The following is a 61148-nucleotide window of genomic DNA, read 5'->3' on the forward strand; positions in this document are numbered from 1 at the left end:
TTTAGAAGATCCAAGTGCAAGTCCTGCCTCTGACAAACACTGGCTGTGACCTGGACAATCACAATGCGTCAGCCGTGTAAGCAACTGTCTAAGACGCTAAGTTTCAGAGAAGATGCTGACCAACATTAGTAGAGGGAGGCTGTTCATCTGGAAATTCTCTACATCAATGGTTCAGGCCCTGTCCCTATCCCAATTCTTATGTCAGGTACTTGCTAAGTACAGGGGAATACAAAGACAAAAGTGAAAAGGCTCTTTCCTCAACATGTACATAGACAAATATATACAAAATGAATACAAGGTGGCTTTGGGAGGGAGTGCACTGGCAGCTAGGAATCAGCTGCTACTATGCAGAAGGTGGTACTGAGCTGAGTCTTAAAAGAAACCCCCATAGTTTGAGGTAAGAATGCCTGGTATAAGTGACAGCTAATACAGAGACAGGAGGAAACTGAACTGCTATGTGTGCAGAAGAATAAACAGGTGGTATGGCTGGACCAAGTGAATGGAGGGTGGTAATATGTAAACAGGGGTGGGAGCCTATGGCCTGGAGGCCACATATGGCCTTCTAGGCCCTTGGGTGCAGCCTTTCCACTGAGTCCAAGTTTCACACAATAAATCCTTTTATTAAGCAGATTTGTTCTGTGAAGTTTGAATTCACTCAAAGGGTGGCATCTGAAGACCTAAAGGGCCACAGATTCCCTACCCCTGTGTAAGATGGTGGGAAAAGTAGGAAGGGGACAGTTTATAAAGAGATTTGAAGGCCAGAGTTGTTTATATTTGATCCTCGAAGGAAGTCACTAGAGTTGTTTTTTTTGTTGCTGTTGGGTTTTTTTTGGGGGGGGGAATAGGAGGAGGTAAAATACTAAGCCCTTTGCTTTGCTTTAAAAAACTCACTTTGACAACTGTATGGAAGATGGAATGGAATTGGGGAAAGGCTTGAGGTATGGAGACCAAAGAGGAAGCTGTAGTAATAGTCCAGGTAGGAGGTAACATTGACCTAAACAGGGTAGTGCTGTGAGTCATTAAGAGAGGATTTACTCAAGAGACGTCAAAGATAAAATAATGACAAGATTTGGCAACTATATGGGGTAACTGAGGCTGAGGAATGAAAACAGAAGGTAGTACATTAGACAACAAGAAAGTCTGAGATAAGTATGGATTCAAGGGGAAAGATATTAAGTTCTATTTTATACATATTGAGTCTGAGATAACAATGGAACACCAGTTCAAAATATCCAACAGGGAATGGTAATTAAGAACTGGAGCTCAGGAGAGACACTAGGGCTAGACATATCCATTTGAGAGTCATTGACATAGAAATGGTAATTGAATCCAAGATAGCTGATGAATGTAAAGTGAATGTAAACAGAAAAGAGAAGGTGGCCCAAAACAGAGCCTTCAGGTATATGCATATTTAGTGTTCAAGAGTTTCAATGATTGAAAACTCAGGAAAAGTCAGCTAGGCAGAAGAAAATGCAGTGTCCAGAAGCTGTAGGTGGTCAACAATGTGAAATATGGTGAAGAGATCAAGAAGGATGAGGTCTGAGAAAAGGCTATTTGATCTGTGAATCAAACTATCAATGAAACTTTTAAGAGAGGCGTTTCAGTTGAGTGATGAGGTCAGAAGATTGAAGAGTGTAAAAGGATGGGAAACTGAGGCACAGAGTGTAGGCAGTTTTTCAAAGTTTAACTGAGGAGAAATATAGGATCATAGTTAGCAGAGATGGCAAGCTCTAGTGAGGGTTTTTTAAGGATGTAAGAAACATGTGCTCTTGTAGATAACAGTAAAATAACCTGTTGATAGGGAGAGATCAAAGTTTAGAGAAAGGGGAATGATGGGTAGGGAGGGGAAAAGTTGGGGGCAAAAAGATAGGACAGAGGACCAAGGGTACATGTAGAAGGCTTGGCCTTGATGACAAGGGCCACTTGAGTCTACTATTTGTAAAGCACTGTATTAGTTGTTGTGGGGACAAAACAAAAAATTAAAACTATTTCAAAGCTCAAGTTTATATTTTTACTAGGGGACAGAAAATATAATCAGGTTACAAGGTAAATTTAGGAAGGAGAGCGAATTAACAGGTAGGCATAACAAGCAATGCTTCCTATGGATGCAATGCCAAGAGGTAGCATCAAATGAGCTGTGAAGGAAGCTAAGGATTCTAAGAGGCAGAGGTGAGGAGGGAATGAAAGCCTGTGGCACTGCACAAAGGTGGGAGATGGAGTATTAATAATCTAGTTTGGCTGGAACATAAAATGAAGTAGAGGGAAATTATTAAAGGCTAGCAAGGTAGGCAGGAGCCAGACTGCAGAGGATCTTAAATGTATTTTTATCTTGAAGATAATGGTGAGCTACTGAAGGTTTTTGACTGGGGGAAGAAAAGGGTGATATGGTCACACTCTAGGAAGATTATTTTGATATGTGTGAAGAATGGATTACAGATGGAAGAAACAAGAAGCAGAGAGACTAATTATGAGGATTTTAATAAAAGATGAGGTAAGAAGTGTTAAAATGTGTAAGGTAGTATGGCTATGTGAGTGGAGGGAAGAAATGAAAGATGCTATAGAGGCAAAATCAACAAGATGACAATTTCCCCCCACTTCCTACCAGCTGCACTGCTTTTGGACCTCTCCATCATGCTTTTCCTGCCCCAGGAAAATCACTATTCTGAAAGAATCAGGCTTGGCACTTATATCCCATCAGTGACCTCTGCCCTTATGACTGGAGGGTGGAGCTATGAGCTCCAAAATCTCCATCTAAGGAGGGGACCCCTTTCCCACCAGCCACATTGCTTTTGGACATCATCATGGCCCCATGCTTCCTTCCTACCCTTTACAGCTTCCTTTTGTGTGTTGTCTTCCCCAATGAGATTGTAATCTCCTTCAGGGCAGGGACTATCTTTTTATTCATATTTGTATCCCCAGCACTTAGTACAGTGCTTGGCACATAGTACTTAATAAATGTTTATTAACTATTGACTAATTGATTGGGTGTGAGGAAAAAGAGCAAAGAGACAAAGATGACTTTGAAACTATGACTGGAAGGATGGTGGTACCCTCAATAGGAAGGAGTGTGTAGAAGGGATAAGAATAAGATAATTTTTCCTGTTTTGGGAGATGTTGAGTTTCAGATGCTCAGAAGCCACTAAAGTGGGTCCCCAAATGGTAGCTGGCAATCAAGAAAGATCAAGGATGGATATATGGAGGGATTTGATAGTTATCTGTGGAGATAATTTGAGAATTTTAATAAATGCTTAATCATACCTGTTCTATGTCAGGTACTATGCTAGGTGCTCAGGACACGCATAAAAAATGACCTGGTCATTGTCAAAAATGAAACAATCCCTATTTCCAAGGAAGTTACTGAATCCATGAAAGTAGGATTATCAAGGCAGAGTTTTCCCAACCCATCCCTTCTCAAAACTTCCTTTCTGTTGAGGGCACCACCTACTTAAAGTTACCAAGGTTCATAGTTTCATAGCTATCTTTAATTCTTCCCTCTTTCTCACTCCTGATTTCCAAGTAATTGCTAAGTCTTGAGAATTACACAGAAAATATCGAGAAAAAAGTTAAGAGGACTCAGAACAAAGCTTTGGAGAGGACAACCACAGCTAAGAAGCAGGATGCCATTCTGTTTCTCCTTCCTTTCCACTCCCAAATGATTAAGGATGTAAGAAATATGCCCTCTTGTAGACAACAGGAAAGTAACCAGTTGATAGGGAGAGACAAGTTTAGAGAAAGGGGAATGATAGTTGGGGAGGAGAAAAGTTGGGAGCAAAAAAGGCTAAATTCGAAGTTCTCTTCTTTTCCCCTTAGATCAGTTTTTCCCAGCTCAAACTGTGCTGTGAACAGGAAAAATACCAACCATTCTGACCTCTGAAACCTCAGCTTTGGTTATTCAAAGTCTGGAAACTAGGAAGAGATGCAGAAAAAAGAAAAGCACAATCAACAAGTTTTAAGAAGCACAGCCCTAGGGGGCAGCTATAATATCCTAGTGGACAGAGCACTGGCTCTGGAGTCAGGAGAACCCGAGTTCAAATCCTGCCTCAGACACATTAAGAACTCACTAGCTGTGTGACTCTGGGTAAGTCACTTAACACCATTTGCCTCACTAAAAAAAAAAACTAAACCAAAAACAAGAAAACCACATTATAACATAGGGGCAGCTAGGTGGCACAGTCAGTAGAGCACCGTCCCTGAAGTCAGAAGGACCTGAGTTCAAATCCGGTCTTGGACCAAACACTTGACACTTACTAGCTGTGTGACCCTGGGCAAGTCACTTAACCCCAAATGCCTAAAAAAAAAGCACAGCCCTGGCTACCCTTCTAAGTGGAGGATCTAATTTCCCTTGAAATTTTCTGGATCTATAGACACCAAGATATATAAGTGCTAACTAAAACATAGGTGCCCCCAAATTCCCTTCTCTCTTGCACCTATGAAGATACAGAACAACTTTTTCAAACTTTTAGGATCAAAAGTCCTCGCTTCTGAAAGGTGAGTTTGGGTCCCATAGGGTCAATGCTTCATTCATTAGCATGCTATTGCAATTCTTCAAGAAAGAAGTAATGAGTGCCAGAATTAGACCAATAACAATGCGCATAGAAAGTAGTGATTGGAGAGACATTACAAAATAAGGATAGACAAGATTTGGTCACTGATTGGATGTGCGGATTGTTAGGAGAAACCAAATATGATATTGAAGTTTCAACTTTGAGTGACTGAGTATGCCATTGCTAGGAAAAAGGAAGTCACAGAATGACAAAATCTCAAACTTGGAAGGGACCCAACCTGTACCTGAAAGAATTCTCTCCATGACACCGCCTACAAGTGGTCATCTGGCTGTCTAAAGACTTCTGAGGGGAGCACAATAACTACCAAGGTAACCACTCAATGTGGGATTACCCATAATTATTAGAAGTTTTTTCCTAACATCAAACCCAAAGCTGACTCTCCCATTGTTCCTAGTTTTATCCTACAGGCCAAAAAACAGGCTTGGTCCCTCCTCCACATGACAGCCCTTCAGATATTCAAAGACGGCCAACATATACCTACCAACCATATACCTAAAGAAGCTTCTCTTCTTTAGGTCAAAAGTCCAGTTCCGTAAAGCAATCCTCACATGGCTTCATCTTAGAGACAATCATCATTTCAATCACAATTCTCTAAAGTCTAGACACTACAGGTCGTCAAGATCCTTCCCAATACATGGTCCCCAGAAAGGAACATAATACTCAGTTCAACAAAACATTTACCTACAATAGGACTATCATACTTCTTCATGTTCTGGACACTCTGATTCTCAATGTGGTCTACTTGGCTACTATGTTACACTGTTGATTTTGAGATGCAAGGTCACTAAAAGTTGCAGATCTTTTCCACACAAACTGATTTTTAGCTATGCCTCCTTCCTTTTTGTAATTGTGAAAATAATTTTTGGATCTAAGTGTGATAGGATTAGCAGTTTTCCAGTGTAGCCTCTCTGACCCTGATATAACTTTCTACCCTCCATGCAACCTGATTGACTTCAGTATTCCTAATTCAGCTTCCTAGTCTAGGGGCATAAAAGGTCCCATGCACAAGTAGTAGGCATTTCTCAGACTTGGTGAGTACCTGAGATGTCACTAGCCACCATGCTCTAATGACTGATTGACTGCATGAGTTTCCAGATGGAGATAAGGGTCTATGACCAGAAAAGCTAGTGCCAATGTATCCTTGTTGCATATCCTTGCTGTACTAGGGCAAAGTAAAACTCCTTTGCTAAACATTCAGCAACTCGCAAGTGCTTCATTTTGTCCCAACATTGAGCCTAAACTAAGAGAATGTTCACTTGATCGAGTCCTTTCTATACCATCTAGTATCAGATTTTACATTTGTTTCTATTACAAGCCTAGAATCACAGCTAGAACACGTTAGAGATTATCTAGTACAATTCATGCCTTGGCAGAAATACCCTCCACATCCTTGAGAAGTGATCTTCCATGATAATTGAGGACCTCCAGTAAAGGGAAACTCAGTACTATATCATTTTTAGAGTCTACCTCATTTTTAGACAGTTCTATTGCAAAATGTGTCCTTTCGGGGCAGCTAGGTGGTGCAGTGGATAGAGCACTGGCTGGCCCTGGAGTCAGGAGGACGTGAGTTCAAATCCAGCCTCAAACATGTAACACTCACTAGCTGTGTGACTATGGGCAAGTCACTTAACCCCACTGCCTACCTTTTAAAAAAAATTGTCCTTTTGTTGATGTAAAATATAGCTTTTAGCTTCTTCAATCTCAGGCAAACTGGAATAAGTCTGATTGCTCTTCAACACAAGCCTTCAAACAAACAATAATGATGTCTCCCCTCACCACTATTGTTGTATCCTATAGTGTAGACATCGCCAGTTCCTACAACTTAGTTTCCTTTTCATGGTATGGTTCTAGGTCACTTTGCCATCTGACATCACCTTCTTCTGGCGCTTGTTAATGTTCTTCCTAAAACGTAGCCCCAGAACTGAACACAATACTCCAGGTATGGTCTGACCAGAGCAGAAAATTGGGAGACAATCATCTTTCTTGACAAAAAAAATTTTTCTTCACAAAAAAGTCTTTTTCTTCAGCCTTAAGATCATATTGTGTGCCTTATCTAACTATAGAGTAAGTGGTAAGGCTAGAGGGGACTGACTTACTAGGAATGTGCCTAACATATGGCGCTGATTCACAATCCGAAAAGGTCCATCCTCTGAATGGGCATTTTCTTTTAAATTGACCTTAAGGGTCATAACAGATGAATAATCAAGAATATCAGCTTGGTGGAAGCAGAAGGGGCACAAAATATAGCCACTGGTTACAACTTGAGAAAAGGGACAGTAAGCATCCATAAATCATGCAACTCTAGAACGGTATTTAAAGAGCACTAGACAGGGTTAGGAGACGGGTTCTAAACTTGGGTCTTGCCACTAATTCAGTGTGATTTTACGCAAGTTACTTCCTATATGAGACTATATAATCTCTAAATTCCCTTCCAAGTTTCACATTTCGAGGCAGACAGTCCTGCAATTCCATCTCAACTTCTCCCAAAATCAGACTCCATGAAGCTACTTTTTACTACTAGGTGGGACTCTGACTCAGTAACAATCATCTGCCTCATAATCCCAAAGATGGCTGCCATTGGCCAAGTTGGAAAGGACATATTTGATGTATCCTAGACTTTAAAAAAACACCATCAAATGTTCTCATTTGGGGGTCAAACTGGATTAACTTCAATATAATCTAGCATCTCCAGCACACAAAAAGCACCAACTTTTCCTCCTATAACCATGTCCTCTGAATCCCTAAGTGTCACAAGGCCCTAAGACAGCAATAGAAGAGGCAGGTAACCTCCATCCCCAAAGGTCTCACTTGAGGACACTGGAGCCAAGAACGTGGTCAATATCCACACTATAAGGCTCCAGTGTGGCTGGTGTAGCTGCCTCTCTCCTCATTTGCTGAGTACTACACTATCAAATCTAGTGAGGCTCACCTATGGGTTTGTGTACTGCTCCAATAACACAGTCCTATAAAAGGCTGAAGAAAGGAAAGGCCAAGTCTCCGGGATAGCAATTTTTAAGCTAGGTTCCATGAATCTGTTTATAGAAACATTTTTATAACTGTATTTCAATATAACTTGTTTCTTTGAAATCCTATGTATTTTACTTTATGCATTTAAAAACATTATTCTGAGGGGTCCATAGGCTCCATTAGACAGCTAGTGGTCCATGACAAAAACATTTTAAGATTACCTGCTTTAGCCCATCCCCTTTCCTTTTGCTTCTTTCTTGAACCTCCAGACACAACTCCCTATATTTTGAGATGTAGGACTAAATTTCATCTTATAAGTGGCTCAGCATTTTAGCCTATCAAGATGATTTTTGGATTTTGACTGTGATATAACATGTTAGCTATCCATCTCAGATTTCTATTTCTAGTCTATTTAATAAGCATGTCATCACCCGTATAATTTATAAAAATGTTGAATAGTGCAGGATAAGGACAGATCCCTGGAGTGAATCCTCCAAATTGACACCAGTCCATTACCAACTACTCTTTTGAGTCTAATCCACACTTCTTACTCATCAGGGTAGCATGATTGCCAATTTAAATAAATCAACTTACCTCTCTGGGTGTCAGTTTCTTTATCAGCTCAGTGGCACAGCAATAGAATTTTAAACTCAGGACAACCTGAGTTTGAAGCTTAAAACTCTTACTAGCTCTATGACTTTGTTTGCCTCAGTTTCCTCAATGTAAAATGGAAATAATAGCACCTACCTCCCAGAGTTGTTGTGAGGATCAAATGAGATAGCATTTGTAAAGATCCTAGTATAGCACTTGGCACATAGTAGGTGCTTCACACTTGTTCCCCTCTCCCCCAAACTCCATAAACTTGAGAGGGTTGGACTAGAGGTTATTTATTTATCCTTACGTTCCTTTTGTAGATTTTTGCACAGTAGGCACATAAACATTTGAATGACTGAAATGAAGATAAAGCTGAGAGGGCTAAGTTGTAGCCAGATGGTGGAGTGTTTTCAGGAATTTACAACAGGCAACAGGGAGCTAAGGAAGACTAAATTTTAAGTAGGTAGGTGTTGTAAAGCTTTTTACAAGATTATCATAAGATCATAGATTTGGAGATAAGAGACCTTAGCAATCAGCTATTCCCTCATTTTAAAGATGAGGAAATTCAGAGCCAGTGGGAAGTTATTTACCCTAGGTCAGACAAGTAGTAAGTACCCATTAAAGGGTGCAGGATGTCATGGAGAAGGGAGAGCCTGAAGACAGGGAGGCACGTTAAACCAGTGCAGAAATTGAGATGAAGGGAATGAGGGCCTGGACTCGGGTAGTAACAATGAGAGCGAAGGAGACTCATGTTGTTCTCTAATTCTGTGACTCTTATTCTCCCACCCAGCATGTCCCATCCCTACCCTCTACTCCTCTCCCCCTCCAAAATGTGAACTTCCTAATGGTAGGGCCTGAGCCTTCTTTTGTGATATCCACAGCATAACCTCATATGGTGTCCATACTGAGTGTGGGTACTAAGCAGATTCATTGAATTGAAGACAGTGAGGGGTACAGACCCTGGGGGTGGGGGTGGATATACTGCAATATAGCATGGAGGAAGCTAACTAGGACAAGACAGAAACTGTGTACAGACAGTATTCCTTCCCAACAAAGTCCCACCCCATAGAACAGAAGTACCTTCCTTCCAGCATCTCTCTTTCTTTCACACATACACATTTCTCCAGTGTTTTATTTCACTCTGGGCATACACAGCAGCTCACTTCCCCCACCAGGCCCCCACCCAGATTTCTTCAGTGCCTCAGGTTTACATTAACCCAATCTCATTTAGGGAAAGGCAGAGTCATTTTGCTTGGTCAGGCTAAGAAGAGAAAATCAATGGAGAGAACAGGGTCAGGCCCAAAGCTTCTACATAGCTGCTTGGCCTGTTCCAATGCTTCCAGAAGAGAGACAATTTCAGCACAGACCTGAGTTCTCTGCCTCTCTCCAATCCTGAATATGAAAACCCCAGTGAAGTCACTGCTACGATCTGGCTCCACAAGCATGTGACCCATTGTTACAAACCCCCTGAGAGTGAGGTACACACTCTGTCTAGAATAGAGGATGCTGGTGACCCAGCTACAAGCAGGGCAGTACAGGTCTCCACAGAAGTGGGTTGAGTCCCAGCCAGAGGTCCTGCTCAGCATGTTGTCTCAAACCTAGAACTGTACGACAAGCCATGTAGAGGTGAACCCAGGGTTTACTTGCCCTGGGGGTATGAGGGAAGATTGATCCCAAGGTCATGGTGACAAAAGCTACCTCTCCTGGGACAGAATGAGCTGCTTGAACCAGGACCCCACAGCTCTGTCTACCCACATCACCAGGGCCACACCTAGTAGGAGCGCTAGGCTGCTCACCACAAAACCCACAGCTTCAAAGATGAACCTACAAGCAGAGAAGCAGGGGCATTAGGATGGTGTACCATGGTAGAAGACATTAGTAGAAACTGGTAGGATTAATGGAGGCTAGCCTTTTCCGCCCATTCTCTCTCCCTCCTTATTCTGACATTCACCAGGCCACTAATACCCCTCTTCCAGAAGATACCTCTCTACTTTCCCTTTATTTTGTGTCTGAGCAGACTGATACCCAAATCAAATCTTCCACCCATCTTCTTCTTCTTCTTCTTTTTTTTTTTTTTTAGGCAATTGGGGTTAAGTGACTTGCCCAGGGTCATACAGCTAGTAAGTGTCAAGTGTTTGGTCTGAGGCCGGATTTGAACTCAGGTCCTCCTGACTTCAGGGCTGGTGCTCTATCCACTGCACCACCTAACTGCCCCCTCCACCTATCTTCTCATCTAACTCTGGGACCTCCCCTCCAACCTATATTCCTCCCTCATTAAGAACACCCACTCACTTGGGAGCAAACACCTTCCAGACCATGAGATGCCTTCGAAGTATGGAAGCTGCCAGAACACAGGCTAAGACCTGGAGGGGAAGAGGGAATGGGGAAGAGAAGAATGAGGATAACTAGGATGGGGGATGGAAGTGTAAAAAGGCAGAGAAAAATGAGAGGTGAAACTCTCATGTCAGCATGAGGAAAAAAGCAGAAGTGCATATCATAAAAGGAGCAGTGACTCATACTCTGCGGGCCCAGGTTCTACTCCTGACTTGTCTACTAACTTACTGTGTGATCTCAGGCAAGTCACTTAACCACATGAATCATAGCCACCTCATGGATAAAATAGTAATTTTGAGAGTTCTTTTAAAATTCTGCAATTCTTCATTTCTAGTGCTCAGAGCCCCTGCCTCCTGGGAATAATGCTAAACAAAATACTGCCCCCTCACTTTGAGAAAGAATTGAGTGAAGAATCTGTACTCCGACCCCTTGGGGGTGTGGATCACAAGCTCTGGTTTCCCTGTTCAGCTGAAGGACTCTCCATACACCACTAGCTGGGTCTGGATCATGGTGAGGTAGAGAAAGAATTAGACTCAGAGACAAGAGATCTGTATTACAGTCTCTGTTCTACCACTGACTCAATATGTACTCTTGGAGAAATGACAGGCACCTCAGCTTCCTTACCTGTAAGTTGGAGAAAATTATTTTGGTCCTTTCTTATAGGAAGACTGAGAGAAGCTATTTCAACGAGCTTAGAAAACTGTAGTGACTGATAGCGAAGCATGCCTCCTCCCTCTTTGCAGAGAGTTGGCACACAATAGATCCAGAATGAGGTATAAACTGTCAGACAACACCAATGTGTTGATTTGTTTCATTTGATGGTACTTACTTGTTTTAAGAGAGAGTTGTAGTGGGAGGGAGGAGTCACTAGGAAGTGACAGTGATTTTTTTTTCCAAAAGCACCAACAGAGCATAAAAAAACCAAAATAACCAATTGTGAAGTGGTATGTAAAAGTTAAGAATCACTAACTCTTTAGCTTTCCTCTCTCAAAATCCCCAGCCATACCACTTAACAGCATTACCAGTTAATCATACCTACCTGTATACCTAGGATGAAGAGGTACTTGAGGCCCAGCTGCAGGAGAGCAGCATTGAAACAATGAGGGGCATCTCTGAGACGCATCTCCATCAAGGGCTCCTCCTCCTTCTCTCTCTCCACCTCAGCCCCACTCGCTAGGGCCTTCTTTTTCTTCGTAGACCCTTGGCCCTCACACACAAAGGGCCAGAGCAAGAGCAGCGGGCAGCCAACTGCCTCCGGGGGTGAGGGAAACACAGGTCTGGGTTACCCTGGGTTCCAGGAACAAGCCTTGATTCCCACAGGACAGCCCCACCCTGACAATTCTGTGCTTTAGCCAGATCAGGCGGGGAGGCTTCAGAAAGGAGCTTCCAAGGGGCCTGTGTCTCATCATTCCTTGGCCAGAGTCTTACCTATTGAGCAACTGAGATTAAAGGATGGACAGAAACAACAAGGTTTTTCCCTCTAACCTTGTGCCACTTAGGTGGGACTACCACCACTCCCCTCTAGAGTCTTGGGCTCAGTCCTAGGAGAAGGATCAGAGGTTGGGGGATGAGATACCTGAAAAAAGAAGGTGGGAGGCAAAGGTGTTGGCCCCCACGAGCACAGCAGGCAGCAGAGGGGATGAACCATGCCCCTCAGGAAAGCCCACAAAGGCAGCATTCCAGTGGATAGCTGGAAAGACAGGTTGATGGCCTGTGGAATAGAAGGTCTGAGTAGCTGTGAGAGCCCAAGCGGAGATGGCTAGCCATGGCACTGAGAAGGGACCTGGAAAGAGACATACAACTCATCATCTTAATACTGTTAGCCTGACCCCCAACAATGTCACCACCCCACCACCACAATGTCACATGACTGCCCTGTACTCTTGCTACTTGAACATTACTTCCTATACTCTGATCCTACCCCCACTTTGCATCTGCCTCCTACGCCTAGTCACCCTGATCCAACACCCCCAACCCCAAAGTCACAGTTGTACACAAATGGTCACCTAACCGCCAGAGAATCAGTAGGGTACAACTTCTCCAAAGGAAGCAGTCCTGGTTGGGGCAGGGAGTGGGCAGAGGTGTGGAACAGGGGGGCAGTGCTTGATCCCTTCTTTCTCCCAACCTCTACTCCAGCCTGGTTGGTTCACCTGGGTGTGTAGCTGTCCCAAGGGAAGGAGATGGATATTCTAGGGAAATCTACAGACAAGACACCCTTGCTACCTACCAGAACTTCCAGCTGGGTTCCCAATAGCAGTGGCGAGCAGCTGCAAGAGTAGGAAACTCTGCAGGAAGAGGATCAGGAAGGCAAGGCTGATCCGCTCAGTGTGCAGCAGAAGCAGCGGGAAGGCCAGCAGGGCAAGGGCGGTCACCACGGCGGCAGAGTACACACTCCCCAGCCCATAGGCAGCCAGTGCCATTGGTGTCTGGCTCCCACCCCCGGCCAGCTTTCCCCTCAGTGCGTCCTGCATTCGACGGTAGATCTGAGGGACCACGTAGTCCAGGTCAGCCTGGGAGGCCGGGGGTCCCACAAAAGGGACAACGATGGGGTTGGAGCTACTTGCCCCAGTCTTGACCAATACTGTGACTGGCTGCCAAAGCAGCAGCCCTAGCCCAAGGGCTGCCAGACCCAGTACAGCCCGTGGCAACCCTACCACAGCTCCAGACACCAGGGCTTGTAGCCTGGGGGGTGCCTCATCTGAGCCTGAGGCCAATGCCCAGTGGGCAGCAGTGCCCAGTGCCATCAGTGGCAATCCCCAGCGCACAAAGAGGACCGGAGGTGCCGGGCTGTTAAGATTCCCACAGCGGCGCAGCCAAAACCGTACAGATAGGACCAGGACTCCTAGTGCCCCTAGACACGCCCCATACCAGAGGTTCTTGGCCTGGCCACCATCCATTGCGGCTAGAGGAGCTAACCAGGGTGATGACTGGCAAACAGGTGTTTCTTCTGGGCAGCGAAGGAAGAGACTAGACAGGCGTACACACAGGAGTAGGCCAACCAGTAGCCCCAGAGCCCGTGGACCCTCCCGCCGTGCCATAGATACTGTGGGGGAGCTGAGGCAAGGAGCTGTGGGCCAGCCCCCCAGGAGCCGGCCCTCCCAGTGCAGCTGAGCCACTAGAAACAGGGACAGTGAACGCAAAAGGAAGGGGGCTGCCCGGGCCTCAGCCAGGATGAAGCTGTCAGAAAAGAGGGCAGCCGAGCGGAGAAACAGGAGCACCAAGATGGGCAAAGGGCCTGGGAGAATGATTGCCATTGGTGGCCTCCCCCTTGACTTTAAATTCCACAAGAAGGCTACGAGGGAGGTGGCTGCAGCCCCTGCAGACAACAGAGCTGGCTCTAGCCCGCTCCCACCTGCCATCAGTCCCCCAGCTAGCAAGGCAGACCCTGCCAGACCCCAAGCCACAGACTTTAGGAGCAGACAGTGGAAAGGGAAGTCAGGGGAGCTGGCGAGCCCAGAGGTCACTAGGCAGAGAAGGCAGGTGGAGGCCAGGAGTACGGTGCCCCCTATCATTCGGGCTGGGCGGAATTGAGCCCACGTCTCTGTGCAGGCTGTCCGCGCCCCCCGCAAGAACAATCTCAGCTGGGAGATCAGAGCCTGTATGTCAGCCTCTCTGACCTCTTCAGTCTTCAGCTGATCTAGCAGTCGCTCATACTCAGAGGATGCAGAGGAGAAGAGGTTCTGAAGGCGCTGTAGCTCCTCAGGGGGCAAGTCCTGAGCAGCTAGTGAGTAAGCATGAAGAAAGCGGGATACCTGGAAGGGAACATGGAACAAAATGAAAAGACAGTTTTACAAGGCATAGGATGGGAGTGAAGGGGGAATAAAACAGAAATGAACAGATGTCCAGAGAGCCCCAGGGCTAGAACCCACACCTCCTATGGGGTGAGGAGGGACAGAAATAGGTCAGGAGTTGATGGTCAGAGGAAGTATGAGGATGACAGGGTCATCATCAGGGTTTCTGTTCAGGTTCCTAACTCCTGGGTCTCTAATTTGACATAACCCCTGTTTCTAGGGAGCACCAGCCCCTCTACCTGTTGGGCATTGAGATGGTAGGCAGAGGCCTGGGCAAGAGCTGTAGCAAGAGGCTGGGTATCTCCTTCTCCTGAAAACAGGTCCACCATCACCTCTCCTATGTTTCCAAAAGGTATGGGCAGGCCAAGCAGAAGAGCCAGCGTTGGCACCAGGTTCACCTGGGGAACCGCTTCTGGGTCCTGGAGGCAATAAAACCAGAGGAAGGAATGCATCAGTGGAAAGGGAGGAGGGAAAAGGTGAGGGAAAAGGCCCCTTCGTAGTCCTAGCTTAGAATAAAATGATGGGGAATGGGGAAAAGAGCATTTAAAGGTGACAGAGATGAGTAGGAGTGATGGGAGGCAGAGTATCTAGAGAGAAAGGGGAAGTGATGGGAAGGTGGTAGAAGCATGGGGAGAGCAAGATGATATGTAGAGAAGGAGGTAATATGGAGGAGGCTTGTTAATTGTGGAGAAGCGGGTGAAACAGTCCTCTAAAGGACACTGAGATCAGAAAAAGAAAAAGAGTTCAAGGGGACCAAAAGGAAATAGGAGAGACCCAGGCAAGGGAACTAATGGTTTATTGCACTTACTTTCAGGGGCGCCCTGGGGAAAAGAGGCAAAGGGCTGTAGAGAAACAGTGCAGCCATGACTTCCAGCTTGCTGTCTCCACCATGGTCTCCTGTCTCTGTCATGCCATGATCTCCAGCCACCACCAGCAGTGTATCATTCTCCAGTCGCTCCACAAGGGTCCTGATTGCAGGGCACCAAACAGTGGGGAAAGAGAAGGGGCTACTGGGAAGATCCTAGACTGGGTACAATCATCCCTTAACCCCCGGCAGTCCTTAAAAGATCATTCTCAGGAATTTGTAGTTTTACAAAGTACTGTTACCTTGTTTAACTCTTACATGACAACTCTACGAAGCAAGAAAGGCAAACTGTTTTCCTATGTCACATATAAAGAAACTGAGGTCCAGAGAAGTTAACTGCTCTGTCTAAAGTCCCACAGGTAATTAGGTCCCATGACCCTCTGGCTAATTTTCTATGGGACCCAACTTATTCAGTGAGTAGAAGGAACCCAAATAAACATGAACTCTTGAGCTTCAGAAAGAGGAGATCAGTGGCAGTAATTAGTGTGGACAGCAGAGTATTTGCCAAAGTCTGAGCAATGAATGTCTGGTACCACGAGAACTTCAATAGAGACCCAACAGATACACAGAGATCTTCTCCCTCCCCCCAACCCTACTCCCACACCATTTCTCCCCCAGGGAGAGGAAGGCAGTCTCTCTGACCAGATAATACTCTACTCCAAACTACCCCCTACCACACAAACACACACACTTTACAGCCTACTATCTCTGCCCCATAATCAATTGGGTCCTGCCTCCTGCCCACAATAAAACTTCTCTAGTACAACTTACTGAAGCATCTGGTCCATCTGGTTGAGCTTCTTGGCCATCTCAGGATGGTGGGGACCATGTTTGTGGCCACAGTGATCTACACCCAGGAAGTGAGCAATCAGCAGGTCCCAGTTATCTCTGTCCACTGTAGAGACCAACACTGAGAAAAATAGCCTGATACCCTTCCTCAATTTCCCAGCCTTTAATATTCCTCTACCAATGGACACTGATTCCAGTCCTTATTACCCAGAGCAGTACCATCCAGAGGACCCTCAAAGCATCACATCCTTGCCCTTCTACATATTGTAGCTCAAAATCAGATCCAATATATGTTTGACCTATTTCACAAATTGAGTATTGGCACTAGCTTCTCAGAATAGGACCCAAATTTAAGACTAGTCTATCCCCACCCCTCCCTTCCAACAGAGTCTAAGCCTGGATCCCAGTTGAGACTGCTCACTGGTAGGGTACAGGTGCTCCAGAATGCCATTGTCCACAGTGTGTAGATCTTTAACATTGAAGGATGGGAAGAAGAAGGCTTCAGAGAAAGCTCCTGGGAACAAGCCCTTCCAAGTGTCATCCCCCATGAAGACCACTCGTTTCCCTGAAGCATTGGGAGAGTTAGGAAGATGTTAGGCATTAAGCAATGGATGGAACCATTCAAAGATTGTTTTATAGTGTGGCCTCATTCTACAGTTCCCTCTTTTTTCCTTCTCCCACCAATACAAATCTTCTGCTCTAGCCATGTTAGTCTTATCACAGGTTCACTGTCCTTATACCACTGCCTTTGCTTGCACCATTCACACTATCTGTAATGTCTTGCTTATCCAAATCTTAAGCATCACTAAAAATGCAATTCAAATCGTACCTCCTACATGAAGCCTTACTAGCTATCCCAATCCACTGTAATCTCTCATTCCAAATATTTATAGTAATTCTAGCCTGATAAAACATAATTTTAAAATACTACCACATAAGTACTAAGTTATATCAGTCAACAACCAAAAACAGTCCTGTCCATCAAAGAGCTTATATTTCTTTTATTGTTCTCTAATTGTTTTATAAATCATTTCCCTCAACTATGCTGTAAATTCCTTGGGAGCAGGGACCATACCCTTATTGCAGCAATTGCCTGAACAAAGCTTAGCACAGGGCTAGGTACACATCAGGGACTCAAATTACCTGATAAGGTGTAGAGAGGCAGATAAAATAGAAGGAAAGAAGCCCTAGACAAAGAAGAAAGTGGAGATTCTGTGATGGTAAAGGGAAGGGAACACATAAAGAGGGAAGGGAAGATATGAGAGAATCTATGTAGTATACTAGAAGAAGCATGAGATGGGAAGTAAGAACACATGGGTTCTAGTCACAGCTCTTCCACAAATTAGCTGTGTGATCTTAGGCAAATCACTTCATCTGACTAGGCCTAGTTCATCCATAAAATGAGAGGGTTCCAGATCAGAGGTTCTTCTATGTTTTTGCATGTTATGGACCTCTTCATCAGTCTGGTAAAGCCCATGAAGCTTTTCTTAGACTAATGTTTTTAAATGCATAAAATACATATGATTACAAAGAAAATCAATTATATTTAATACAGTCAACAAATATATGTATATTTTAAAAGTTCATGGACCTCAGGCAAGGAGGCTAAATTAAAAGAAATATACTGTTTAGTATAGTTTAGACACTAGTGACTAAAAGAACCACAGGAGGTTACCTAACATTCCATAACCTTATTAGACTGACCAGTGTTGTTGAGCTGAGCAATGAGGTTATCTTCTTGGATCGCATAACTAGCAAAGTTGCTCCCGGCATCAATGAAGGTAGGTAAAGAGCCTGTAGTGAGGGCCTTGAGTCGTTGCATGGTGGTGGTGGGTGGGTCAGCCAGGAACCGGTAGAGACGAGCATGTTGTGGCTGGGCTTCCAGAAGGCGCTGTATGGAGCCCAGCCTTCCTAGGAAAGGTTGTGGGGCAGGAAGGCCACCTGGCCAAGGTTGCACAAAATCGAATCGTAGTGCATCTATCAGCACTATCACAGCTCGGGAAAATCGAGGAGCTGTCCAGCAGGCCCCTGGCTCACCACGGCCACCTCCCACCAGAGGTCCCTTTCCAGGCAACTCCTGACAGATGCTATGATTGGTAAGCTCCAGCCGGGTGAGCAGGAAGCCACTGGTGAAGAGAGCAATGCCAGCATAAAAGAGGAAGCAGACCCAGGCCAGGAAAAGAAGTACCAGGGCCTTCAGCATTCTAGAAGTCAGGAAGACAGACACACATTACTTAGGTTCTCACTGCTTACTCAAACTCTTGTGCAATCTCTCACTCCTTCAACCTCTCCCTCCCTCTCTATCTCTTTCTTCCCCTACCTGTTCCCCCTTCTTCCACCTCTCTGCCACTCTCATGTAAATCTTCCAAGACAGGCCAGTCAAGGACACTTAAGGTACAGAAAACAGGTTCTCCCTTCAATTAAATTCCAGTTGAAAGCCACTACCTAACAAGCCTTCCTTGCGCCCATTCTCTAACTCAACAATACAATGTCACCTTCCATTCCAAGTTCACTGGATTATTATAATTTTTGTATACAAATAATTATATCCTGCTTCAACAATGGCATGGGCTGTCTCATTCCGTGCCTCAGTTTTCATTTCTGTAAAATTGACTAGATGGCCTCTATGGTACCTTCTTGCTCTAGACCTATGATCTAATAATTCCCATCAGGCCTGAGGAATTCCTCATTGTGAGGTCCTCCTTACTATTCTTTGATTAGAAATCATCTATTATAGCAATTGGACCTACACCAAGAAAGCTGGAGATTAGACAAGGATAATTAACAGCACCTACCTCCTGAAGTGGTTGTGAGGATAAAAGCAAAATACATGTCAAGTCCTTTGCAAACCTTAAAGTGTTATGTAAATGCTAGCTATTATAACATTATTATTATTAAACATAAGCTGGCAGTGAAGGTTGGATGATACAAGCTGGCATGTATCTGATTCTTAAATGCAATATTGGCTGGAAAAAGAGAAATGGGTGTTCTGACCATAGGAGACCCTTGTCTGCTTTTACCCCCAATCATGGGATGTAGGATTATCATCTACTACATAAGTAGCATGAAAAAACTGAGATACTCCCTAGTGAGAAGGTGAGGCTCTTTTAACACAGGCTGAACAGCAAGCCTGGGAATGGAATATCACTCCAACAACCACCTCTTCTCTGGGACACGAGACACACAAAAAAAGCGAGATCCCTCTAACCCAAGATGTCCCCATGAATTCTTTCTCCTCTCTCTTAAAACTCTCTCCTCTCTTACCACTCCCTGCCCCACAAACAGGTTTGGGCAGTGCGCAGCATTGGGCCCTAGGCTTTTAATGCTTCCTTAGTAGCACCGCCCTCCCTCCCCTCCTAGGGACCAACCTCTCGGGCGTCAAAGTCACCCTGACCAGTACAGTAAGCATAGGCCACTCCCTCATTTGGAGAAATTAGGCACAAAGAAAGGAACCATTAGGGACAAAGGAGGGGAGCAGAAGGGGGTGAAATAGTGCCCAGGGTAAAGGCTGGTGAAACAGAACCTAAAACACACCAATAGGTGCAGAGGAATGGAATACTTTGAAGAAAGAGGGGGAGGGATGTTGGGGACTAGCGGAGTGATGGAGAGAGTAAGAGGCAGAAACAGCACTGGGGGCTTGGGGTCTTGGGGAGAGATGCTGAGGTCACTGAAGGGGTAGCGGTGAGTGGAGTGCCTTATGTAGGAGACAGAGGGTAGGGTGCAGGGGCATGAAGACACGAAAGGGGAAAGGTGGGGGCACTGAGGGAGGATTATGGGTGAAACAGAAAGGGTATAGCTGGGGGTGCAGAGACACGGAAAGGGGAGAGCTGGGGGGCCCAGAGCGGGGAGGGGCTGGAAGGACGCACGGGCAGGGGGGCGCGGAGGGGCGTGGCGGGGGTAGGGACGCGCGAGAAAGGAAGGCCGAGGACCTTCGAGCACACCTGCGGCAGGAGGGTGACGGAAAAGTGCGCGGCAAAGGAGGGCGGCCGGACGGATGTGCAAACACATTGACCCCAGCTGCCCTCCCCGCCCCAGGGAAGGGGGACGGGAAGCTAGGACTACTAAGGGCCGTCCCTCCCACCCGGCTGGGGGTACCAGGGGCTCCCCGGCGAAATCTCTGGGCACCCTCAGTCACCTATGAGCAGCACAGCAGTCAGCCGGAAGCAGAGCGCCAAGAACCGGAAGTGAAGCTCAGATTCGCCAACCCTCTCTTCCCACCCCCACACACCATAGAGAAGAGGGCAGACAGAGCTAGAGAGGAGCACAGTGCCTGGAGCGCCCCCTCCCGAAGATAGGGATGAGGAGTGATGGAGAGGGACCAGAGGCAGGGAGTCCCAGGGAAAGACTTCCTCCCATAAGTCCTGAGCGGTGGAGGGATCTTTTTTGTCTTCATTCCCAGCAGTTAGCACAGTGCCTGGCAATCGTAAGCACTTAGTAAATGTTTCTTGAATGAACTGTGAGCTGCAACCCATTCTTCACCTCCAAATCACTATTTTAAGTTGAGCAGTGAGGTGACGAAGTTCTCAAAAACTTGAGAGGGTCCCTTCATAACTAGACATTTCTCCATAGGCAGCACTTGTCATGCCTGTGACACCCCAAATGTCTGTACTCTGGCCAAAGCCCTCACTAATTGGGTGTGGAAGGAAAAAGGGCCAAACCCCTCTCTAAATGGGGACAGGAGAAAAGGGATTAAACATGAAGAGTTGTGGCATTTGGGGAGAGGGCTCTGTTCGGTCTCGTCTTCTTTTACATTCCACCAGTGTTTATATGTTCTTTGTCTTGTGTCCAGCCCTAGTTAGGTCACACCTTAAAAACAAAAGGGGAGGAACCCAGAGGCTATTGCAGAAATCAGGGTGGAACAAAGACAGGCTACTTGTGGATCTGGACTAGGCTCCTGGGATGGACATATATGGGAGGTAAATTGATGCAGATGGCTAGTTAGGGTGGGGTTGGTCTTAAATCTGTAGAGAGAGGGAGAACAAAGCTGAGTTTCTAACAGAGATATAGCCACCACAATCCCACCCTCAATAGGCAGTTAATACCCCACAAATTTGACCTCTGATCCAACAGGGCAGCGTGAAACAGAGATTCTTCTCTATGCCCTGCAACACCCAATCCTACAATGGGTAAGAAAGCATGGATTTCAAGGAACAAGAGGAATCCCCACTTTGTACCCCAAGTCTTCTCAGCAGTATGATGCAGACTACAATCCCCAGCATGCATCATGAGTGAGGCTACTCAGCATGCTAGGAAACTAGTCCTCCCCCACAGACAGTTCTGTATGGGAGGAAGACTGAGCAGAATGCAGAGGTGGTGTTGAGAACTTCCAGTGTTCCTTTTAAAACTTCATACCTGCCTACTTGTCACAATGGTATCAACTTCTGAAGAAAAATGCTCCCAAATCCAACATGCATATGGAGTGTGCAGGAGAAGAGCAATCCACGGCCCCACAAACTATAAAACCAGTTTCCTGAATTTCCCCAAACTCCAAGACAACGAGGCTGCTTCTTGCTGCTGTCCCACTAGCTGTGTTTATTACATGATTAGAGTTCAAATAAAAAAATAACCAAAATCTTGGCTGAGGGATCCAGAAGTGTCGAGGGCAGGGGGGCAAGGGGTGGGTCCTGGATCAGAAGCCTTCCCCGGGACTGCCAGGTCCCACAGGCCAAGCCAGGTTTTGCTAACTCAGTTTTACACGCTCCAGCTCTTCATCCAGACCAGTGTTCACACGCTGGGCAGCCCTGATGTTTCCATCAGAGGCTGAACTTGGTGTCTCAGTTGTGGAGGTTTTGGTAAGGGCTCCATACACACCCATAGCCTGGGATTGGAGACAAACAGTTATGAGACTGGGCAGGGGACAGAAGCAAGAAAATGGTGGAATAAGAGGCAGAAATGAAGGAGACATAAAAATGTGAGAGACCAGGGAGAGGAGATGCAAGTGAGTACTGTAGGCAGAGGACACAGTAAAAAACCTTAGGCTTGACTCACTCATAGGCTGAGGGGGAGAAGTGGGGACTATGGTGAAGGGTCATTCATATATCTTGAGGTGGGGAATGGACATTTCATTGGGAAGGAGGCTATCCAACTTGAAAATGGGAAGGACAAGGTCACTGGCTGTCTCTCCAGGAAGATTTAATTCTTTTTGACTGGGGATGTGAACCTTAAAAGTAACGAAGGCCTTTAGGAAAGGGGTGAGAGATGCTGGAAGCAGCATCTAGAGGACATCTCCCTGGAGTGACCCATGAAACTACTTCGGTTTCTGGTAGAATTCGGCTAAAATGGGGATGTTGGGAGAGACTCTAACCTGAGCCACCATGCTAGTGACATCTCCGGGATTAGAAGGTAGCAGGATGGTGTTGGACTCCTTTGCCAATTTAGAGAAAGCGCTGACATACTGCTCGGCCACTGTTAGGGAGGCTGCTGCATCTCCATTCTGTAGTCACCAGAGGCATGAGGTCAGGAATCACAAGAAGTATAAATAACACAAAGGGTCATGGGAAATGACATCAGGGAATATGGGATAGGTGAGATCAGGAGCCATGGGAAACAGGAAATCAGGGGATCAGAAGGGCATAGAGTCAGAGAACATAGGCTTGGGGATGCATTTTAAGGTTAAGCCATAGGAAGTGGGAGGTCATAGGTCATAGGAGATACGAGGTCAGGTTTACAGGGGACACAGGGTCAAGAGAACCCCCAAAAAGTAGATAGGGGAACACCTGTGGATGTGCTAAAGAAGGAGTCAGGCAAGGAATCTTCTACTTCATCTCCCATTAATTCAACTCACTTGCTGTGTCAGAGCTGATGCCAGGATCCGTATAGCCTCAGCTTTGGCCTTTGCTTTGGCCAGCACCGCACTGGCCTCTCCTGGGGCAGGGAAAAGCTCTCAGTGACAGGACACAGGTAAAACTTGTTCCTAGCCAGTCACTGTAAGGACAGAAGTCTGCCCAGATCAGACCCCCTTCTTTATGCCCACCATCACTGACCAGCTGCCTGGTTGATCTGCTCAGCCTTCTCTGCCTCCGAGGCCAAGATCTGTGCCTGCTTCTTTCCTTCAGCCACATTGATGGCAGATTCCCGAGTTCCCTCTGACTCAAGCACTGTCGCACGTTTCCGACGCTCTGCCTCTACCTGGAAGCAGAGTCGCCCCACCCCAAAGTCACTGAGGGGACAGACCTAGTTCTCAGGCTATTAGGGACAGTGCTCAAACAGAGACATAGTCATACTCTTTCATCCCAAGGTCATCTTGGGAGTAAAGACAGGGCTGAAGGACTCAGATGTGGATAACCATAATCCCAGCTGACATCCCAAAGGATGAAAGAACAGGGACCAGGGGCTAAGAAACAGCAAATCCACTGCCCTTCTCACTAGGCATTTGAACAGGATGGTCCCAGTCTCTGTAACCAAAGAGCCCTCCCAGTTCCTATGGTTTCCAGCTCTGGACTGCCCCACCTTTCCAGGAACCGAGCCCTCACTCCCCGAACCTGCATCTGCATGGACTCCTTGACTCGAGGAGGTACATGGATGTCCTTGATCTCATAGCGGAGGCAGCGGATACCCCAATAATCAGAGGCCTGATTGATGGCATCCACAATGCTGGCATTCAGGGATTCTCGTTCCTGGTATGGGGGAAAGACTATAGGTAACACCTTACCCCACTGGGAGCCCTGTCCTACACAGCAGAGCCAGGCAGACAACCTGACACCCTCCCTTGACTCCCCCTCACATTATCAAGCCACCAGGGGAAGACTAAATAGAGGAAGGTATGTAAAAAAAGGCACCTCTACCCTCTTACCCCCAGTGACCAAAAGCTGTGAACTGACTTCACTCACTCGGAAAACTTTATCCAATGAGAGCTTTCCAAGCTCACTTCTCATGGTTGTCTGGGCCAGCTGGGTGACTGCATATTCTGGATCTTCTACACCATAGCTCGCCTAAGGAAAGGTTTGTGATAGGGAATATGACATCCTAAGATGAGGAGTCACAAAAATTACCCACAAATTTGGAAGTAGGAAGTTACCTTGTAAGGGTCCATGATGCGCAAGTAAAGAACTCCATCAATCTGTAGTGTCACATTGTCTAGGGGTAGAGGAGAGGAGGTCAGGGTCTTCAGGCCTTCAGCCTCTAACCCACAGCTCCACGTTCTCCCTAAAGCACCTCCTTCCCTCCCTGCTGTACCCTTCCCCCCTTCATTTCACTTCTTTCTTCCCTCCTTCGTCTCCCCTATTGTGACCTCAGCTGCTCCGCAGTTCTCCCATGTTCATCATCATATATATTCACATGTTCATTAAGAGTTGCCCATTCATATGTCCTTTTACTCAGTTACATGCATGCATAAATATAGAATAACAGTGGCTGTTCTCTTTTGAGCCTTGGCACCCTCCTTGTGCCTCTTGCCCAAGGAAGGGTGCCCTCCTCACCAAGGGTTACAGCTGACTGTTCGGGTACATTGATGACAATCTCCTTGAGGCTCTGTACATATCGGATTCGATCCAGCACAGGGATTAGGATGTTCAAGCCCTGGTTAAGGATGGAAGGAGGAGTCAGGGGGCCTTGTAGGAATGAAGACCCTGAAGGAACGGTCCCTAACCTAGAGCATTTGGTCCTCAGATGCTTCCAGATAATCCATAGGTGTTGTCTGTTCCATTAGAAAGTGAGCTCCTTGAAAGAAGAGACTGTCACACTTTTCTATTTGTATCCCCATTTCTTAGTATAGTTCTTTGCATATAGTAAGTGCTAAATAAATGCTTTATTCCTTCTTTCATAATCAATGCTTCCCCCAGCTATTTTCCAGGAGTAAAAGGGAAGGAAAAAGGGAAATCTTACCGGTTCCAAAATACGGTGGAATCGACCCATCCGCTCCACTACCCATGCCTCTTGCTGGGGCACAAACAGTACAACTGTATTTCTGGGTAGGCCTGAGGCTGTACGGTGTTGACTGGGGCCCAGCCAGGCTCTGGGACCCTGGAGGAAATAACAATGGATAGGAAGGTATAGAAAAAGAAGATGGGGAGAGTAGGTAAGGAGGAGATTAGAGGTTGGGGACAGCAGGAATCAGATGGGAAAATAACTCATGAGATGGCAAGGTACATTACTGAGAGGGTGGGAAAAGGTGAGTGAAGTTTGCAGCAGAGGGTTGTTGTGCCAGTCAGTGCAGGACGAGAAACGGACACGGAGTGGGATGGTAACAAGAGATGGAAGAGTACGGGTGACAGTGTGACAAAAAGGAGATACAGGCTCACAAATTCATAAATTTTTGGCAGGACCTTAGAGTGCAACCTTTTTCTAAAAAGATGGGGGTGAAGGCATAGGAAAAAAGTAGACGGGGGGGGGCTGCAGGGATGGGAGAAACAAAACAAGGGACACGGGGGTTACAGCAGGGATCCTGAGTATGTAAGAGAAAAGAGAGGAGGTGAGGAATGGCACATGGGAGGCAGAAAAGTGTGAGAGGCAGGGCTGGTGGCACAGGTGGACGCAGGTACGGCAGAACAGGGGCCGGAGAGGCCACTAAGAGCTGTAGCCGTCTAGGGAGAACATCGCCCCCCCCCCCCCGCTCCTCACACACGCCTCCACTCAATCCCACGTGCATGGGGGTGATCTTTGACCCCCTGGTTCTTCCCTTAACAGTCACATATCCCGCCCCCACCTTCCCCAGGTAGTAATGGGAAGAGAGGTACGACCTCTGCCTCCGCTCCCCCGTGATCGTGACCCCACTACTGGGAAAGACCTCAGAGAGAAGGATCAGCCTCTTTCTCACCTTGAGCACGAGGCCCCTGGCCCCCCGCGCCACGCGGACTAGCATCTCCCACCACCGCCACTGCCACAACCTGACCTCCGGAACCAATGAGACTAGGCCTAGAACGGCGCCTCCCTGGTCCCGGAACGCGTGCACCGTCTGATACGCCCCCTCCGGAAACACTTCCTTCTACCGCTTGGTCTCGGAGCCAATCACGGACGCTCGACAGTGCAGGGTTCAAACTCTTCCCCGAAAAGCAAAATCCCTACCGTGACGGGTTCCGGGACTTACTCCTACCCCTCGCTGTTGATCCCTGTCTCAGACTTGCAAGCCCCAACGGAGACAGTTCTCTGGTTTCCGGCCTCATTTGAAGAAGTGTACAGGTGACCTGGAAGGTCAGACGCCTGCATTCTTTCCCTAACCTTTCTCCAAACCTCAGTTTACTCGCCTGGGCCTCTTGATATTGTTGGGGAATGGGGGAGGGGATTGAGGACGCTATGGCGTCCCAGAGAGGCGCTATTTCGTTGCCATAGTAATGGCTTCTTCAGGGGCTGACCGATACCCCTCCCCCACTACCAGTGACTGACCCGGTTCCCCGTTGCCGTAGTGACTGGGCAACCTCAGTTACCCTGGTGACTGGGTCTTGGCTTCGCCTCGCCCCTGGGCTTTCTCTCACCAGAGACAGGGAAGAGCCTTGAGGACCACGCTGGCTCTCCAGATATAGAATCCCCCTTTAAGCAAAAAAGCCAAAACAAAACAAAACAAACAAACAAAGAAAAAAACATGGAGCTGATATCCATTTTCCGTAAGTCCATGTACTGGATTTCCACTTTTTCATTATTTGTCCTGGCGTAATTTAACCAATCGTTCACGTTTGGATTTTTCCCACTCTTCTTTTGTAGCCACTAAACTACCAAATCCTGTTGATTCAGCCATCTCTTGAATCTTTCCCTTCATCTCCAACACCTCTACCCCCTCTCTATTGCTAGAGCTTCCTGCCAGGCCTTCCACAATCTGCACATTATATTGCTAGCCATTTTTCTTCTACTACTCCACACAATATGATCTGTGCTCCTAGAACCTAGACCCTTCACTGCTTCCAGTAAACATACACTTTTCCACATTATTCATGTTGTTCCCTATTCCTGGAATGTTATACTCCCTGCTGAATTCTTACCCATCATTTAAAGCCATTCAAATATCTATTCATTTAAGCCTTTCCCTGTGTTCTACCCTTCCCACCCTCAAGTTGGTTTGCCTTTCCAGTTTTATTTGGCTCAGAGCATCCTTAGGTGTTTGTTATTATTGTCATCTGTCCCTACTTGATTTTGAGCTCTGTGTGGAACATTCAGAAGGATGTGTTTATATTTCTGTGTGACTGAAGAGCAGTACAGGGGACCGTGGTATTAAGGAAGACAGGAACTCAGGAGTCAGGAAGGCAAGGTCAAATCCAGCCTCAGACACTTGTTAGCTGTGACCTCATTTGTAAAATGGGAATAATAATAGCACCTACCTCCTAAGGTTGTCATGAGTATCAAATAAGATAATTGTAAAGTACAGTGCATGGCACATAGTAAGCACTATCTAAATGTTATCTATTATTGTTATTATGGGAGTGGAGTTGACCCCTCCCCTCAAGTACCTTTCATAGTTTTACACATAGTAGTTTTACACATCTACACTTGGGAACTAGCTTCCAAAAATTAAGACAATACTTACTCCAGGCATGAATGAGGGCAAAGAGCCAACAGTAATTATGCTCAGTCTAGAAGCTCAGATTTATTAATGTTAAGACCCTGTGTAGACAAACATGGCAGGGTTTGGAGTAATCCCCTCCCTCTAACACTAAAGTTAGGTGGTTAGAGTGGATAGAGTGCTGGGCCTAGAGTCAGGAAGGCCAGAGTTCAAATGTCATCCCAGACATTTATTACTTGTGTGACCCGGTGTAACCTGCCTGAGTTTCCTCAACTGTAAATTGGGGATCATAATAGCACTTATTTCAAAGGGTTGTTGTGAGGATCAAGAGGTAATATTCTTAAAGTGTTTAGCAGAATGCTTGTCACATAGTAGACCCTATATAAATGCTAGCTATTATGAAACACTCAATCAAGGCCTTCCAGAGATAGGTCCTGTCCCATTTCTTCCCAGCCTTCAAATATGTTTACTACCCACCTTATGATCTTGAAAAATTAATTTCATCACTCTAGGCCTACTTCTTTTATAAAATGGGGGAATTAAAGTAGATTTTTCTCTCTAAGGCCCCCTTCTAACATTATGAGTTATGCTAGGAAGGCACCCAAGCCCTGAAGAGTTTCACAATATATCTGCCCTTGACCAGCCTCTTTCATTCTTCCAAGGTCTGTATTCCCCACTCAGTCTCCATCAAAAAGTGTAATGCTCAAGTCATGTTTCCAAACAAAAATTTATTAAATTTCTTTTTCTTTTCTTTTTTCTTTTTTTTTTTTAAGAAAAGTACCAGGTACAATTTATTCCTCTGATTTTCAAGTTTCTGCAAATGCTTGTTCCCCTAAACTCATCCCCAGGAGGCAGGGCTGGGGCTGGGTCAGGGTCCAGGATAGGGTACAGTCCAGGGGGAACAAACAGCCAGGAACCACAGCAACCACAACACAAATGTGCAGGGGCCATTCCTCCCCCAAGCTGAGGTAGGCGGGTCAGAGTCCAGAGCTCTGCCTCTCCCCAGGCAAGAGGTGGGAAGGAGGAGAGCCCTAGTTCTTGGCCCTGACTCTGCTCCCCTAGCCATGCCTCTTCTGCTCCAACCTCCACACACACACACACACACACTCTTCACTCAGGACTCCAAGGATGGGAGAAGCAGATGATGGAGGGGGAGGAGCACGTTAGAGTGTAGAGCCCACCTTCACCCTCATTACTACACACATACACATGCATACATACACACACACTTAACACACAACATACATTTGGTTTCTGGCAGGCATCATGGGGCAAGGGAAGGGAGAACAGGAAGTAGGAAAACTAGGTCTTTGGCTAGTGACCCAGTCTCTTCAGGATAACACCTCTACTCTGGCCCTCAGGCACATGGAGTAAGGCCACCCCTATACCATTCTGCTATACTCTCCTCTTCCTCCTAGCCTCACTGCCCCTAACTAAGAGAGGGCAGCTCTATTCCCCTTAACAGAGATCAGTCTGCTGAAAACTGGAGGTTAGGGCAGTATCTGAGATGGGTGGAACAATGTCAATTCTCAGGTTTTGGAGGTCAACAAAGCCATCCCAACTGAATAAATTATAAATTAACAATAAATAAAACAAGAGGTGGCCCCCACCCAGGATGGGAAGGGAATGTTGAGTGAAGGGTGATAGGCCTGTGTTCCCAACGTCTACAGAACATGGAGAAGGCCCCACCCCCTACAACTCCAGACATCAGGGAAATTTCTCTTCTTCACCATCAAGGGTAGTGGCTGGGAAGCCAAAAGGGAGGGGAGACAGTGTGTGTGAACCTGGAGCAGGGCATTAATTAGCTGGAAGATGGAGAACAGGAGTTCCAAACACCAAATGGTCAATACTTCAGCCTTGAGTATAGCTGTCCCTTTAATTCAGGCCTGGAGGACCTGCCTCTCTCTCCAGGCCCACTGAGTCCAAGATGGAGTAGGCCAGTGTCCTTGGAAAGGCCTGAAATTATCAGGGAAGTCAGGGCAAAGGTGAATAACGAGGATTTTGGGGGGCCTCTGTCAAGGCCTGCAGCTCATAGGGGAGCCCTGTGTCTAGTTCCAGGCTTCGGCGGGAGAAGAGGAGGCGGATGTCCCCATGTAGGTACAGCCTGCCAGAGCGAGAACTCCGGAACCTGTTGTAGGCATAAAGGATAGAGAACCAGATGAGAATCCACACAGGGAGGAGGCAAAGTGAGGTCTGGGACAAGACAAAATGATTGGATTGAAGAAAAACAGATGATGAAGAGGGAAAGAAAAGAATTGGGGAAGAGATATGAAGATAGAAAGGGAAATTATATCTAAGAATGCCTGGAATCAATCAAGGTAGGAAAGACCTGAGTTTTGCCAACTATATCCTTGACCCCTCCCTACCTGAGGTGCAGCAGGTAGCAGAGGAGGCGGCGAGTGGGGCTCACGCTGCCCTCCTCACCCACAGGCACCAGGAAGAGTCGGTGGCGAAGGAAGGTCACATGGGCAGCAGGCATGTCCGAGAAGTCAAAGGTCACAAGGAACATCTTCACCACCGTCTGGTTAGGGTTAAATAAGGTCTGGGGGGGTAGGGGGAGAAGGGTCAAGAAAAATTCTAGGGGGCCATCCCACCATCCCCTCCCACACTAAACTCCACATTGTGAGGCTGAGAAGGGCCTGCTGCCACCCATCTTCTCCCCACGGGGGCAGACTCACCACTTGAACGGTGCCCGCCTTGGGAACGCTATAGCCCTTCCTCCCCAGAGGGTTCAGGTCCACGACGCCCTGGGGATTCCAGAGGAGCCATGGAGCCATCAGCTAAGACCAAGGTCCCCAGGAGCCCCCCAACCTCTTATTCTTAGAACCCCTTCCCTCCTCAAAGCCATGAGCTCCATCCCTTTCCAATCACCAAAGCTCTTAACCCCAGACCTATCCATTAGATTTCAAAGGGAGGGGAAAGAGGGGAAAATTTGGCAAAAGCTGATGATTGTCCTACCACTCCCCTCCTTCCTTTCCCCTTTCCCCTGCCTCCCCATAACCTTCCAGAGACTGTAAAACAGGATCAAGCAGTCCTTACCAGGAAGGGGGCAGGGGCACTATGCTCAGAGACATCAAAGAAGGTGACAGCAACAGGCAGGGTAACATGCTGGGGACAGTAAGAACCACTGGCCCCAATCTCAGCAGTGAAGCCCTCAATGTGGCCAGATGGTACAAATCGACCTCGAAGCAATGACTCCTAGATGTTAATAAGGGACAGTGTATTAAAGGAGGAAAACCAATCCCTTCCCCCACTTCCTTACAACAATTTCCCTAGGGACCTGTCCCGATGGGAATCTCTCCCCTTACTAATCCCCCTCTCTCCCACTTCACACCTGGTGCCTTTCCAGAACCCAAGGGAGTTCAGTACCTCAAAATTGCCTAGCAGGGTGCGGCTGATGGCAAGGGTAGGAACAGGGGGGGCACTGGGAGAGATCAGCAGGCCTGGCCCCTTCCGGAAGCTTCGTAGGGAGCTCCTTAATAGGGGGAGAGGAAAAGGATTATTCAGGAGTCCTCTTTCCCCCCAGCTTCTCTCCTTACCATCTTTTCTATACAACTAGAGCATCTCCAGGGAGCATCCATCCCATCTCCCTCCATCCCCTGGGGCTTACTGGACCAAATACCCATGACCATCTGCAGAAAGAAAAGGAGCAACCTTGTGCCTGGCTAGCATGGAGATGGTATAAGAAATGAGGTCAAACACTCACAGTTTTAGACGTCGGGCACCTTTCAGCCTTCGCCCTGTAGGACTGCCGTCTGCCAATCCCTGCAAAGGACAGGAAGAAGAAAGGAGGGCCAAGACTGGTAAGAGGAGGGGAGTCAGAACTAGGGGTGAAAGAGGGAGGTGGGGCTCAAAGGCAAAAATTCCCATTCAGGACTGCTCTGCCTAAACCAAACTAACATTATCCTCAGAGAGTGAGGGTATTAGGAGGAAACAGTCAAGGTTAAAGTATGAAGATGAAACAGGACCTAGAATATCTGCAGTGGACGTGTGGGCAAGGGACAGGACATCAGTCCAGCCCTTTATCCACAAAATTCACCCAAAGGGACACTAGTTCCAGAGGAAAGTCCCGTGTGGTTATACATAATGGCTTGCTTATTTTTATAGGGCTAGATGGATTGGATTAGAGCAGCACTCTCTAACCGAATAAATAGAGGGTGGCTACAGGACAAACTGTAGCTACACGCTTCTTTTCCAGCCCAGAGCTCACCTGCATTGACTCCCTGGATACGGGCAGCAGGTGGTTCCAGAATGGCGCAGCTTTGGCATCAGTACTTCGGGCAGCAGGGGGAGGGCCAGAAGGAGCTGCCCTGTGCCTTCGGGGGGCTGGTCCCTCATCTCCAGAGTTGGCATCAGGGGCCTCTCCAGCTGGGAGCAGCCGCCGCTTGGCAGGACAGGGCCCTGGGGGGGCTGGGCCTGGGGGAGTATGCTCAGGGCTGTGTCCATTGGCAGTGCCAGGAGGTTCCCCAGGCCAGGAGCTGCTCCCATTGCCCATCTCACGTCCTGGGTCCTCTTCCCCTTTCTGTGCAAGACTGTGCAAATCAGCATCAAGTATGTGCAGCTGGCCAGAAGGTACCACTGGCCCAGGGGCCTCACCCAGACCCCCCTTTCCCCCAGGCTCTGGGGGGCCCCAGTCTCTGGTGTGCAAAGTGCTATAGGAAGCATGTGGTAGAGGCCCAGGGGAAATCCAGGCCCCAGCAGTCCCAGGTGGATTTGGGCTGTCCCGATGTTCGACAACCTGGAGGCCACGGTGTGAGAAGTGCTGGCCTGCCCCTCCAAGCCCCAGGCTGAGCCCAGCATCCAATGGCTCTACTGTGGCTGGCTCTTCAAGGGTCTGCCCTTCCCTGCCCACTATTCCTGGACCTCGCTTTGCCTCACGGACACCTTCAGTAGGGGGTCCTGGCCTCTTCAGGGCTCTACGGGGTTCAGGAGGGCTGGCCAGAGGGGAGAAGACAGACACCTGGTAGACTCCCTGGGACACAGTCCCTCCTGCTTGGCTGAAACCCATGAGCAGCCCACCCCTCCGGCCCCCCTGCCCAGCTCGGGGCTCTGAGGGGCCAGGTTCAGGGGATGGAGTTGGTTCCACCTGCACGTGGCGCATGGAGTTCCCCTCAAGTCAGAGCAGTTCCCCCAGGAGGCCTTTGCTTTGGGCCTGGGCTGGGGGTCCTGGGCACATCTGGAAAGTAAGAGGAAAAGGGAGGGAAGTTACTATCCTGTGGAGTGTCCCAGATTTACTCCTTGAATTGCCCCTTTAATCCACATCTATATCTTTGGTCTTTCACTTGGACTTTAGGCCTACACACCTAGCTGCCCAAAAGACCTCTCTACACTAAACAGACCTAAAATAAAATTAATCTTTAGCCTGAATTTCTTACTCTTTCTCATCTTCCCCATTTCTTTCCATGGCAACAACCTCGTCCCAATATCAATGCTAGAAATCTACTTGACATCTTTACCTTTATCTCTTTTATCTAATCTGGCACCTTTTCATCTTTCCTTCCTCAAATTTGACCTTTCCTCAATATTCCGAGGAATACCAATCTAGCAGCCTACCTTATCTTATAATTTATTGATGCAATAGCCCCTTACCAAGTTTCCCTGCCTCTAGTCTCCTCTCATTCCATGCTGCTTTCTGACAACCCTTCCTAAAACACTGTTTTCATCATGTCACTCCATGATCAAGAACCTATGATGGTTCCCTGTAGCCTCCAACATCAAATCCAAACAGCCTATCACAGCCTTGGCTCTCTTTTCCATCTCTATCCAACTTTATCTCTCCCCAACACATATATTACAATCAAGCAGAGACAATCTATTTACAGCTTTCCTTTCTGCTTTCTTGCCCTCAATACTTGCTCTCATTTTACAGCATCATAAGATCGTAGATTTAGAGCTGGTAGGGACATGGAGGCCAACTCCTTCATTTGGCAGAGGACAGAGAGGCAGAGGACAACTCCTCTAAGGTCACTAAAGCTGGTGGTAAGGCCAGATTTAAACTCAAGTCTTCCTGACTCTAAACTCATTGCTGTATTATCTATTGCTCCACCTAACTGCCTTACTTTCCACCTAGCCAGAAAGCTCTTCATCTTCTTCTCTACCTACCCAATTCTTAGACTTCTTCAAGATCAGATCAATACTCATGTCTACAAAACCTCCCCAAATTCACCGTATCCTATAATGCACCTTCCTTACCCCATTCAGCATACAGCTTGTGCCACATTTCTCATCATATTTTTGCCTATGGATTATCCTATATTTGGTCTTAGTTGTTTCATCCATTAATACTTTTTTTCCCCTAACTAAATTCAGTACAATTCAATATTTATTAAGCCCCTACTTTGTACAGGACATTGTGCTAGGCAGTCTGGTGAACACAAATATTTAACAGACACGGTCTCTACCTACCCACAATGAGCTTACAATCTAGTTAGGAGGGGGAGGAAATGATAGCGTAGAAATAAACATAAGACAAGTTAGACTATAACTGCTATGAGAATGCAGAAGGAGAAGTTATTTCCTAGGGTGGGATATATGTGTGTGTGTGTGTGTGTGTGTGTGTGTGTATGTGTGCGTGTGTGCGCGCGCATGCTCGTGCTCGAGAATGGCAAATCAAGGAAGGCATCATAGAACAGCTAGTACCTAAACTAGGCTTTAATGGAGGGGAAGGATTTTAACAGAGACATGGAGTATGGGAAAGGAGATATAATGCATGATAAGCACAGTGGACACTGTGAACAAAGGCAGTGAGTCAGAGAACAACAAGAATGAGTTTAGTAGGAGGGAATGGTACATAAAAAGAAATAATGGAAAACATGACCAGAGAAGATGGTTGGGGCCCAATCTGTGAGGACCTAGAACACCAGGATAAGGATTTTAATGAAGAGCCCTGAAGATAGTGTTTCAAGGGCAGAGGGTATGTCTTTCATTCTTCCTGCATCTCTCCTAGTCCTTAGCATAGAATAAGGCAGGCAGAAGATGTTGGTTAGGGTAGAAATCCCTCACAACCCTCCCCTCCTTGTGCCATCAAAAGCCAGTAACAACATCCTGTTACTCCAGTTTGTGCCTTTTTATATGGTAGTATCCCTACCTAGGAATGTCTTTTCTACTCCTTTCTACTAATCTAAGTGCATTATATCTCTTCAAATCTAAGTAGAAATTCACCACCTTCAGGAAGCCTTGATTAATCCCACTTCCCCATTACTCTTTATGTACTTCAGTCATTGAGAAGATCATCCATAGCACAGACAGGTCCCAGTTAGTTTGAATAATGAATTTTCCCCAGACGTGGTTCCATGTATTTGAATCCAAACTTACTAGAAGTTATAATTATGTAAAATATACAACTGGTTTTAATCCAACGGATTAGAACCAATATGCAGTATGAATTTAAATAATCCAACCAGTTGGGGGGTAGGAGTGGGAAGAGGAGGAATCATCACTTGCACTTATAAGGACCTGGATTTAGATGATCTTGTACTTGATGCTGTTTTTAATTTTTCTCCAGTTTCTTCCTAAGTCCAGTCTCTCCATCTAGACTAGAAATTCCTTGACGGTAAGCACTATGCCTTTTCTGTACATATCCAACTCCACACTTAGCAAAAGGCTCTCTTCATACATATTAGATAATCAGTAAAAAGGGAATTGGCCTTGTCCCAGGAGGATTTTCAGAGTGAGGAAGAAATCCAGACCCTGTCCTGGAGGAGAAAGATAACTTAATTTGAGTGTCTATCCATCCTTCTGAGACCCAGCACTCACCACGCTGCAGGGGGGCCCTTGCCTGGCTCTCTAATCCCCCTTTCCAACTGCTCTTGTCCACTAGCTGGTAGTCTGGCCCATGCCCACTCCACTGGCACAGTCACTGCCACCATCCCGGGCAGCTCCTTGGCTCAAATGGGACGCTAAAGAGAAAAGCAGAGAGATGAGTCAGGATTCATGTCAAGGCCACAAGGCCATGTTCTCTTTAACCCAACCATCCCTCCCTGGGAGAAGTAAGGAATTCCCAATGACTGCCCCCAAACTGGATTTATTTAGGTTATTGAAGATAACATTTAGAGGGATATGATAACTATCTTTAAATAGGTGAGGGATTGTTATGTGAAAGAGGGATTAGATTTATTCTAATTCCAAAGACCAAACTACGAGCAGTAGGTGAAAGTTTCAAAAAGGCTGACTTTGGTTCAATAGAAATAACTTTCTAACTAGGGCTGTCCAACAATGAAACAGCCTCCCTTACTGGGACAGTGATTGAAGTTAAAGCAGAGACTGAATAGGCACAGGTAAAGGGATTCTTGCTAGTGGAACTAGACTAGATGACCCCACTAAGATCCCTTCCAGCTCTGAGATTCTATGCCCAGTTCCAGTGGTGACTGGTATAATAACCAAGCCTGTCTTCGCCTCAGTTTACCTACACCCCTGCTAAGCCCCCACAGAGAGAAATACTAGACAGAGGCAACACTGTCCCGATATCTGGTTCCTCCCATCAGTCTCCAAAAAGAAACTCCATATCTGGAGCCCCAAGGCCATAGAGAGATCGATTGATTCTACTACCCCCCCCACCCCCCACTTCCCAAGTTGCAAATCTCCATCCAGTTTTCTTCCTTTCCTAACCCCACCCCCACCCTTACTCCCTCCTCTCAGCCCCAGCCAGGGCCCGGGCTCCTCCCAGTTAGACCCTACCCTTCACTTCCCCCACTGCCTTCACTTAGTTCCCTGGCTCTCTAGGCCAGCACTCTGGCAGGCAAGCTGTCTCCAATAGGCTCTCAGGCAGCCTGGCTCTTTAACAGGAGGCTCAGTTCCCAAGAAGAAAGAAGTTGGGGTGGGGGGAGGAGTGGATTTGAGGGAGCTAGGAAGGGCAGTCCTTCCCAGGGCCTGCCCCTCCCCCCAGGGCACTGTAAACCAAAGATAAGGCAGCCACAGAAGAGGGCAGCAGCACAGAGCTGCTGCCATAGGCACCTAAACCCCGCCCCCTTACTTCAGAGGGGAAAACCTCCACCCCACCCCAAAATACTCATACACAAACTCACACAAACAACTTCAACTCTGAAGGTGGGTTCTTTATTCCAGGACAGCTGTGTTTACTCTCTAGGAAACAAGCAGCATACTAAACGCAATTTCACACTCACTAATTTGTCCCACATGTACTAGACCCACACCCACCCTCAGCCCCACCACCTCGCCTGAATAAATCCTTCACTCAAGCACCCATTTGGAGGGAGGTGTTTAAGGAGCCTCTTGGAATAGGCACCAGGAATAGGAACTGTTTCCCTTCAGGTAAGGCAGAACTGCCCACCAATTCCATTTGTTCCTAACACAGGTTATTTCTCTCCACTGGACTCTATCTACCCAGAGTTCCCTTCTCCTTCTACAAGTGTGCCTGTTCTACCTCTCTTCTCTACCTTTCCAGACCTTATCCCCGAAGTGAGGTGAAGCTGGGATCCATCGGACCATTGAAAAGGCCCAGGGTTCAGATCAGGGGGACTTGACCGTCCCTGGAAGGCACTGGTGAAAGGAAGTGTAGAAGGAGGAAAAATCACTATGGACTAGTGTCAAGAGTTTTCATGGATTAGGTGGATATTGAGCTGGACTTTAAATTATGGGTAGAGTTTCAATAAGTTCCTTAACTACTCCACCACACAAGGTCTTTTGGAATCTCAAAGTTCTCTCCTTAGCAAAATTCAGGATTTTACATTTCTGGAGGGGTACGGGTGTCTCCAAACTAAACTTCGTGTTTTCTTGTTTTCTCTACTCTGCCCTCCCTTCCCCCAGCCTAACACACCGCATTCACAAAGAAGATGCTAAATGAATTGTTGAATTCTTCTCCACCCAGCTAACATATGCCCTGAGGAAAATGTCCTCAGCCTTCTTCCCTACAGCAATTATTTCAGGTCACACCCCCACCCCCACTCAGCTTCTGACCTTCCAGGGACTCGGTGCACTCCTCCTGGGGAAGCCGGGTGATGACATGGTGCCCCAGGTGACCCCAGCATTCTTGGCATCTGATCACTACCTCAGTGCCCTTTGGAGTACCAGACCCTTTAACAAGAGGTTCCTGCTTTTCTAACCATGGAGCCAGTCTGGATGTAGACCAGGACTCTAAGCTGACTCATAAGGCCGCTTGGGAAGGGTTCTTCTGTGTATGGGAGAGGGAGGATGGGATTCAGTGGAGAGGCATGGACCTCACCCTCTGTGCAGGAGGTGGGAGCCCAGAAACACCAGCTGGTGTCAAACAGCTGTGCCAGTCTGTGTGGACTGCAAGGACTGCAGCTCCCAGCATGCCATGGGCACGTCACCAAACAAGACTACAAGTCCCAGAACACCATGGGAACAGCACTTTCAGACACCTGCTGGGGCCAAAGTGAGAAGTATTGGGGGAGGGCAGAGCAGGAGCCTAGTCCCAGCCTCTTCCTTCCTTCCCTCTCTTCCCCTCCCCATAAACATTAAACCTGCCCACTTCTGCTCTTGACCAAGTCAGCAAAGAGGGGGAGGGAGGAGAATATGGAGAATGGTTCAGCTACCTAATCAGGCAGGGGAAGCACATATTCAAAGAGAGCTGCTAGTATTTCCCCAGGATCTCTCTCTCCTTCTAGCTAGATGGGATGGTCCCACTCTACATCTTCCTCCTTGCTCCTGAGTCTCCTTCCTTATCCATCTAGACTTAAGACCTTCCACCAACATTCCAGGGTCCCCAATCTAAACTTCCAAATCCCCTATTTCATATGTCCAAGCCAAGTTTCCTAGGCCCCCATCCTCTGCTATTACCCACACACCCCAGTCTCTTTTCCCAGACCAGACCACCATGCCATTTTTTCTCATCCCAGTCCATTCAAATTCTCAGTCCCAGCCCCTAGAGTTGATTTCCAATCCTAACTTTTCTCCCATTCCAACCTCTCTGGTCCTCCTTCATCCTCTTCAGACTAGATCTTACAACCTTCCACCAGGCCTTCTGATTCCTCTGGCTCCTTAGACTTGATCTTGGCAAGTTCTCCCCACCACTGGTCTCTTAGAACCCACTTCCCCCCAGTTGTCCCTATTTAGAGGTCTCCCAGCTGGACATCTGAAACGCATCCTTGCAACTCACCCCGTTCCCAAAGTGTATGAACCGCGGCTGATGTTGTTGCTTCTCCTCCTGGGTCCCCCTCCCCTCTGCTGGCCCCCAACCCAGACAAAGGGTGGATCGGGCTCAGTCTGTGAAGAGGCACGGCGCTAGCGGGCTATGTCCCCGGTACTGGCTCCAGCTCTCACGGCCCCCCCCAGCTGCTGTCGTGCCCCTCCCAGCGCCCGTCCCTTCCCGGGGCCGCCCCGGCTCCGTGCCGCCGGCTCCGCGGCCCCTCTGACTCACAGGCCATTTCCTACCAGCTGATGGGACCGCCCCGCCCAGCACCCCCCAGGCCCAGGGCCCGTCCACTGCACCGGGCACGCCCCCTCCTCCCAGCCACACCCCTTCACCAGGCCACGTCCACGTTCATTGGTCTGTGGGGGGCCGGCCTCCCCCCGACCTCCGTTGCAACCACTTCGTCAGGCACGCCCTCTCCTCCAGTCACACGTCCATTGGTCAGTAGCGCGGCCAGCCTGCCTAGACCAACCCCGCCTCCTACGTTAACCCTTCACCCGCCACGGGTTCCCAGCTGAGTGTTTCTTTCCTACCCACCCTTTACCCTTTTAGGATAAGATAGCTTTGGGGGCACAGAAGTCCTGGGTTCCTTGGAATTTGGAGACCTCAACCCCGCTTCATGGCTACCCAGAAAAGAATGGGAAGTCCCTGAATTTTTCAAGACAGAAAGACCTTCTAAGAGGGAAACCTGCATCCAAGTCCCACATCTGTCTCTTCTGGCCTACTGAGAAAGTTACTTAAACTCTCAGTGTTTCTGGAAATTATAATTAAATTGCAAAACAGTTGCCAATCTTCATTGGTAGAGGGAGTTTCCTCACCTGGAGCTCCTTACACCTATGAAATCATAAGTCTGGACAAAAAAGAAGGCTGATTTTTCTCTTAGGCAGAGCCCTATGCCAACCCGATAGCCTTTTGACTTGCCCCTCTCAGCATAAAGCTTTGGAGCACGTGGATAATTTTAAAGATTTGGTGAATGACCTCAGTGAGCTCCTCTAGATCACACTGACCAGGCTGGAGGTGAGTTTCTGACCCCCAGATGAGGAAAGGAGTCACTGAGAGTAGACCCCACTTGTCTACTCCTTCATACCTCCTTGTATAAAGGATCCTTGTATTTGGGTCCAACTCAGTCCCAAATTGGAAGGGAAGAATGAGGAAGAGGGGGAGGAAAAGGAGGGAAGGGGTATGGAGAATAAAAGGAAAATTTGTGTCCCTGAATCCTCTGGCCCTCATTCCAAGATTAAAATGCCCCAGAGGACCCAAAAGTAACTCCATAACTTGCACTAGAAATCTTGGTCACTGGCCCTGAGGAATGGAGTATATACCTAAATAGTATAGGTTGGGGGAGCAATTGGGGTAGGGAGGAAGAGGGTTCATACCAATATCAAAGCAGAAGGAAACTAGAGAAGCTGCCCAGCCTCAGTGGTGGAGCTCACTCCCATGACTCACAGCTCCCTTGAAACTCTCCACCCTTTATCTACCTGAGTCACTAAAGGCCCCAGGCCTAGCCCAGGCCTTGACTGATTAAATGACAGGATAGCCCTCAATCCCAACCAAGTGTCCTCTTCCCCCTACCTCCCACCCCCCACCAACCATGTGTCCCCTTTTCCCAAAGGCAGTTCTGCATAAAAGCCCCCATTTGGTTCTGCTTTGTGGGGCAGAGGAAACCTTTAGGCAAATTGTGTCTATGAATCTGCAGAAAACTCAGAGGAGAGAAGTTTAGAGCAGAGGAAGAAGAATAAAGAAAAAAATAAGTATCCCTTCAAAAAACTTTTATCTGTCAATATACGGATGCTAAAGTGTCCTCAACAGCAGTGAGAGATCAGCCACCTAGTGCCAAAGGCTTTAGGGCCCAAGGGTCATTTCAGGGGCAACCTAAGGGGACAGCTAGCACTTCTGCCTCCCCAGTACCTAGTCCTTACATTATCTTCTTCACTCTGTCAGTGAACCCATCAACTCTCCCTTCCTGGTGGAGTGACCAGAAGGAAAAGAGCTTTAGGATAGGATTTTCTATCCAGTGGGATAACACAGAGGATAGAGAAGGTTCATCCTTCCTCCTTGCCCTGCAAGTGACTCCACCACCTCCACAGACACCACTGTCTGGCCTCAAGTAGTATCAATGATGCTGATGCAAGGGGAGCCCAGAAAAAGGAAGATGCTGAATGGGAAGCCTGGGGGGAAGGTGGAGCAGTCAGGGTAGGTTCCCTGACAGGTAAGGAGGCATTCACAATCTGAAAGAAAAAGAACCTTTGCGTTAGGGTTAGGGAAACCTATTCCTGACAAAGTCCTAGTTTTTGCCTTTTCTGACCCTTCCCCTCCCCTACACACACACACACACCCAAGGGTCCCAGGAGAAGGGAATATTTTACTTTCCACTCTCTTCCTCCTATGCAGAAGGAAGGAAAGTAAGCAATCCTCAGGGGATCCAGGATTCCTTTTACCCTGGTCTGGGAGAAGGCAGAAGAACAAAAGCTGAGTCTCAGCCATCTTGGTCTTGTTTAACCCAACCTATAACAGCAAAGAAGAGGGCCAAAGAAACTCACTTCTCCTTAGTAGCTTACCCCATTCAGAAATTCAGTTTTCCTCAGAATGATGGATCAATGAGATCCTGCTCCCAAGGAGATGAAATAATCTAGGACTATCTCCTCCCCTGCCGCCATCATCAAACTAATTTTACCAAATAGGAGTAAATCCCACCTCAAACCTATTGCCCTCTCTTCCAAGGCCATGCCTGTGCTGTCCTCAGGCCAGTTTCACTAGTCATCATCCAACTCCTTGCTTGTTCCAATCTAGTTCTACTCTCTCCATGGTAGAATTTAAGGGTAGAATAACAACCTGTTTAGGGGAGAACCCAGAGATGCTACCTGGGTTACTATCTTGACTTTGAACAAATTATTTCTTCTCTCTGGGCTTGTTTCCTCATCTTTAAAATAGGATGTTGGACTAGATAATCACACCTTACATGTGTATAATATACTTCGAAAAGCGTTTCACTAATCATTATCTCATTTGAAACTTACCACAATCCTAAAAGATAAACAGGACAAGATACCAATTATTCTCACTTTATACATGATGCCTAAAGGGCCCTTCAAGCTCTAAATTCTGTCATACTCTAACTTACCCATTGCCTAACAAGATATTCAGTACTGCCTGTCCCTCCCCAGCTAAAAAAAGTAGACATCTAGGTAAACCGGCTCAATCCCACCTTCCTCCTCCTCTAGTAAGGGGCCATGCTGCTAACATTGTCTAACAAGGTCTCTGATGCCCTGCCTGTTTGGGCAAACTGTACTTTCCCCAGAGGCTTCTGAACCTGGTAAAGCCAGGCTATCACTACTCTCTTCCAGTGACCCCCCTTCCCCCAACAAGAAAGCCAGAAAATCTGTCTGCCCTAGGCCCACCCTCTCTTTAAGAGACAGTCGGGGAAGCAGTGTTGCCATGGCAATCTGGTCGTCCTCATCAGGCCTCAGCCTGTTCTCCCCACCCCCCACCAACCTGCCCCCCCTTTGTTTGGGCAGTTTTGTCATGTCACTGACACCACAGGCTGCCTTACACATACATCATTCATCTCCTCCAAAGCAACTCTTGCCCCCAGCTAGAACCCCTCCTCATACCCCACCCCCAATCCAGAAAGGGAAAATCCTTTATGCCCTTAGGGAAGAGCCTTCAGTATTATACCAGTCTCCACAGGGATCCAAGAGAGCTCACACCAAGGGTAAACAGTGCTGAACGTTACAACCAGCAGTGGTTCTTGCTCTACTGGGTAGGTGGGAGGAGAGAAGAGTTTGTCAAAAAAGAATGCAACTTCCTTCCTATAGCTGAAATTGAGAGCCCACCTCTCTTCTAGGACTCATGTTCTAAGGGAAAAGAACCTTTGCACTTACAGAACATAAGCTTCAATGTCTCTCACGAGGGCCCAGGACATCCCAGAGGGTGGGACTGAGTGAGTATTCAGCAAGCGGTAGAGGCCTGGTTTCTACCCAGAGAGTTCCTGGCCTGGAGATGTTTGCTATAAAGAGAAGGGTTTGGCCCTGTGGACACAGCTTGGTAGTATGGAAAGAGTACTGGATTTGGGGCCAAAAATACTGGGTTTGAATCCTAGCTTTGCCATTTTCTACCTGTATGACTTTAGGCAAATCATATAACTTCTCTAGGCCTCAGTTTCCCCATCTGGTAAAATGAGGGGAGGGGTGGTTCTAGATGACTTCTAAGGGTTTCCTTCTGTCTGTAGATCCATTGATCTGTTACCAGGGTCTCTGGGCCCCAAACACCTGAAAAACAAAGCTTGCCCAGGGAGGGCAAGAACCAGCCAAGTCCCAGGCAAGGAAGGAAGTGGGAAGTGAACACACCCAGAACAAAGGGGCAGGGCAAAGGAAGGCCAGGGACAGGGGGCAGGGAAGATAGGGACCAAGGCAGACATCAGTGAGGAACAGACAATGGGGGTTGAGGGAGGCTCTTAAGATGACCTGGGTGGGATTGAGAGTAGGACCAGGTAGAAAATGGAGGTCGACAGGAGATGGGTGAGGAACAGAAGTTGGGCAGGTGAGAGGGAAAGGGCTCCCTAGAGATACCATGGACTGAGAAAGAGACTTTAGTCATTACTGGATAATCTCACAGTTGGCAGAAATGATCATCCTCCAGGCCTTATTTAGGGCATATTAACAGGGTTCCCCCAGGGGCAACAGGTCTCACCCATGTGAGAACTCAGCACCCCCCAAGGCGGGTGGGGCTTTGTGCTGAAAGCATCTTCTCCCTCCCTGGCCGGGGGTTCCATGAGTACTGGGAGCTGAGGAGAAAGCAGGGGCACTTTGTGGGCACAAACTTGCTAACTTCCACTACTGCCCATTACCAGGGTCCTACAAACCAGCCCTCACCCTTTCACTCCAGATGTATCCCTCCCTCAATTTCTCTTCTACTTCCCTCTTCCTTCTACAGAGCCCCTTCATTTTTCTCATGCACACACTCCTGCCTCCCTACTATTTCTTGTAAATTCCAACATATGGTCTCTTATCTCTAATCACAAAATACTCTCATACTGCTCTGCCCCTTCTGACATACTCCCTAACTCTCTACCTCCCTCTCTTGTGCTATAAAGCCCTCCCCTTCCATGCCAAACCTAACTTAGTTCCCCTCTTTCTCACACAAAGGAATCCCTTGTCTTCATACAGTGTTGTCCCAAAGGATCTTCCACAGGTTTATCCTTCCACCTTACAGAGTCACATATCCACCCCAAGCAAACTTCACTGGGACTGGGCTAGACAGGGCTGCCCCTGAGACCTGCCAGATCCTTCTCCTCACATAGCTGACCCCACGTTTCACAAGCCCCTTCTCTCTCCATATCATTCTAACTACAGGCTCCTTTTCTTTTGTCATACAGACACCCTATTTCTCTCTTTCAAATAGCCCTCCCATTTCACTCTACAGACCTCCCCATCATCCTGCGATGCACCCCCTAAATACCCTCACCTCCTCTTCATAGCCCCCCCAAACCCCATTCTCCCTCCTCAGTACCCACCTCCAAAGCCCCCCTTCCTCTCCTCCTATAGTCCCATCCTCACAGACCCCTCCCCCTTCTATTCCAGCTCCCTCTACAAATCCCTCCCCTTCCTCACACAGTACCCCACCCCTTCCCTTCCTCAAAGCCCCTTGGATCCCCTCCCCCCCTCCAGCTTTCCCACAGACCCCTTTCCCACCCCGCCTCCTCCCATCCATCCCCTTCCCCTTATCCAACAACACACTCCATCCCTCCTCCCTCACCTGTAGCTCCAGTGGTCGATCCCTTTGCACCTAGTGAGGGGCAGGGACAAGAGAATAGGGGGTTGGGGGCGGTTACTGAGCAGCCGCAGCCTCCGCCACATAGCCCCGCCCTTCCCCTCCCCCTGATCCGCCCCTTCCCTTCTTTCCTCCCTTACCCGAGCCACGCCCCTCCCCCTTGCAGGTTTCCCCCCAGCCCCGCCCCGTCCACTCCTCACTCTGATGGGCCCCACCCTGCTCCCTCGGGCCCCGCCCAGCTGCCCGAGCTCCGCCTCACTTCCCGGGGCTCGGGCTGACCGCTTGGATAATTCGACCCCTCCGGGCTCACCCTTGGGCTAGGTCGGGGCTTGGCTGGGCTCTGCGGCTTTTGATTGACGGCAGCTGTCTCGAGGCCCAAGCCGGCCTCCTGCTGTGCTCAGCCAATCGGCAGCTGAGGAGCGCAGTGACACACGGGGACTGCCTCAGGTCCCGCCCCGGCCACGTGCGGCTTCTGTGATGACAGGTCGGGAGGGGGTGGGGCCTGGCCTTTGAGAGCTGAGCAGGACCCCAAGGGGTGGGGCTTGAGGCCGGTATCCAGAGGACAGACCGCGGGGTGTCCGGGCCCGGTGTAGGCGTGTTGCCCGGAACTCTCAGGGTCGCCTGTGCTCACACTGCACCCTGTGAGGCCCAGGTGAACTGGAGCACGAGCCTGCCCGCCCACTCCTCTGCGTCTCTGCCTCAGACTGGTGCATAAAGGTCAGGTGCGCAGTAAGGAGAGATTCAAGTTGTAGCAGGGGCTATTAACAGGCTTTGGGCTCCGATTTATTCCTCAAATTAGCTCTAGGGGTGGGGAACCTGCGGCCTCGAGGCCACATGTGGCCTTCTACCTCGGGTTCAGCCTTTTGACTGAGTCCAAGTTTCACAGAACAAATCCTCTTATTAAAGGGATTTGTTCGGTGAAGTTGGAGTCAGTCAAAAGGCCACACTTGAGGGCATAGATGGCCACATGTGGCCTCGAGGCCGCAGGTTCCCCACCCCTGGCCGATCGTTCCATTCGGAAGCGCTATCCAGTGGGGCTGTGTAATTTCTTATAGGGTCTCCTTTTTGAGGCAAGGGGTTTTTATTTACACGGGTAATGAATGGTAAAACCTTAGAACTGAAAGAGAGGAACTCCTCTTAGTACAATTTCTTACATATTTGAAGATGATGAAACTTGACACTCAGAAACCTTAAGTGACTTGCCCGTGACCACACAAGTCCCAAGTCTTCTGGTTACAAATCGTGTTCTTTTCATTACACCATGCAATTCAACAAACATTTATTAGGTTCCTACTATGTGCATAAAGCCCTGTCCTCGGTGCTAGTATGCTACATACTCAAATGAAAACCAACTCAGCTTTGGCTCTCAAGAACTTGCAATGGAATTAGGGGAGATAAGACATGCACTAATAAATATGATACAGATAAAAGGTGTTAAGGGGGAAAAAAGACAACTAGACCAGTAACTTCCCAATTTTTCTTTTCCTGTAGACACCTTCCTAACATTTAAAAATTCTGCCCTCCTCCACCCAGTAGTAGTAGTTTTTGTATCCAGAGAGAAATATGTGTATATATATAAAGGCTATTTTGAATTCAATAAGGCTTTCAAATGTGTTTCAGTTTTATTAACCACAGCAGTTGAGGCTTCGTGGAACAGTGGATAGAGTTGATGAGCCTGGAATCAGGATAACAACGGTTCCAATCCCTCTTCCCATATATTACAGCTTTGTCATCATAGCAAGTCATTTGACCCCTATGTGAGTGAAATAACTCTCTAGCACTTACCTGTTAAACCAGGGACAGGCTGTGATCTTCATAAGTGCAAGAAGTGCTTTACCCTGAGGAAACTGAAGATTCTTCCTACCATCACAACTGCATCTATATAAAATGGAAAAATGGTAATACATGTGTAAGAAATATAAGTATCCATCATATGGAAAATGTTTACTTATTATACTGAGTCATCTAATGAGATGCATTGTCTTGGTCCATCTCCCTTCCCCCTGCCCCAGCCTCTGGTGTGGGCCCATGATCCACAGATAGAGAACTGCCATCGTAGACAAAGGCAGCTTGGTATCGAAGTGGATAGAGTGTCAGGTCTGGAATAAGGAGGATCTGAACTCAAATCCAGCCTCAGTGTGACCCTGGGCAAGTCACTTAACCCTGTTTGCCTCAGTTTCCTCATCTGTAAAATGAGCTAGAGAAGGAAATGACAAACCACCATAGTATTTTTGCCAAGAAAACCCCAAATGGGGTCATGAAGAGTTGGACATAACTGAACAAGTGTAGACAAGTGAGAGGGGCAGCTAGGTTGCTCAGTGGACAGAGTACTTGTCTAGAGTCAGGAAGACCTGAGTTCAAATGCAGATTCAGATACTCACTAGCTATGTGGCCCTGGGTGAGTCACTTAATCTCTGTTTGCCTTAATGCACCGGAGAAGGAAATGGTAAATCACTCCAGTATCCTAGCCAAGAAAACCCCAAATAGGGTCACAGAGTCGGACGCGATTGAGCAACAACCAAGTGTAGACAAGATGCTGCATTGCCATGGATGTGTGCACTAGAATTGAAAGAAGTTGGGCCTCTGCTTGTATCAATTTTAGGTACTGTGTGAATTCGAGTGGAATGGAATAAAGGAGAGGAAGTGTCTCTGGCAGCCTGCTAATGATACAGCTTACCCTGGGATGCCCATCTCCCAACTGCCTGAAGATGGTAGCATAGGACAATATAAAACAGCAATAAAATTAGGGCTGGTCTGAAATCCAAGAGACTTTTTTAAAAAAGAGTATCTCAGAAGGTATGTAAGAGTTTATAAGACTTTTGGGTAAATTTGTATATCTGTGCGCATCTGTATCTGAGTGATTGTGTGACTCTATGTATAATTTCATTTCTGGAGTGACTCTGGAGTTTTGTGTGTTGTAAAATGAGGAAAGGGAAGGGAAGAAGCATTTATATAGTGCATACTATGTGCCAGGCACTATGATAGTTGCTTTTAACAAATATTATCACATTTGATCCTCACAACAACCCTGAAATATAGGTGCTATTATCCTCATTTTACAGTTGAGGAAACTGAAGCAGACAGAGGTTAAGTGGCTTGCCCAGGGTCACACAGCTGATAAGTATCTGAGGATGGATTTGAACTTAGGTCTTTTTTACTCTAGATCCAGTGCTCTATCCACTACATCCCCAGCTGCCCAAATATCTTCTAGGTAAGCTTTGTTCCCAGCTTTGAGCTTCTGCCCTCACCTAATTTCCCATATTTACAGTCCTTTCTTTGTTTAAATATGCCTGAAATTTAGAAAAAATGGGAATGAAATGAGTGTTGGCTGTTTGGGTAGGGGGTGGTAGGCCTTCTTTGGCTGAAGGTCTACATTCTTTTCTTGGACGAAGACTCATTTCTGGTGTACTACCCCAAGTGATGTCTGCTTGATATCTCAAGCAGAAATTTAGGTAAGAAGTTTAGGACAGATCTGTTCTTGGGGCTGTTCTTTTCTTCAGATATTCATGCTCAGCCCAATATTTTATAGGTCCACTCTCTCCCTTTTCCCCTTCTTCCCACTCCAACTCAATGGTCATGAAAGATTCAAAGCTCCAGGTAGGTACAAGGTTGTATTTCTAGAAGTTTCCATTCTGGATTAGTAGATTCTTTAAAAGGAGTTTTGGGGAGAGGCAGAGAAGATATCAGTTCCAGGAGCTGCAATTAATTTCTAATTGGTTTTTTTATATAAAATTTCTTCATATTGATTCTTATCCTAACTAAACCCTAGGAATAAGGATTAAATCCTGACTGTGGGGGAAGTCCTGGCTTTGCCCAAGGAGAACAAAATGAACAAACAACCCCAAAGGTCAATAGGTGTGATGACCCTTCTTTGAGCAGGTGGGTGGTTCAATGGATAGAGTCCTAGGCCTGGAGTCAGGAAGACTTAAGTTCAAACTAAGCCTCAGAAACTTACTAGCTGTGCAGTCCTGGGCAAGTCACTTAACCTGTGACTGTCTTAATTTCTTTAACTATAAAATTGCAATAATAATAACACCTACCTTCCTGGGTTGTTGTGAAGATCAAATGAGATAATATTTGTAAAAAGCTTAGTGAAGTGCTTGGCACATAGCAGGAGCTTAAAAATAAGTAATAATAAGTAGGAGCTTATTTCTTCTTCCCCTGCCCCCCGACTCCTTGAGTTACCAGTTACTCTACTGTTGGCTTTACACCAACTAATCTATCGACAAGTGGTACAGTATTTTATTTAAGTACATTACTACTGCCACAATATCTCTTAAATTTGTCTTCTCCATTATCTCCTTTATTTTCTCATAGCAAACAACCTGGTAAGCCTGCCTAAATTACCTCAATAGTCTCCTAACATCATGGTATTCCTTCTTCTAGCCTCTCTTCATTCCAACCCATCCTTTGCACCATGACTCTAGTATTCTAGAGTATTCTTTATGCACTGATTTGGTAGTCTTCCCTGTCACAACTTCAGTGGTCCCCTGAATGCTTATCACATAAATTCCAACTTCAGTGATTCTCAGACAGTGGATAGGTGGAAGAGGGTACCACTAAGGTTCAATAGAATCTTAGAGTTCAATCAGAGTTCTAGAGTATTGTATGAAACATATGCTTGAAAGCAGATGAGAATGCTCAGCTGTTAGTATGTTGAGTGTTGTGATTTCTCACAGCAAAGAATAGTACTGTATTGTGAAGAACAACAAAAAGGTAGAAAACCACTGGCCTAGAGTGACTACCATTTTGTAACTTTGTCTTATGTTATGTTTCAAAACCAAAGTTCTGTCCCCTGGCCATGTCCTTCACTCCCCTACCTATATACTTTTGCTTACATCATTCCTATGTCTGGAATATTCTCCCCTATCCAGATCTACCTATTGAAATCACCAATGCTTAAGCATCCAGTTGAAATGGTATTTCTTGTAAAAAGCCTTCCCTGAACCCTTCAGTTAGATGAAAATCATTTTTTCCTCTTCAAGACTTGTAATAGCTCTTTGTATTTCTCATTTTCCATTTTGTAGTATAGTTTTTTTGTGCACGAGTTTGTCTCCTTTAAATTACTGTCTAGCATAAAGACATCATTTGGCAGATGCCACAGGGGCTAGTGATCCACACCCTACTAGTCCTTTACCCTGTCATTGTGGTTTGCCTGGGGTTTCTCCCTATTCTTATTCATTGGTTCATCAAAACCCCACCCCAGCTACTCTGGGGACAGTGTTACTTTTGGCTCTTATCTAGGATTTTTTTTTCCAAAGTGGGGAAACAAAAAGTCACTAAATCTACAATCACAAATTGAGTATAGGACAAGTCCACTAATAGAATGATTAAAACAGAATTTAATAGCAACTTATTACTACTAGTACAGTTAGGTGGGAAACTAATAATCTTTGTTGGGGTTTTGAAGGACTGTTAAATTAGCCATGTTACATTTCACTTTGTCACTATTCAATCAAACAGCTTGATCTGTCTGGCTTTCTCTCTTGATTTCTCCACTTGCCATCAGCCACTGCTATTCTGGAGACACTAGCAGTTCATCCAGGACCTTTCAGTTTTTTGGGACTCAGAAGATTGTCACGTGATTGCATCCATCTTGCAGTTGCTGTTTAGTTACTTAATCAGGGAAGGAAACACAAAAGAGAGGCAAAGGCAAGCCCTATGAGTTGAGTACATATTCTATATGGGGAGTGGCAGACTCTAACAGCAGTATGTCCCTCACTGGAGCCACACCTTGTTATCTGGAAGGCTGTATCTAAGAAAACACAAATTATCTCTTCTTTTAACAGCTGTGGTCATCAATTCTTCCAGTTTAGTGACCACTTAAGAGACTCTCTCTCTCTCTCTCTCTCTCTCTCTGTCTCAATATAGATATAGATATAGATATAGATATAATATGTATATACATACACACACCCACATACACAAACACATACACAAAATCAGCTAGGTGGCAGAATGCATAGAATGCTTGGCCTAGAATCAGGAAAACTCATCTTCCTGAGTTCAAATCCAACCTCAGACACTTACTAGCTGTGTGTCCCTGGGCAAGTCACTTAACCCTGTTTGACTCAGATTCCTCATGTGAAAAGTGAGCTGGAAAAGGAAATGGTAAACCCTTTGCCAAGAAAATTCCAAATGGCATCATAAAGAGTTGGACACGACTGAAAAATGCCTAAACAACAACAATATATATGTATACACACGTGTGTGTGTGTGGCAAATATTCGATGTTCTGTGTGCATGTGTGGGTAGGTAAGTGGACCAAATATGACTATAGGTTTTATCCATTCTACTTTAATCACATTTTTACTTAAATGGCCACCACCCTGGTTTAGCCCTCTTTAGCTCTATTGTTGCGTCATTTTCCAGTCATGTTTGACTCTTCATGATCCCATTTGGGTTTTCTTGGCAAAGATCCTAGAATGGTTTGCCATTTCCTCCTCCAGCTCATTTTACGATGAGAAACTGAGGCAAACAGGGTTAAGTGACTTGCCCAGGGTCATACAACTAGTAATTGAGGCCAGATTTGAACTCAGGAAGAAAAGTATTCTTGCCTCCAGGCCTGGCACTCTACCCACTGAGCCACTCCACCCACCCTCTAGCCTGAACTATTCAGTAGCATCTTTATTGTTCTACCTACCTCCAATCTCTTCTCTCTTCAATTCATCTTCCACATGGCTGCCAATCTGCTATCTTTGTACTTTTCTCAGTCTATTTTTTTTTAGGCAATTGGGGTTAAGTGACTTGCCCGGAGTCACGCGGCTAGTATACTTTTCTCAGTCTAACATATTTTTCACAGTTCATAAATATTTCTATTAAGATTATATAGTATCTTCAAATAACTCAAGGCCCTAGGACTTCCCAGATTATAACCCATCTCTAATTAAAATGTTGCCTAAAGCTCAGAGAAATCAAGAAAGCTATGGTTACATAGCTAATAAGTGTCACTATTAAGTAATAAGTATCAGCTAATAAGTATGTTGAACCCACATTTAAAACAAATTCTTAGTCTAGAACTCTGTCCATTATGACACGCTACTTTCATATAGTAGGTATTTAATAAATGTTAGTTGAATTGAATTAAATTATGGGTTAAATGAAGAATTAATTTGGAAGACTAAGCACTATTTACTATTTTTAAAAAGCAAACATTAAAATAAAAAAATGATCATACATAAAACCACAAACTTTAGCTCATTTACAATTTGTTTAAAAATGCATATATTAATGTGACAAGTCTTAGGCTTAATGTGATACTTATTGGGAAATCCATATAGGTAGCAGAGTGGACAGAGTGCTAGCCCTGAGTGTAAATCCCACCTCAGGCACATACCCTTGGTCAAGTCATTTAAACTTTGCCTGCCTCAATTTCCTCAATTGTAAAATGGGGCTAAAAATAGCTCCAACCTCTCAGGGTTGTTGTGGGGGTCAAATGTGCTAATATTTGTAAAGTGCTTAGCATAATACCTGGTCCATAGTAGGTGCTTAAGAAATATTTGTTCTTTCCCCTGTGTTCCCTTCCCTCTTCTCATTTGGACCATTATTGTGTTGTAAGCAGTCCACATCAGCCAACATATAGCCTTTCTTAAGACTACAGAAAGACATAGTATCACTTTATCATTTACCCAAGGAAGGAGTTGGTCAGCAGGTGTTAGAATACTTAACCAAGTAGTTTTGCCAGAGGCTTTCTACTGTACTCACTCCATGCCAAGCCTGATGGCTCTTCTCTTGGTGCCTCTGCCTGCCTCAAGTTTCTCTCCACTCCAATCCATCCTCCACTCATCCACTAAAGTGATTTTCCTAAAATGCATGTCCGATCAAGTCCCGCCCCCATCCTAACACTCCATAAACTTCAATGGCTTCCTACAAAATGCTCTGTTTGGCATTCAAAGCCCTTCATAACCTAGCCTCCTCCTACCTTTTCAGTCTTCTTACACCTTACTCCCTGATATTCTTCAATCCAGTGACACTGGCCTCCTGGCTGTTTGGTGAATAAGATACTCCATCTCTCAGCCCCAGCCATTTTCTCTGACTGTCTCCCATGACTGGAATGCTCTCCATCCTTTGCACTAACTCTGACCTCCCTGCCTTCCTTTAAGTCCTAACTAAAATCTTGCCTTCTACAGGATGCTTTCCCCAAACTTTCTTAATTCCAGTGCCTCCCCTCTGTTAATCCTGCATATAGCTTGCTTTGTATATATTTGTTTGCTGTCTCTCCCTTTAGACTGTAAGCTTTTTGAGGGCAGGGACTGCTTTTTGCTTCTTTTTTGTGTGTGTCCTTAGCACTTATGGCAGTGCCTGGCACATAGCAGGCACTTAATAAATATTGATTGATTGATTGATTGAAGTAAAAAGGACCATGCTAGTAGGGCTCTGAATTTAGACCAGATAAGGGGTTTCTAATCTGGGAGCCATCAACTTTTAAAAATATTTTGATAACTGTATTTCAAAATATAATTTGTTTCCTTTGTTATCATAGGGTATTTTATTTTATGCATTTGGAAACATTATTCTCAGGAGTCCCTAGGTTTTACCAGACTGCCAAAGGAGTCCATGACACACAAAAAAGTAAGAACTCCTGAAATGAAGGTTGATAAAATAGTACCCCAAATATCCAAATATAAAATATATCCTATGGCTCCGAGCCCTTAGAGCATGTCTTCACTTTCCTTTCTCTCTTGACAGCAAATTCCTCAGCTTCTAATTCATTAGGATACAAGGCATCAGCAGACTATAGCCCCATATTCTATTTAATATAGTAAAAATTCAAGGAACAGAGTTTTGCACTCCTGCTTTGAACATTCTGCCTCTAAACATATCCTCTAAAAGTCTCAGGTTTGATCTCCCAGCTTTTCTTTTTGGAGCATTAGATGAGCAGTCTGAAGCACTCACTCTCCCTCCAAAAAAATGAAACAAAAGTCCAAAACCCATAATCAATTAAGCAAAACAATACATTAATGTAGGTATTTGATAAATGCAATTCCTTGAGCAATTTGATGAGCTTATGGGAATGATGAACCTTTATTTGGGACTTTAATTGAATCTCCCTCTGGTGTGAATGAGTTGGGTTTGAATTAATTGGCTTTTGGAATCAGCCTTTTTTGCTTGATTTGTAAGATGAAATGTTCATTGAAGAATTTTAGTCCCCTTTCAAAGAGAACAAAGAGCATAAGAGTTAAGAGTGACTTTAGGATCTGAGGAGGTCCTGCTTGACCTCTAGGAGCCACTAATGGCCACCTTAGGAAAGAGGTTTGTGGGAATTCTACATGGTCCAAGAGAAAAATTGTTGAATCCCAATTTCCTGTACCCCAGCCTCCTCAATAGGAAATGGAAGCTTTCCTGGATAATGTTGAGTCCTTGGAGAGTTACAGAACCAGCCTTCAGCAGAGAGAAGGGGGGTAACTTCCTGTATAATCCTAAATTATTAGAGAATTTCAGAATCTAGCCTTTTAGATAGAGAAGTAGAGTTGCTGAGCAGCACCAGCTTTGAGGTTCTTTCTCTAGTACCCTCACATTCAAAAGTTCTGAATTCCAATCTTCTAGTAAGGGGAGGGTTTGTTTCTGGGCAATGTCAGCCATTTGGGGAGAAGAGCAAGTATATGACCCTTGAAGCTCAAGGAAAGGACTAAAGCCTTGACAAAGATGAGCAAAAAAAACTCAGACTTTGCCAGTTCCAACTACAATGAGTTATTTGTATAGAGCAGGTCTAATGGGAAGAGTTCATTTTCCTTCCAGGAGAGCTTAAGCTCTCAAGATAGTATCATTAAACTGGACACCTCTATGGGTCCCTGGGATAAAAGTAGGACTCACCAGAATCTCAGGGGGATTGCCTGTCTAGTGAGTTTAAGTGTTTTACCCATTAAGGGAAGTCCAAGTCCTTAGGGTAGTTTCAATAAGTCTGGATATCTGTATGGCTTCTGTATGGGTCTGTATGGTGACAAAGGGACTCACTAGAATGTTAGGGGGTTGTCTCCTTAGCAACCCCAAGTTTGTTTCTCTTCTGAGGGCAGTCAGACTTGCATGGTAGTGTGAATAAATTTGGTGGGGGGGTGGTGGTGGGAGGAAGTATAGTATCCTGAAGGCAAGTAGAAATCACTGGAAAGGGAAGAAGATTTTTACCAATTGTTTAGTTGAGTTCTTTGTTAAGGGTTTTCTTTCTTTATTTATTTTTTTAATGTGGGGTAGAAGAAAAGATTGCTGTGTGTTATTGCCTTGAGTTCTTCCACAGGAGCTTTTGTCTACTACTTTGGAGAGCTAGACATGAGCTATTGATATTATCTTATATTCTCTCACCTACCAGTTCATCAACTGCCCAAACTCCCATGACCTCCATTTTCACTCCATCTCAGGAAGATAGATGGGTGGTCCTATCACATCGAAATAATCCCATAATTATTCTACTTCTATCAACCAGAACTCTCAAGTTCCTTTTCTAACCTGGACCTCTTATTCTTTAATCTCTCCCTCCATCTTATCCCTTCCCAAAGCTATTATTAGTCCTCTATTTCCTCCATCTTTTCTCTTTTTCCAGTGCAAGGAAGTAATTCTTTCATACAGGTAATCACAGAAAAGGGGCTAGTTAAATAGTAAAAATGCATCAATGCTAGGTGATCTCTTTATGAGATATAAATTAGTCCTTTGAAGGAATCATAAAGAAAACACCACAGGATCAAGAATGGTAGCTCCCAACTCCGAGTGACCTTTAATAGTTGGTTCAGTGAATCCAGGAGAAAAACTCAAAGAGAAACAGCTTATAAGACATGTTGCTGACAGAGTGGAAACACAGGCTCAGACAGCCACTACAGAGAAAGAGGCCAGGACTCTGAGAATGAGGCTGCTTGGGCAGATAGAGCAAATGGAATGTCAGAATGGAAGCTGTGTTGCTAAAAATCCCCCCTGTACTGTAGGTCCCAAGTTTGTAATGCTACATATCCTTTTCTATTGGGAATCCTTTGTGAAAGGTTAAAGTCTTTCCTTCTGGGCACAAGGAATGTCTACTTACCTTTGTCTTAAATATTTGCTTTGTATTTATATGAAGTATTAACTATAGGCCTTTGCTAGCATGAGTGTACTTATTGGAAATAAGGTAATTGGTGGTGGTGGTGGTGGTGGTGGTGGCGGCGGCAGTGAGAATCCTTAGGGAAGAGGAAGAGGAAGATCTATCACTGAGGTGTTTTTGCCAGAGTGCTATCTCTGGTTGGAGGCTTAGAGTGACAAATAATAGAAAGAATTACAGGACATTTGATAAAACTTCACAGAGCAGAGAATGAGCATTTACATTGGAAAATCCATTTGGACTGGGGTCAAAGTGTCTGACACATCCTTTTACCCCTCCTCTGGCTTCTCTTTTCTCACTTCAACGTCTTGACCATATGGTTGACCAGTTCAACCACATTCTATCAGTTATTCTTGCTTGAATCCCTTGCCCTCTTTTCCTGTCACTAGCCATGTCTTGCTAAACTCCAAAGTTAGGTCACCCACACGGTCTGCTTTCTTTGTTTCTACCCATCTGCTGCTGAACAATTTTAGGGAAAGTAATACAAAGGTTGTTGTCGTTCAGTCATTTTCAGTTACTCTGACTCTCTGTGACCCTCTTTGGGGTTTTCTTGGAAAAGTTGCCGGACAGGTTTGCCACTTCCTTCTCCAGCTCATTTTACGGATGAGAAGCTGAGGTAAACAGGCTCGAGTGGCTTGCCCAGGGTCACACAGCTATTAAGTATCTGAGGCCAGGTTTAAATCAGGAAAATGAGTCTTCCTGACTCAAGGCCTGGCGTTCTGTCTGCCGTACTACCTAGTTGTCCCAATACAAATCTAGTCGCTAGAAATTCAGACCATCTAATCTCTACTGAGCCCTCCACGTCGGGCAGCAATTCTTTTATTTTTCCATGATTAACTATCACACGCACCACAGAAGCTATTTCAGACTGCCTCCTCCTTCTCCTTCTCAGCAGAAGACTTCGCCTCCTACCTTACTGAGAAAACAGACAGAAATAGGGAAGTTTGGAGGAGCGCTGGGTTTGAGGGAGTTGGGGTTATAATTAGTTTTGTGTTGGATGTGTTGACTTTGACATGCCCATGGGACTTCCAGGTGGAGATGCCTGGCAGGCAGTCAGTGACACAGGACTGGACCAGTTCAATATAGAAAGATTATATAGAAATCTAGACATCCGCACAGAGATACTTAAACCAATGGAAGTTAAGGAGATATTCAAGAGAATGGATCTAAGAGAAGACTCCCAGTGAGGTCCCTAGGGACCATACTCTCTAAAGAGACAGGAGGTAATAATAATAGCTAAAATTTATATAGTGCCTACCGTATGCCAGGCACTGTGCAAAATGCTTTACAATTACGATCTCATTTGATCTTCACAACAACCCTGGGAAATAGGTGCTATTCTTATTCCCATTTTATAGATGAAGACATTTTTTTTGATGATTATGTCAAATTAACAATAAATTTATTTCAGTAATAAAGTGAAATAATATCATTAATAGCCAGAATGAACATTCCAGAATGATACACTTTACTCTGCAAATATCAATTTTAATGCTACATTTTGATGGTATTATTCTCATTCTCATCTTTATCATCATCATAATCATTGTCATTATTTAATAGTATGTTCCCTACTTATCTTCCATTATAAATTTTAGTCTTATTTTTAAAAAAAAATTTTAAAATATAAATTTATTTATTTTTAGTTTTCAACATTTACTTCCACAAGATTTTGAGTTCCAAATTTTCACCCCATCTCGCCCCTCCCCCACCCCAAGATGGCACACATTCTGAATACCCCTTCCCGTAGTCTGTCCTCTCTTCAATCTCTCCCCCCCTTCTCTTATCTCCTTCCCCTTCTATTTTCCTGTAGGGCAAGATAGACTTCTGTACCCCATTTCCCGTATTTCTTATTTCCCAGTTGCATGTGAAAACTTTTTTTTAAACATGTGTTTTTAAAACTTTGGTTTCCAAATTTTCTCCCTTCCTCCCTCCCCACCCACCCTCATTGAAAAGGCAAGCAACTCAATGTAGGTTATACATGTGCAGTTATGCAAAACACTTCCATAGTAGACATGTTGTGAAAAACTAACTCTATTTCCCTTAATCCTATCCTGCCCCCCCATTTATTCTATTCTTTCTTTTGACCTTGTCCCTCCTCAGAAGTATTTGCTTCTGATTACCCTCTTTCCCAATCTGCCCACCTCTCTATCATCCCCCTACTCTCTTGTCCCCTTCCCCACCCAGCTATTTTCCTGTAGGGTAAGACAGATTTCCATACCCAATTGAATGTGTATGTTATTCCCCCCTCAAGCCAAATCCTATGAGAATAAGATTCATTCATTCCCTCTCACCTTCCCCGTTTTCCCTCCACTGTAAGAGCCTTTTCTTTTCTGTTTTTTTTTTTTGTGAGATTATAGATGAAGAAATTGAGAGATTAAGTGACTTGCTCAGGGTCATACCCCTAGTAAATGTCTGAGGTTGGATTTGAACTCAGGTCTTCCTAACTCCAGCCTGGCATTCTAATCTACATTGCCATTTAGCTTGCCCAATGGATGATAGATGATGGATAAACATTTCCCCAGCAAATTCATTTCTAGGTGTGGCATAGCCAATGGAAGAGTTAGTTCTTCATTTGAAGAATGTAGTATCTTGGCTGCTGGGTCAGTTCAGTGTTGGACTAGATTAGGCAGGTCACTCCTCAGGTTTGGCTACTGGGGAACTCTGCTAGGGTGTCTAGTTGTTTTATCTCTGTTGATTCTTCCTTACCTTTGAAGTGTACCAGGTCCTGACCTGATCTATTATGTCTCTGATACCCATTCACCCAAGATCAAGAAAGAAGTGATATTTAAAAAAGACAGAAGATACAAGACACTATGCATTTATGACCACATGGCAGCCTTGGGTGGGGAGATGAAGGCAATGGGCAGCAGCTTCTGCTACCTGTCTCCCCAGAGGCTTAGAGCATTTTTTCCTTCTCTGTTGGAAGCAGAGAGAGAGAGAGAGAGAGAGAGAGAGAGAGAGAGAGAGAGAGAGAGAGAGAGAGAGAGAGAACTTTTGTTTGTGTCTTTTGTATACACATTCACTTCTGGCTCAGCAGACGTTAAAAGACTTCACCAGGATACAGTAAACCAACAAGAGACAGTCATTGAATACATATACATTCTCTGAATTGGGGTTAGGGACCCTTCATTAAATATCATCACGTGGAAGCACACTTACCAAGCCTTCAACAGAGATTGCCAGAAGGCAAAACATGTTGCACATGCTCCAAGAACTGGTCTCTTAGAGGTCAGTTAATCTCCCCTATCTTGGATGATGGCAGGTGGTTCCCTCTAATGGCCTAGTCTCAGGGCAGGACTCTCCAGTGCCCTTACTTTTCTCAAGTTTGGGGGGTATACCTGAGTTAAGCCGATTTTTGGCTGTGTAGGTTATTCTTCCCTTGATGTCAGTTAGGTATGGGGTTTCGCCTCTCCAGATGCACCAGCTGCACTCTCTTTAATGATTTCCCATCCAGATTTCTTACCCTACCTTCTGAACTTCATTTCTTACCAGCTGCGCTCTTTTGGACTGGACTCTGTCATGGCCCCATCATCAGGAAACTCATCTTTCTTTTAATGTTTTGTACTCATGCCTTATTAGTACCCTCTGCCTTTCTGATTGGAGGGCTGAGCAAAGAACTTCTCTCCAAACCTCCATCTAAAGAGGTTTCCTAGGCCAGCCATATCTTCATTTTCCCATGAGTTGTACTCCTTTGGACATTCATGACCCTATTAGCCTAGTACCTAGAACAGGATATTTAATAAATGTCTATTGACTGGCTGAGCATAATTTAGTCTGCCCCTCATGCTTTTCCTCAGATTTCTCCTGCCTCTTTTCCTCCTTGATATCTAAAGAAGGAACTTTTTTGATCTAGGGATCATTTTCATTCTAGGGTCCCATCAGACCTTGACCTCTTGCCTTGCTTTCATCTCTGAAGGAGCTTATACCACACTCTTTTGTGGTGTAAGGCTTCTGGGGATATAGGCCTGAGCCTATAGGGCAAGGCTAATTTTTTCCATATCTATTTGTAGTTTGCTCCAGTTTTTCCTTTAGGAAGGAAGGGATTGTGTAAATCTTTGTAAAAACATCTACTGCCTTACAGGCTTCCTGTTTTTGAAGACATACTGACTGGGGAAATAGCCACTATTTTCATTCTAGACATCTGAAATTGTCAGCAACAGGTAGGAGGCAGTCCTGACTTAGCTGGAGAAACAATGTATGAAAATACGAAGTTCTTTTTAAATAACATTTTAAGTAATTGAGAGAACAGTTCCTGAGTATCTACCCCTACCAAGTGTATCATAGCAGGGCCAGCCCTAAAGCAATTAAGCAATATCTAAGGAGATTAGAACAGACAACAAAGTATTTTTTTTTGAATGTCTTATTGACACCTTTTATTTTTACATCACAGTCATTTCCGGATGTACTTTTCTGGCTTCTCCCCTCTCCCCTGCTTCTACTGAGTCTTCTCAGTTAAGCAAAACCAACTGACACAATGACTGAGTCTGATGATGTATGGAATATTCAACACCTGTAATTTCCCCACTTCTCTACTGTAAGAAGGAAGGTGCTTTCTCATTTCTTATTCTAGTAACTAGTTATTACAATTGATAAGTATATGGTTTCACTTTTCCAGTCATTGTGCATATATTATTCTATTGGTTTTATAGTTTCTCATATCCTCTTCTTCTGCTCTACTTTTTGTATGACAATGTGCTCATTTTTGGTGTTTGCAAAATTCATCTTCATTAATTCCTACAACACTTCCCATGTTTCTCTGAATTACTTATATTTGTGATTTCTTATGGTACAATGATATTGCATTACATTCATAGACAATAATTTGTTCAGCCATTCCCCAATCAATGGAAACCCACTTTGTTTCTTGTTTTTGCACAAATATATTTTAAATCTATTTATATGTCTTTACCTGGCCTTTCAAGATAACTCTTATTCCTTTAGTGTCACCAGCACTTAAAAGAAAAGAATGGTAGAATCATGGTATTCCACTTGGAAGGGATCTCAGGGGTAATTTGGACCAACTTCTACTCAAATCATGATTCACATCCAAACATCTCTGACAGGAAATCATCTTCTCATGATAAAGAGGTTGACTATTGTCTCAAATGAGGTTTTTGCAACATTTCTACCTTCACAGAATCATAGAATTTTAGAGTTGGAAGGAATTTTTAGAAGTCATCTATTCTAATCCATATGTACATTCTACTCGTCCAGGCTTACCTTGTCTTCTCAGGGTCCTTTTATCTTGGAGTTGAAGGAGATCTAAGAGGTTATATAGCCCAGACTGCTGCCCATGCATAAATTATTTCCACAGCACCTCTGATAGAAGGTAATTCAATCTCTGCTTAAGCACTTCCAGTGATGGGGGAAACTTTCTACTTCCTAAGGCAGTCTTTCATTGGTGGATAGTTTTAATTATTAGCAGGATCTTTATATAAAACTAAAATCCTCTTCCTTTTAACTTCTGCCCACTGGTTTTGATTTTACCCTAATTGAGCTGCACAGAATAAATTTGTTCCCTCTTCCTTCTCAGCAGCCCTTTGGTTGTTTGAAAATAGCAGTAATTTCCTACTAAGATTTCTCTTTTCCAAGTTAAATAGCTCCAATTTTTTTTTGTAAGCCTGGGCAATAAAGAACTGCATATCTTTGATTTTTTTTTGTTTTTGTTCTGAATTTAACAAGCATCAAAAAAGAGAATATTGCCATACCAAAAAATAGAATAAAGAGAGGATTATAATACACAAAACCACAAATCACTTATTGCATACAGATTGATTTTTTAAAAAGTATGTAATAAAGTCAATGTTACTTTCAAAGTTGTCTTATTTATCTGTTTCCTTCTGAACTCCTTTTTGTTCTACTTTTTGCATTAAG

At 45.7% G+C, this 61148-nt stretch overlaps 3 protein-coding genes across 19 annotated transcripts; all 3 read right to left on the reverse strand.

The window, feature by feature from the left end:
- Positions 1-9240: 9240 nt before the first annotated feature.
- Positions 9241-20142, reverse strand: PIGO (phosphatidylinositol glycan anchor biosynthesis class O). Of its 7 annotated transcripts, none has more exons than XM_020977126.1 (11): positions 20041-20142; positions 17610-18109; positions 16327-16470; positions 15888-15963; positions 15060-15219; positions 14491-14670; positions 12688-14212; positions 12037-12243; positions 11500-11708; positions 10419-10489; positions 9241-9950 (listed from the first exon to the last, which is right to left on the reverse strand). In XM_020977126.1, the coding sequence occupies exons 2-11, from the start codon at positions 18106-18108 to the stop codon at positions 9821-9823; spliced, it is 3201 nt and encodes a 1066-aa protein (XP_020832785.1). In that variant the 5' UTR covers position 18109; positions 20041-20142; the 3' UTR covers positions 9241-9820. The 7 variants fall into 7 exon arrangements, with proteins under 7 accessions (XP_020832785.1, XP_020832782.1, XP_020832783.1 ...); XM_020977123.1 differs by having other exon boundaries at positions 15888-16011; XM_020977124.2 differs by lacking the exon at positions 20041-20142 and adding an exon at positions 19847-20034 and having other exon boundaries at positions 15888-16011.
- Positions 20143-21410: 1268 nt separating this feature from the next.
- On the reverse strand, positions 21411-25776 carry STOML2 (stomatin like 2). The gene is made up of 10 exons (XM_020977143.2): positions 25660-25776; positions 24729-24866; positions 24323-24422; positions 23923-23981; positions 23735-23836; positions 23387-23521; positions 22889-23033; positions 22690-22769; positions 22210-22338; positions 21411-21723 (listed from the first exon to the last, which is right to left on the reverse strand). Exons 1-10 carry the CDS (start codon positions 25702-25704, stop codon positions 21586-21588), a joined length of 1071 nt encoding a protein of 356 aa, XP_020832802.1. The 5' UTR covers positions 25705-25776; the 3' UTR covers positions 21411-21585.
- A 2265-nt stretch (positions 25777-28041) lies between these two features.
- ATOSB (atos homolog B) lies at positions 28042-44577 on the reverse strand. 11 transcript variants are annotated; one of them, XM_078152705.1, is made up of 12 exons: positions 38411-38698; positions 37514-37673; positions 36739-36831; positions 36357-36414; positions 35089-35231; positions 31544-32509; positions 31040-31098; positions 30703-30808; positions 30373-30531; positions 30012-30080; positions 29700-29875; positions 28042-29461 (listed from the first exon to the last, which is right to left on the reverse strand). In XM_078152705.1, the coding sequence occupies exons 6-12, from the start codon at positions 32432-32434 to the stop codon at positions 29308-29310; spliced, it is 1614 nt and encodes a 537-aa protein (XP_078008831.1). In that variant the 5' UTR covers positions 32435-32509; positions 35089-35231; positions 36357-36414; positions 36739-36831; positions 37514-37673; positions 38411-38698; the 3' UTR covers positions 28042-29307. The 11 variants fall into 11 exon arrangements, with proteins under 11 accessions (XP_078008831.1, XP_020832792.1, XP_020832791.1 ...); XM_020977133.2 differs by having other exon boundaries at positions 36729-36831; XM_020977132.2 differs by lacking the exons at positions 36357-36414; positions 36739-36831; positions 37514-37673; positions 38411-38698 and adding exons at positions 43133-43226; positions 44198-44227; positions 44523-44577.
- Positions 44578-61148: the final 16571 nt, after the last annotated feature.

Source organism: Phascolarctos cinereus, unplaced genomic scaffold (genome assembly GCF_003287225.1).
Source record: "Phascolarctos cinereus isolate Bilbo 61053 unplaced genomic scaffold, phaCin_HiC Scaffold_4;HRSCAF=312, whole genome shotgun sequence".
Lineage (NCBI taxonomy): Eukaryota > Metazoa > Chordata > Mammalia > Diprotodontia > Phascolarctidae > Phascolarctos > Phascolarctos cinereus.

Bases quoted from the DNA above. Each gene is read 5' to 3' on its own strand.
- PIGO (XM_020977123.1), bottom strand. From the start codon at position 18,108: ATGCTGAAGGCCCTGGTACTTCTTTTCCTGGCCTGGGTCTGCTTCCTC. The intron at 15,220-15,887 runs GTAAGTTGTACT...CCCTGCAATCAG, and splicing joins CAGATGGACCAGATGCTTCA to GACCCTTGTGGAGCGACTGG. The intron at 11,709-12,036 runs GTATCTCATCCC...CCCCGGAGGCAG, and splicing joins CTCCCACCTTCTTTTTTCAG to TTGGCTGCCCGCTGCTCTTG.
- STOML2 (XM_020977143.2), bottom strand. From the start codon at position 25,704: ATGCTAGTCCGCGTGGCGCGGGGGGCCAGGGGCCTCGTGCTCAAG. The intron at 24,867-25,659 runs GTGAGAAAGAGG...TATTTCCTCCAG, and splicing joins CCAGGGGCCTCGTGCTCAAG to GGTCCCAGAGCCTGGCTGGG. The intron at 21,724-22,209 runs GTTAGAGTCTCT...CTCCAATCCCAG, and splicing joins TCACTAGCATGGTGGCTCAG to GCTATGGGTGTGTATGGAGC.
- ATOSB (XM_020977132.2), bottom strand. From the start codon at position 32,434: ATGCGCCACGTGCAGGTGGAACCAACTCCATCCCCTGAACCTGGCCCC. The intron at 30,809-31,039 runs GTGAGTGTTTGA...CCCCCTATTAAG, and splicing joins GGTGCCCGACGTCTAAAACT to GAGCTCCCTACGAAGCTTCC. The intron at 30,081-30,372 runs GTAAGGACTGCT...TGGAATCCCCAG, and splicing joins GTGCCCCTGCCCCCTTCCTG to GGCGTCGTGGACCTGAACCC.